Here is a 72,089-nt window from a genome sequence, read left to right as displayed (position 1 = left end):
TAACCACTTTGATTGTTGAAACAATGTAATACATACTAAGGCCTCACGTTTTACAAATACATTATATAAAATTTCAAACTCGCATATCTCCGTTACTATAGAATATACAGAAGTGGTTTTACACTCAATGTTATCAGGTCGAAGATCTCTATTGCCTCATCATAAAAAATTTAATGCATGTGTAATATTCATCCTTAGTTACTATGGAAACTCACATAACAAAAAAGCAAACAATCTATTTGTGTATGATTGGAGTCGTCGTGGAGGAGATTTTAAATAACCACTTTGATTGTTGAAACAATCAAATTCATACTAAGGCCTCACGTTTTACAAATACATTATATAAAATTTCAAACTCGCATATCTCCGTTACTATAGAAGATACAGACGTGGTTTTACACTCAATGTTATCAGGTCGAAGATCTCTATTGCCTCATCATAAAAAATTTATTCCATGTGTAATATTCATGCTTAGTTACTATGGAAACTTTCATAACAAAAAAGTAAACAATAAATTTGTGCATGATTGTAGTCGTCGTCTTGGAGATTTGAAATAATCTCTTCGATTGTTGAAACAATCTAATGTATACTAAGGCCTCACGTTTTACAAATACATTATATAAAATTTCTAACTCGCATATCTTCGTTACTATAGAATATACAGAAGTGGTTTTACACTCAATGTTATCAGGTCGAAGATCTCTATTGCCTCATCATAAAAAAATTAATCCATGTGTAATATTCATGCTTAGTTACTATGGAAACTCTCATAAAAATAAAGTAAACAATCTATTTGTGCATGATTGTAGTCGTCGTCTTGATATTTGAAATAACCACTTTTATTGTTGAAACAATGTAATACATACTAAGGCCTCACGTTTTACAAATACATTATATAAAATTTCAAACTGGCATATCTTCGTTTCTATAGAAGATAAAGACGTGGTTTTACACTCAATATAATCAGGTCGAAGATCTCTATTGCCTCATCATAAAAAATTTAATACATGTGTAATATTCATCCTTAGTTACTATGGAATCTCTCATTACAATAAAGTAAACAATCTATTTGTGTATGATTGGAGTCGTCGTCGAGGAGATTTGAAATAACCACTTTGATTGTTGAAACAATCTAATTCATACTAAGGCCTCACGTTTTACAAATACATTATATAAAATTTCAAACTCGCATATCTCCGTTACTATAGAAGATACAGACTTGGTTTTACACTCAACGTAATCAGGTCGAAGATCTCTATTGCCTCGTCATAAAAAATTTAATCCATGTGTAATATACATGCTTAGTTATCATGGAAACTCTCATAACAGAAAAGGAAACAATCTATTTGTGCATGATTGTAGACGTCGTTTTGGAGATTTGAAATAACCACTTTGAATGTTGAAACAATGTAATACATGCTAAGGCCTCCCGTTTAACAAATACATCATATAAAATTTCAAACTCGCATATCTCCGTTACCATAGAAGATACAGAAGTGGTTTTACACTCAATGTAATCAGGTCGAAGATCTTTATTGCCTCATCATAAAAAATTTAATCCATGTGTAATATTCATGCTTAGTTACTATGGAAACTCTCATAACAAAAAAGTAAACAATCTATTTGTGCATGATTGTAGTCGTCGTCTTGGAGATTTGAAATAATCTCTTCGATTGTTGAAACAATGTAATATATACTAAGGCCTCACGTTTTACAAATACATTATATAAAATTTCTAACTCGCATATCTCCGGTACTATAGAAGATACAGACGTGGTTTTACACTCAATGTAATCAGGTCGAAGATAACTCTATTGCCTCATCAAAAAAAATTTAATCCATGTATAATATTCATGCTTAGTTACTATGGAAACTCTCATAACAATAAAGTAAAGAATCTATTTGTGCATGATTGTTGTCGTCGTCGTGGAGATTTGAAATAACCACTTCGATTGTTGAAATAATGTAATTCATACTAAGGCCTCACGTTTTACAAATACATTATATAAAATTTCAAACTCGCATATCTCCGTTACTATAGAAGATACAGAAGTGGTTTTACACTCAACGTAATCAGGTCGAAGATCTCTATTGCCTCATCAAAAAAAATTTAATCCATGTGTAATATACATGCTTAGTTATCATGGAAACTCTCATAACAGAAAAGGAAACAATCTATTTGTGCATGATTGTAGACGTCGTTTTGGAGATTTGAAATAACCACTTTGATTGTTGAAACAATGTAATACATACTAAGGCCTCCCGTTTAACAAATACATCATATAAAATTTCAAACTCGCATATCTCCGTTACCATAGAAGATACAGAAGTGGTTTTACACTCAATGTAATCAGGTCGAAGTTCTTTATTGCCTCATCATAAAAAATTTAATCCATGTGTAATATTCATGCTTAGTTACTATGGAAACTCTCATAACAAAAAAGTAAACAATCTATTTGTGCATGATTGTAGTCGTCGTCTTGGAGATTTGAAATAATCTCTTCGATTGTTGAAACAATGTAATATATACTAAGGCCTCACGTTTTACAAATACATTATATAAAATTTCAAACTCGCATATCTCCGTTACTATAGAAGATACAGACGTGGTGTTTCACTCAATGTAATGAGGTCGAAGATAACTCTATTGCCTCATCATAAAAAATTTAATCCATGTGTAATATTCATGCTTAGTTACTATGGAAACTCTCATAACAATAAAGTAAAGAATCTATGTGTGCATGATTGTAGTCGTCGTCTTGGATATTTGAAATAACCACTTTGATTGTTGAAAAATGTTATACATACTAAGGCCTCACGTTTTACAAATACATTATATAAAATTTCAAACTCGCATATCTTCGTTACTATAGAATATACAGAAGTGGTTTTACACTCTATGTTATCAGGACGAAGATCTTTATTGCCTCATCGTAAAAATTAAATCCATGTGTAATATTCATGCTTAGTTACTATGGAATCTCTCATTACAATAAAGTAAAGAATTTATTTGTGCATGATTGTTGTCGTCGTCGTGGAGATTTGAAATAACCACTTTGATTGTTGAAACAATGTAATTCATACTAAGGCTTCACGTTTTACAAAACATTATATAAAATTTCAAACTCGCATATCTCCATTACTATAGAAGATACAGATGTGGTTTTACACTCAATGTAATCAGGTCGAAGATCTTTATTGCCTCATCATAAAAAATTTAATCCATGTGTAATATTCATGCTTAGTTACTATGGAAAGTCTCATAACAAAAATGGAAACAATCTATTTGTGCATGATTGTAGTCGTCGTCTTGGATATTTGAAATAACCACTTTGATTTTTGAAACAATGTAATTCATACTAAGGCCTCACGTTTTACAAATACATTATATAAAATTTCAAACGCGCATATCTCCGTTACTACAGAAGATACAGACGTGGTTTTTCACTCAATGTAATCAGGTCGAAGATAACTCTATTGCCTCATCATAAAATATTTAATCCATGTGTAATATTCATGCTTAGTTACTATGGAAACTCTCATAACAATAAAGTAAAGAATCTATTTGTGCATGATTGTTGTCGTCGTCGTGGAGATTTGAAATAACCACTTTGATTGTTGAAATAATGTAATTCATACTAAGGCCTCAAGTTTTACAAATACATTATATAAAATTTCAAACGCGCATATCTCCGTTACTATAGAAGATACAGAAGTGGTTTTACACTCAATGTTATCAGGTCGAAGATTTCTATTGCCTCATCATAAAAAAATTAATCCATGTGTAATATTCATGTTTAGTTACTATGGAAACTCTCATAACAATAAAGTAAACAATCTACTTGTCCATGATTGTAGTCGTCGTCGTGGAGATTTGAAATAACCACTTTGATTGTTGAAATAATGTAATTCATACTAAGGCCTCACGTTTTACAAAACGTTATATAAAATTTCAAACGAGCACATCTCCGTTACTATAGAAGATACAGACGTGGTTTTACACTCAATGTAATCAGGTCGAAGACCTCTGTTGCCTCATCATAAAAAATTTAATCCATGTGTAATATTCATCCTTAGTTACTATGGCAGCTCTCATAACAATAAAGTTAACAATCTATTTGTGCATGATTGTAGTCGTCGTCGTGGATATTTGAAATAACCACTATGATTGTTGAAACAATGTAATTCATACTAAGGCTTCACGTTTTACAAAACATTATATAAAATTTCAAACTCGCATATCTCCTTTACTATAGAAGATACAGAAATGGTTTTACACTCAATGTAATCAGTTCGAAGATCTCTTTTGCCTCATCATTTAAAATTTAATCCATGTGAGTAGTTGTATTGGTACTATTATAAACTCAGGAAAGTATGAACCCCCCTCAGGCAGATTTGTCTACACTTAAAACAAGCTCAACATGCCCATATGGGCTTTTTGCTCAAGTGTGGAACTCTGTCTAATCCAAGATTTTTGTAAAAATGCCCTCGAGAATTTATCGGAAAGTATGACCCCCCTCAGATTGATTTGCCTATACTTACAAAAGGCACTTCTGTGAGATTGTTGTCCATAAATTTGTTAAAAATATGCAACTCTTGATATTTTTTTTGGCCACACTTAAAACTGGGCCAAGATACACCCACCTACACATATATACACACCCACACCCACACACACACACATACACACACACACACACACACACATACCTACCCACACCTATACATATTTACTTCCGGTCCACTTCTGGTTTAAGTTTAATTAGACACCAGGCCCAACTTGCATATCTAGTACTAAGACAATGTATTGTGCAGAAATCTTCTAGAATTGCTCTGTGACTCTCTCATTTCTTACATCATAAATATATGATTTTTCACCTATGAGAATAACACTACATATGGTGTCATCAGGTAATGCCTCATGGAATTCACAGATAATTTTAATGTTTGTCCTGTCATTAACCACAACTTGTTTTCTTTTTGAAGTGTTGATTACAAACATGGGTCTCTGTGCTTTGAATTCATCTGGTGTGTAATACATGTCAGTATTGCCAGTAGTGACTCTTTTGTATGCTGTAAATGCTTTGTATAATTTGAGGAAATCATCCTTGGACATGTCTAAATTATAATTTTCTCTAGGGAATACCTCATTTCTGCCATTTTTAAGATATATGTTCTTGATGTTGCAGTTATCAAATTTACTTGAATTTTTTTCCTGATTATTGTGTCTTCCAGTCTGAAACAATACCACTACAAAATCCGGCATGTCATATTGTATGCTGGAGAATGAATTTGTAGCATCAAACTCATAATATGTACCAGTTGCGGGCTTATGTACACATTGATATGTATAAAATTGTAGAGGAATCTGTGGATTTTTTTATTATATCAGCTTTGTATTTAAGAGCATAACTGGCCTCATATTCAACAACAGGGATTCTTAGCTCCATAGTCTGAATAATGCATTTGCCTGCATCTGGTAGGGTATTAGGCAGAGCTTCCCCTGTAGAGTTTAATGTGCTGTACCTCATCAAAGCATTGTTATCATTTGCAGCTCTTCTAAATGTAATTCTTAAACCACCCTTCCACATAATATCTTTGTAATCTGAAAAGAATCCTGGCAACAGGCGCATAGGGAACAGCACTGTGTGGTTTTTAGATAATATCTTATCACCAGCCTCAAATCCACCTATTTTGTAGTAAGAAGCCTCGGTTTTGGATAATTTTAGTGTGGCCAAAGCTGTGGAGGTAATGCCTGGATAATCCACTCTGTTTATAACAACGCCATGCTTTCTGACCTCAATTTCAGAGAATAGATGTGGCACAAAATTGTCCACCAATCTTATATTTGAATTTGCCGGATAATCTGTACCATTGAGCTTTACAACATCAAATTTGATGTATAGATCTGCTCTGTGGGGGTGTATAAAGCCATCCCCTACATCAAGATCAACCTCAATCTCTGTGTTGGGTTGATTTAAATTTGCAAATGTCCTCCTGTTTGGAGGGAATGATTGTAGCTCATAACTCTCAATATTTTCCATTTTTTTCTTGTATGAATTTTTATTTAAATATTAATTTCTATGATAGCAGTTGTTGTGGCTCCAGCAAAATCAACTAATTCTTCTTTTTCACTAGTGACCATCAATTCAATATAATCTATTCTATTATGACACACAGGAAAATATAATGTTGGGGATGGATTGTAGATAATAGGCTCCATAAATTCAGAATTAGGTTTGAATGTTGCAATGATGCCAGTTTGTTTGTGAGTGCCTATGCCATTTGATTTGGTGATCTTACCCTCGGCCACATTACAGTGAATATTCAGAGTCTCTATGGCTAAGAATTTAGGTATATTAATAGCAGTGTGTTTGATTACTGGTTCAAGTTTTGTGTTGTTCTCAAAGCCTAACAGCTCTCCTATAGTACCCAGATCCACTGTTTCTGTAGCAGATACAATCTCTACTCTGTGAGTAACAGAATTTTGATTTAACACTACACCTCTGGGTAATTGAGCATTTAGAGTGGATAGATTATATTGCCCTGGAGTGATGACAATTTTTTCATCACCAACTGCAATTGTGTTGTTGTGGTGTGTAATATTAGGGATTAAGTACATGCCATAAAATGCTCTGAGAGCTATTGTTTTGGGATACACTATGTCATCATGTAATTTGAGTTTCAATATTGAATTTTGGCTGGTGAGATGGAATACCCCCATGATGTTTTAAATACCACAAGGCTTTTTGAAAATCTTCAATTGATGGTTTATTTATTTGAGACATATATCTAAGAACAGATAAACACAAATGTCCACAATTAACATGTTTGAAATTTTGAACACGGGCATTATTGTAATAAAGATTAGCTGATTTTAGATATTTTATTAAATTTTCAGGTGGAACACCTCCAAATGAATCAAACACAAATGCCTCATCTTTTAAATATTTAAGATAACAGATCCAGTGAGTGCCCTGATTTTTGTACTTATCCAAATTAACAATGCCTCACTCTTTGTTGAGTGGTTGTTCTGGCAAAGAATCAGACATGTACACACCTCTAAAGTGTTTGATGCCCAGTGGCTTGATTAAAGCTTCAATATCTTGGTTTGTAAGCGGCTCTTGTTTTTTTTAAACTTATTCATGGCTCTCTTAACACCTTTGCCCTGTTTCTCCATGGCCAGGTTATGGCGCCTCTGCTCATCTAATTCTGCCTTATTTTTCTTGGCATCTATTACTGTTTTTGCTATGGCAGCTGATCCCCCGGCCAAGCTCCCAACAGCCCCGAGAGCAGCTAAGATGGCAGGGATAGTAAATATAAATCCACCCACATGTGATTTTTTTCTTGATTGCTGTAATTTTTTTAATTGGGGGTACTAAGCAACAATTTCATCCCATGACCCTTGGCAATACAAGAATTTTTTTTCTTGCGCTGCTTTTTGGTTAAAAGGCTGTCAATAGGCCCAAGAGATTTAAGACCTGCATAAGGTACTTGATACATAACACCCTTGGCCTTCATTGTAAGTTTATTATATACATATTCACAACCCCCACCCCAGTTTTTGTTTGGTGTTCATAGCTATGGTGGTCCCCAATGCTGCTATTTTTTCACTTAAAGAAGCATCTTTGCTTACAAATCTACCAAATGCAGCCTCTTCTAATTTCTTGTCTGCAACATGTCTCTTGTCAAGATCAGAATGTGTGTTGTATGCTATGTCATGGTCTCTACAAGCAGCATCTAGGGGATTAACACCAGGATCCCCTCTGTTTAATCTATGATCTAGTTTTGTGCCTGGACGACAACACTGATAGCCTGGAATGTGTAGTTCAAATGGCAGTTTGTTTATAATGTCATTAACCAAGCCCCGGCCCTCAGAAATATTCCAAAATTTAGGTGGTAGAGTATTAATAATTTTTATAAGATATCCAATCCCCTTAGTGTCATTCACTATAAAATTAGACAATTTGGTGCTTATCATGTCCATAATTCCAACCTTTTCATTGTAAAAATTGTGGTTGCCAGCATTTTCCTCCCCAGCTATCACCAATAACCTATCTACAAGTTTACTGACATCATCAACCCAGACAAATTCTTTAGGCAGGGTGTTGTATTGTTTGATTCCACTACCAGTCTTGATCTGTGACCATATGGGCTTGATTAAATTGTTGTATTTTGCTCCACTGCTAGACTTGACTCTTTTTTGTGTGGGATCATTGTTCTGGTATGGAGCATCTGATTTTATTAATATTTCTTTGTAATATTCATAATCTTGATCTGTATAGCTGCCAGGCCTTTTCCTAGTCATCAGTTCCCACAATCCAGGTGTTCCGGGGTACTTAACAAAAGCACCTTTTTCTCCAAGACGAGATTCTGAATATACAATAAGATCATCCCCCATAAATGTTACGCTGAAATTGCCAATTCTATGTATGATGCTACCATCACGCTCTGTGTCAGCATATAAGCCAAAAACCTCATCTTTGTTGTCTTTAGATGTGCTTAAATATTTTTGAGCAAGAAGACCCAATTCAATAGGATACTGAGTAGCTTCAATTCTTCTAGGAGCAATAGGACTAGGTGTATGAATACTGGAAAGTGGGGTGAATGGATAATCTAATATGTTCCTAGCAGCTACAGGTACAAGCTCTGTGATCAAATTTTGATTTTGCTCTGTAACAGTTTTGATATTTTTACCTAATTCACCAATAGCATCAATTACAGGCTGTTCTGTTTGCTTGTGTTTTTCATAAATTCCTCGGTTCTCTGATTTCCATCCCTTAAATCTTTTTACAAGATAATCTCTTAATTTAAGATCATCAATGATTGGCCTTTTCATGTTTATTTATATATGTTTCAATGTCTAGAAAATTGTTGATTTTATTTCTGTATTTGCCACTATTGGGTGTTCTTGTCATATCAATTGTGACAAAGCCATAACTGTCCTGGTTCCAGCACCAACTGCAAAACTTGGAAAAATCATTGTAGCTCAAGTCCCCACCTACATATTCATCATGTATGTGTTTGAGGTTGGTATGATCCTGATGAAACACACATATAAAATTGCTGTTGTCTCGGATCAGCTGCTTCGGAATTTTTGAAAAAGTCTGTGCCAGGTAGAAGCAATCAATGTTTTTGTGTCGGCCCTGTGTAAAAAAATTTCTAACCTTGTTTTGATTATCCAGTATAATGTCATCAAACACAACAACAGAATTATCGAGACATTCATGAAGTGGCTTAACATCTGGTTCAAAAGTGGCTATATCCAATCCATCATATAGTTTCATCAGCTGCTGATATTTTAATTGTTCCAAGCTCTTAGAGAAGATATACAAGTGCCTGTTTTTCCAGTCTAACCAGTTGGGTGCCAATAAAAAATTATCAACCATTAGTGTAGTTTTACCACAAGCAGATGGCCCAACAATAAGACACCTAATATTATCAGGTAGCAATTTTCCATTTCTCTTATTCTGCTGTTCAGGTTCTGGCAGCCTGTTTATAACATCCCAGGTGCTCATATTATTATTTTGTTTGCGTCGATCCAGCTGTGTTCTGGGAGTCCTAGCCATTTGACAAATAACTTGTTGCCTTTTCTGCGGATGATTTTTTCTATGAGATATGTGTCAGGCTGTTTAGTTTTGCTGAGCTCTTCTTCATAAAACCTGCCTTTGAGAATTTCTCCTCGGTGATCTTTTATTATATATGTGTTAAGGGTCCCGGGTTTAACTTGAACCACTGTAAATAATTCAGTGCTCCAGTTTCTTGTAAAGCCTCTTTTGAATAAGTGCTTATATTTGCTAACTCTTACTTGATCACCCACCTTGTATTTGGCCTTTCTTGTTGTTGGCTGGTATCTAGGATAATAAACAGTGCTGATCAATTTTTGCTCATCAGATGAAGTTACTTCAGAGGGTTTCATGTTGATTGTGGAATGGACCGAGTTGTTATATTTTTGTAGAAGTTCTGGAAGAATATTAATCCATTTATAATTACCTTGCAGGGTAAATTGTTTATACATATGATTTTTAGGGTTCTGTTGAATCTCTCTATAATTGAGGCCTTGAGATCACTGTAACTCGAATAATGTTGTATTGCCTGGCTTTTAATAAATTGTTGAAACACTGAATTATAAAATTCTTTGCCATTATCTGTTTGCAAATAGCGCGGTGATCTTCCACTCTGATTGATGATTGTCCTGATGGCTTCTGTAACACATGCCCCAGTCTTGGATTTGAGTGGCACAGCCAAGGCAAATTTTGAACATGTGTCTATTACAGTGAGTAGATACTTGTAGCCCTTGTTGATTTTGTCTAAGTTTTTCAGCTGTACACTTGCCATTTCAATCAAGTCGCTCTGCCATAAATCATCTATGCATTTTGTGACTACTGGCAGTCTCTTAAAATTATGTCTGGCTTGTCTGTGTAATTCATCAACAATAATTTGTCTAGACATAATATGTAAACAAGAATTTTGCAACTATAGGGTGTTCAGCAGCTGATACTGCAGGATTTTCTAAATATAATTTGTCCCCTATTTGTATTTTAAATTCCAAAGAGCCATCATCTTCAACATAGGCTGTTTCTAATGTATTGGGATCTGTGAAATCCTCTAATTCTACACTAGTGATTTTCACTTTGTTATCAGCATTTGTTATTGATAAGGTAGGGTAGTGGTGTGCCTGTGGTTGAAGCCAATATTTGATTTTGATTGGTCTCAATGTGCCCCCAACAAAAAATTGGTAATAAAATTGTGCAGGGGACAGCATATATATTTTGCCACCTGGTGTAAATGGAGAATCATATTCTTTGTTGGGGATGCTGTACAATTCAAGAATTACTGTATGTCTAGGATTTTCTATTATGCCTGTTATTTCTTTTTCTGCTGTGAGCAATCTGCTTGTTACAGATTCAAGGTGCTCATTGATAGTCCTAACAACATCATCATGGCCTGGCTTGATTTTTATGTCCACAACAAGTTTCTTGTATTGTTGCACAATTTCTTGTAGCTGGGTGGCAAAAACAGACAGAGCATTTGCTTGATTGGATTCCATGGTCCCTAGCTGTTGCTTGATATTAGCTACAATTTGTTGCAAATTTTCAACAACTGCCAATTTTGAATTTTGAGCTGTAAGATCATGGACCTGTCTTCTGATATCCTCAAACAGGGCATGCAGTTCATTAATATGTTGATTGGTTGGAAGAGTGGCCACTGTCTGAGTAAGTTGTTTGATCTCTGCCTGGATATTCTTGATATCTTCTGATTTCAATATGCGATTCACTGCTCTCTTAATATTTTTAAGTTCCTGTGATGTAGGCAAATTTGATACTGTATTTTGCAAAAATTCAAGTTCCAATTTCACATTGTTTAATTCAGAAGCATCAGCCACATTTTGCATAGCATTTTGGAGCAGGGCTATATCTGCATGAGAGGGTGTTGATTGTTGTAAAATTTCAAGTTTTGTTTGGATATCATCGATCAAGTGATGAAAATGAGATAGTTCAGATTCAGTGTTGAGGTTTTCAAGCTTTGTGATTTGTTGCTGGACACTAACAAGGGTATCTACAATCCCAGGCAATCGGGATTCTAGTACATTTGCCAAATCACTTTGCACTGCTGCTATTGTACCTTCAAGATGGGTTATGGAACTTTGAATTTTTCCAAAATCTTCATATGTTTCAAGTTTCAGCTTAATATTTGCAACACTCCGAGTTATTGCATTCAAAGCATCAGAAGATGGCAAATTGTTCATAAAATTTTCAAGTGTCTCAATTTTTTCTTTAACCTCGGCTATGGCATTGTTCAGAGGGTCCAGATTAGGTATTTGGAGTGACTGAATCTGTTCCTTTAGAGTGGAAATCACTCGATCAAAATCTTCTTGTGATTTTATGCTTTTGACAATTGTTTGGAGTTGTGTCTGGACATTTTTTATCTGCTCTTCTAATTGCTGTTTCAATTGCTCAGAGTTGGTGGCCTGGGTCTTAAATTTGGCTTGAAGAGCTGCTACAGCTTCTTCTAAACTTTGAAAATTATCCAATGTGGCCAAATCAGTATATTTCTGAAGCAGCAATTTGAGTTCAGAATCAATTTTAAGAAGAGGGTCCATGAATTGTGATTGTAAATTTGTAATTTCCAATTGAAGACTGGCATTCAGTGTGGTTTGTAAAGCTTGTAAATCACTTCTTAATTTCTTGACTCTGACATCAAGCATCAGAATCTCATCACTGTGATCTTCATGTCTTGTATGGCCAAAAATATCATTAGGCATTTTTGATTTAGTGGTTATTTATTATAGAGTATCTGATTCTTAATTCTATAAAAAAGGGTATAAGCTTGTCATAGGATCACGGGACCTCAATATATAAGCAGTCACCAGCAGAAACAGTATAAACAGTGCCGGAAATCATGTTTGAGTGCTTAATTCTGTAAATATTTCTCCCTACTGAAATTTTAACTTTACCCTCAGGGGTTGTAATAAATTGCAATTGCCCACCTACAGGTAATTGGTAGTGATTTAAATTATTGTTAAATATGTACAATGTTTTGCCTGTTTCATCATCAATATCTGTAAGTATGCTGTTCAGATGAATAATTAACAAAGCACTCAGTTTAGATATTATATCAGGAGAGGCTTGTGGTGTTGGCAGGTCCATAATACCTTGTTTTTTGAACCCAAATAAGTTCATAAGCATGTTTATTTATTTCAAATCATGCTCTGTGTTTGAGCATTGATTCCCACTTTTCAAATCACAATGACCCCATGGTAGAGTATGTATGCCACATGATAAAATGCATCTCTTATCATCATGTGGGTCCAGAGCCACTTTTCTTACAATATTGCTAGTCAATAAGTGATCCACACTCTGAATTCTTCATTCTGATGTTTTGATTGTGCTACATGATTTGAGGCAATTTTCATAATCTTCAAGTTCAAGCTCTTTTTCAACAGTTACTCTGCCAATGCCCTTGGCTTTTTTGGCAACAGCACCACTACATGTTTCAAAACTGTACATCTTGGCCCTTAACCCAGCAAATGCCACAATAACATCACCAAGTGTCTCATCTTTTAACTTGCCAGGCACCTTTTTGTTGTGGTGTTGAATCTCTGTATGTTCACTGGTATCAAAGTATTTAAACAATTCAGGCTGTGCTATATCTTGATAAACATCTTCTGTTTGAATATCAAGAACAAAACTATCCGTGTCCATGTACATCAAATTTACACGATCCTTATAAAAAGGCTTCAACACATCATAATACAATTTTAACATGTGTAATTTGGCCAATTCCAATATTACAGCCCCTACATAAATAGGTTTATCAAACTTAATTTTTGTTTTTTTTTCATGTTGAAAAGTGCCATATTTTCATCATAAATTCTTCTGTAATTGAAATTAGGCTTTGCAACCAATTTTTTGCTCAGGCTGGGGTCAGTAATTATTTTAACATCGGTATGTTTTCTGACATTTTCAATAGTTTTGCCATACACAGAATTGACCATCAATTTAAACAAGGCCTTATCAAATTGGCTCTTTGCAGATGTTCGAAGCTCTGTGTTTGTATCAATATATTTTTTCAACCATCTTGAGTGCCTGAACCTCAAAACTTTGCCAAGTTTGGTCACTTGAACACCATGATGCATCAGGAACTGGAGGTTTTTGTAATATAAGATATAACCCTGTTTTGGCTCCAGTGTCATCATCAATTTCTTCTGTTTGGAGCCAGGTGAGCACTTAACCTCAGGAATTGGGAGCAGATCAGAAAATGTGTTGTGTAAATCATCAGGAATTGTCAGATCAACCTCTAAGAAGAGGCCATAATTACTGTCATCAAAATCCTTAAGATCTTCAATATTGAAATCTTCGACCCATTCAAGCCCTGCATATGGCAGTTTATCCATCATAGCATAACCATAGAGGCTGTTGGCATCCACATACAGTATATAATTTGATTGCAATGCTGGATTATAATCAGGAATATATTTGTTATTAGCTCTGGCATATCTCTGAGAACATTGCACCATGCCCCCTCTTATACATTGCTCCATAAACAGATACATATCTTGATCTTGGATAAGATCCAATTGCATGTTAGTGTTTAAAAACATTGCAGACCATGCTAAGCCCAGAGCACTGTAAAAATATATTGGATCCAGTCTATAATTTTGCATAGAAGATTTTCTGAATGCTTGAAGTATATCAGCTAAGAGGGTCACATCAAGTTTTAAATATGCCATGTGATAATCACCAAATGTCTGGCATTTTAAATTGTTCCACATCAATTGGGCATGGTGATAATCATCATCAGTGATTCCAGATCCTCTGATTTTGCTGTAAAACTCTTCTTGTGGTGGCAGAGCACACTCATCAAATTTAGAAAAATCTGTAACATAATCATATGGATATACACCCTTCCGCCTAATTAATTTCAGGTCCTGATTTGGAAACAAAGCACATGTGATTTTGAATTGATCATCAGATAATTGATTGGCCAGTGTAGCCAGGCTAGCCGATAAAATTCTGTATGAATCAAGAAATCTTAAGTGAATAGGAACACCATTAACTTTAATTATTTTGCTAACAGCAATATATTTTTCATCATTTTCAGCTAAAATATTTAAATTCTGCTTGTCAAACCCCTCATATCTGATCAGATGATGGAAATCATAATTGGATGCTCCATGGCAAAATATGGGGACAAATTTTGGTCTCTGGATCTTAATATTACAGCTATTACACAGGGCCATTTTGAATTTACCATCTGTATGAGAATGGTGTTTCACCTTGATTTTTGTATCTGAAAATTCAGAATCACATACCGGGCATTTTTCTGCATTGTTGAAATCTTCAATCTGTTTCTCTGTTAAAGGCAACATGGGTTTTGATTTTAATAAGATATTAGATGCTATGTCATGGCACTCATTTTCTATTCTATGTGCAAATTTTTTGATGGCATCTGGTCCCATGTATGAATATTCTTTACTAACAACACCATCCTGTACAATCACATAACAAAAGCTGGAAGGTTCATGTAGCTGGTATGGTGTAATTGAAGATTCTTCAGGATCTGGATTGCAGAATGCAAGAGGTTTGAGATTTGATTCAAAATCACAGACTATATACGCTGGGTGTTCCGACAAGGCTTCAAACTTTTTGAATTTTGTATTTTCACTTGGCATTGGCATCACCATATGAACAGGTTTATAGTTGCCACAGTATTTCAGATGCTCAATTAACTTGTTTTTGGCAATTTCTGCATTCACTTCCCGAAGCCCATTCACCATTTTCCAGCCATCAAATACACTTAAACATCTTCTGCACAACTTGAATATTGTATTGGATTTGTCTATTTGCTTTCTCACTAAAGCCTCAAGATTATGTATCAGAGTGTAATGATATGTGCCATCCCCTTCAATTAAGAGCAAATCAATCGGAACAGCAGAATCATCATCAATTATACTGATTCTGAGAGGTTCTATCAAGCAATTGCCACGGCCAGTGGAACAAATAAATACATTAATAGATAATTGTTTGCCATTGATATTCCTGGCCTTTTTTTCAAATTTATCAATATTCTGAACAGACATTGGATATTCTAAACCCTTCATTGCTTCATTAAAAATATGTTCATATTGTTTATAATAAGTTATTCTCTGAGGATTTCTTGAAACTGGATACAAAGCAGCTAAAATACACCACAAAAAACATTTATCATCATTATTTTCAATATTAACCACGGCTCTTTTGTTTTTAATATTGGCAGGTAATGGCAGATATGTAGATCCTTGTAATGGGCTGAATTCAGAAATATTAACATATAACTTGTGTGGAGAACCGCATAGGCTCCATGCAGACTCTTTTGCTGCAAATTCAGAGTGTTTAATATTCAACTGATCTATCAATCTGCTTATTATTTTGTCTGAATTTGCATTTGAATATACAGGTACAGTTTCTGTTATGTGGGGCTGTTTAAATTTTGTGCCATTTGGTTTCTTATATTGTGTAAACAATTTGAGGGAGAGCTTATAAGAGCCATTTTGTGCATTTAGAATTGCCTGCACATCAGGATTTACACTGTTCAAAAAATTCTTAATACCACATCTTGGCTCTGATACAAACCGATAATCTTTTAATTGGCCATTAAAACTGATATGGATGGGTGCATAGCGTGGCTGCTTTGCAGCTCCAGCATTAACAGGTGCTTCATGCTTCCTTTTCAGACCAGATGTAGATGGTTGTGGGGGCAATATTGATGACTGTGCAGAACAAGTATTTTTATGTGTATATGTGAAGTATTGCATGCTATATTTTCTATTGCATTTTGGGCATATTTTTGTGGGAGTTCTGTATTTGTCTGGGTTACAAATCTTTTGGTGCTTGGCCCAATTGGGGCTGGATATATTCTTATTGCATTGATTACAATATTTTTGATTTGGCATTTTTGTTGTTTATTATATACAATTTCTTGGGATTCAAATCAAAATTCTATGCTTAATAAAAAAAATCAGTTGGGTTCAGCACTGTGCTTTGTGTGTGTGTGTGTGTGTGTGTGCGTGTGTGTGTGTGTGTTAATATTTTTGGCTTTGGTATTTATATAAAATTTCTTGGGGTTCAAATCAAAACTCTATGCTGGATAAAAAATATCAGTTGGGTTCAGCACTGTGATTTGTGTGTGTGTGTGTGTGTGTGTGTGTGTGTGTGTTAATATTTTTGGCTTTGGTATTTATATAAAATTTCTTGGGGTTCAAATCAAAACTCTATGCTGGATAATAATTTGTTGCACAGCATGATGCAATATAAATAAACCAGAAATAGGCCACAACTTGGCCACAAGTGGATCGGAAGTAGGCAAACCGGAAGTGGACCGGAACTGGACCGGAAGTGGACCGGAAGTGGACCGGAAGTGGACCGGAAGTAAATATGTGTGTGTGTGTGTGGGTGGGTGTGTGGGTGGGTGTGGGTGGGTGTGGGTGTGTGTGTATGTATGTGTGTATATGTGTGTGGGTGGGTGGGTGTGTGGTGGCCTAGTTTTAAGTGTGGCCAAAAAAAATATCAAGAGGGGCATATTTTTAACAAATTTATGGACAACAATCTCACAGAAGTGCCTTTTGTAAGTATTGGCACTTCTGCCCGAGAGGGGTTCATACTTTCCGAGAAATTCCCGAAGGCATTTTTACAAAAATCTTGGATTAGACAGAGTTCCACAATTGAGCAAAAAGCTCATATGGGCATGTTGAGCTTGTTTTAAGTGTAGACAAATCTGCCTGAGGGGGGTTCATACTTTCCTGAGTTTATAATAGTACCAATACAACTACTCATGTGTAATATTCATGCTTAGTTACTATGGAAACTCTCATAACAAAAAAGGAAACAATCTATTTGTGCATGATTTTTAGTCGTCGTCTTGGAGATTTGAAATAACCACTTTGATTGTTGAAACAATGTAATACATACTAAGGCCTCACGTTTTACAAATACATTATATAAAATTTCAAACTCGCATATCTCCGTTACTATAGAATATACAGAAGTGGTTTTACACTCAATGTTATCAGGTCGAAGATCTCTATTGCCTCATCATAAAAAATTTAATGCATGTGTAATATTCATCCTTAGTTACTATGGAAACTCACATAACAAAAAAGCAAACAATCTATTTGTGTATGATTGGAGTCGTCGTGGAGGAGATTTTAAATAACCACTTTGATTGTTGAAACAATCAAATTCATACTAAGGCCTCACGTTTTACAAATACATTATATAAAATTTCAAACTCGCATATCTCCGTTACTATAGAAGATACAGACGTGGTTTTACACTCAATGTTATCAGGTCGAAGATCTCTATTGCCTCATCATAAAAAATTTATTCCATGTGTAATATTCATGCTTAGTTACTATGGAAACTTTCATAACAAAAAAGTAAACAATAAATTTGTGCATGATTGTAGTCGTCGTCTTGGAGATTTGAAATAATCTCTTCGATTGTTGAAACAATCTAATGTATACTAAGGCCTCACGTTTTACAAATACATTATATAAAATTTCTAACTCGCATATCTTCGTTACTATAGAATATACAGAAGTGGTTTTACACTCAATGTTATCAGGTCGAAGATCTCTATTGCCTCATCATAAAAAATTTAATCCATGTGTAATATTCATGCTTAGTTACTATGGAAACTCTCATAAAAATAAAGTAAACAATCTATTTGTGCATGATTGTAGTCATCGTCTTGATATTTGAAATAACCACTTTGATTGTTGAAACAATGTAATACATACTAAGGCCTCACGTTTTACAAATACATTATATAAAATTTCAAACTGGCATATCTTCGTTTCTATAGAAGATAAAGACGTGGTTTTACACTCAATATAATCAGGTCGAAGATCTCTATTGCCTCATCATAAAAAATTTAATACATGTGAAATATTCATGCTTAGTTACTATGGAATCTCTCATTACAATAAAGTAAACAATCTATTTGTGTATGATTGGAGTCGTCGTCGAGGAGATTTGAAATAACCACTTTGATTGTTGAAACAATCTAATTCATACTAAGGCCTCACGTTTTACAAATACATTATATAAAATTTCAAAATCGCATATCTCCGTTACTATAGAAGATACAGACTTGGTTTTACACTCAACGTAATCAGGTCGAAGATCTCTATTGCCTCGTCATAAAAAATTTAATCCATGTGTAATATTCATGCTTAGTTACTATGGAAACTCTCATAAAAATAAAGTAAACAATCTATTTGTGCATGATTGTAGACGTCGTTTTGGAGATTTGAAATAACCACTTTGATTGTTGAAACAATGTAATACATACTAAGGCCTCCCGTTTAACAAATACATCATATAAAATTTCAAAATCGCATATCTCCGTTACTATAGAAGATACAGAAGTGGTTTTACACTCAATGTAATGAGGTCGAAGATAACTCTATTGCCTCATCATAAAAAATTTAATCCATGTGTAATATTCATGCTTAGTTACTATGGAAACTCTCATAACAATAAAGTAAAGAATCTATGTGTGCATGATTGTAGTCGTCGTCTTGGATATTTGAAATAACCACTTTGATTGTTGAAAAATGTTATACATACTAAGGCCTCACGTTTTACAAATACTTTATATAAAATTTCAAACTCGCATATCTTCGTTACTATAGAATATACAGAAGTGGTTTTACACTCTATGTTATCAGGACGAAGATCTTTATTGCCTCATCGTAAAAATTAAATCCATGTGTAATATTCATGCTTAGTTACTATGGAATCTCTCATTACAATAAAGTAAAGAATTTATTTGTGCATGATTGTTGTCGTCGTCGTGGAGATTTGAAATAACCACTTTGATTGTTGAAACAATGTAATTCATACTAAGGCTTCACGTTTTACAAAACATTATATAAAATTTCAAACTCGCATATCTCCATTACTATAGAAGATACAGATGTGGTTTTACACTCAATGTAATCAGGTCGAAGATCTATATTGCCTCATCATAAAAAATTTAATCCATGTGTAATATTCATGCTTAGTTACTATGGAAAGTCTCATAACAAAAATGGAAACAATCTATTTGTGCATGACTGTAGTCGTCGTCTTGGAGATTTGAAATAACCACTTTGATTGTTGAAACAATGTAATACATACTAAGGCCTCACGTTTTACAAATACATTATATAAAATTTCAAACTCGCATATCTCCGTTACTATAGAAGATACAGACGTGGTTTTACACTCAATGTAATCAGTTCGAAGATAACTCTATTGCCTCATCAAAAAAAATTTAATCCATGTATAATATTCATGCTTAGTTACTATGGAAACTCTCATAACAATAAAGTAAACAATCTATTTGTGCATGATTGTTGTCGTCGTCGTGGAGATTTGAAATAACCACTTTGATTGTTGAAATAATGTAATTCATACTAAGGCCTCACGTTTTGCAAATACATTATATAAAATTTCAAACGCGCATATCTCCGTTACTATAGAAAATACAGACGTGGTTTTTCACTCAATGTAATCAGGTCGAAGATCTCTATTGCCTCATCATAAAAAATTTAATCCATGTGTAATATTCATGCTTAGTTACTATGGAAGCTCTCATAAAAAAAAGTAAACAATCTATTTGTGCATTCTTGTAGTCGTCGTCGTGGATATTTGAAATAACCACTTTGATTGTTGAAACAATGTAATTCATACTAAGGCTTCACGTTTTACAAAACATTATATAAAATTTCAAAATTGCATATCTCCGTTACTATAGAAGATACAGAAGTGGTTTTACACTCATTGTTATCAGGTCGAAGATCTCTATTGCCAAATCATAAAAAATTTAATCCATGTGTAATATTCACGTTTAGTTACTATGGAAACTCTCATAACAATAAAGTAAACAATCTATTTTTGCATGATTGTAGTCGTCGTCTTGATATTTGAAATAACCACTTTGATTGTTGAAACAATGTAATACATACTAAGGCCTCACGTTTTACAAATACATTATATAAAATTTCAAACTCGCATATCTCCGTTACTATAGAAGATACAGACGTGGTTTTACACTCAATGTAATCAGGTCGAAGATCTTTATTGCCTCATCATAAAAAATTTAATCCATGTGTAATATTCATGCATAGTTACTATGGAAACTCTCATAAAATAAAGTAAACAATCTATTTGCGCATGATTGTAGTCGTCGTCTTGATATTTGAAATATCCACTTTGATTGTTGAAACAATGTAATACATACTAAGGCCTCACGTTTTACAAATACATTATATAAAATTTCAAACTCGCATATCTCCGTTACTATAGAATATACAGAAGTGGTTTTACACTCAATGTTATCAGGTCGAAGATCTCTATTGCCTCATCATAAAAAATTTAATGCATGTGTAATATTCATCCTTAGTTACTATGGAAACTCACATAACAAAAAAGGAAACAATCTATTTGTGTATTATTGGAGTCGTCGTCGAGGAGATTTGAAATAACCACTTTGATTGTTGAAACAATCAAATTCATACTAAGGCCTCACGTTTTACAAATACATTATATAAAATTTCAAACTCGCATATCTCCGTTACTGTAGAAGATACAGACGTGGTTTTTCACTCAATGTAATCAGGTCGAAGATCTCTATTGCCTCATCATAAAAAATTTAATCCATGTGTAATATTCATGCTTAGTTACTATGGAAGCTCTCATAAAAAAAAGTAAACAATCTATTTGTGCATTCTTGTAGACGTCGTCGTGGATATTTGAAATAACCACTTTGATTGTTGAAACAATGTAATACATACTAAGGCCTCCCGTTTAACAAATACATCATATAAAATTTCAAACTTGCATATCTCCGTTACCATAGAAGATACAGAAGTGGTTTTACACTCAATGTAATCAGGTCGAAGATCTTTATTGCCTCATCATTAAAAATTTAATCCATGTGTAATATTCATGCTTAGTTACTATGGAAACTCTCATAACAAAAAAGTAAACAATCTATTTGTGCATGATTGTAGTCGTCGTCTTGGAGATTTGAAATAATCTCTTCGATTGTTGAAACAATGTAATATATACTAAGGCCTCACGTTTTACAAATACATTATATAAAATTTCTAACTCGCATATCTCCGGTACTATAGAAGATACAGACGTGGTTTTACACTCAATGTAATCAGGTCGAAGATAACTCTATTGCCTCATCAAAAACAATTTAATCCATGTATAATATTCATGCTTAGTTACTATGGAAACTCTCATAACAATAAAGTAAAGAATCTATTTGTGCATGATTGTTGTCGTCGTCGTGGAGATTTGAAATAACCACTTCGATTGTTGAAATAATGTAATTCATACTAAGGCCTCACGTTTTACAAATACATTATATAAAATTTCAAACTCGCATATCTCCGTTACTATAGAAGATACAGACGTGGTGTTTCACTCAATGTAATGAGGTCGAAGATAACTCTATTGCATCATCATAAAAAATTTAATCCATGTGTAATATTCATGCTTAGTTACTATGGAAACTCTCATAACAATAAAGTAAAGAATCTATGTGTGCATGATTGTAGTCGTCGTCTTGGATATTTGAAATAACCACTTTGATTGTTGAAAAATGTTATACATACTAAGGCCTCACGTTTTACAAATACATTATATAAAATTTCAAACTCGCATATCTGCGTTACTATAGAATATACGGAAGTGGTTTTACACTCTATGTTATCAGGTCGAAGATCTCTATTGCCTCATCATAAAAAAATTAAATCCATGTGTAATATTCATGCTTAGTTACTATGGAATCTCTCATTACAATAAAGTAAAGAATCTATTTGTGCATGATTGTTGTCGTCGTCGTGGAGATTTGAAATAACCACTTTGATTGTTGAAATAATGTATTTCATACTAAGGCCTCACGTTTTACAAATACATTATATAAAATTTCAAACGCCCATATCTCCGTTACTATAGAAGATACAGACGTGGTTTTTCACTCAATGTAATCAGGTCGAAGATCTCTATTGCCTCATCATAAAAAATTTAATCCATGTGTAATATTCATGCTTAGTTACTATGGAAGCTCTCATAAAAAAAAGTAAACAATCTATTTGTGCATTCTTGTAGTCGTCGTCGTGGATATTTGAAATAACCACTTTGATTGTTGAAACAATGTAATTCATACTAAGGCTTCACGTTTTACAAAACATTATATAAAATTTCAAAATTGCATATCTCCGTTACTATAGAAGATACAGAAGTGGTTTTACACTCATTGTTATCAGGTCGAAGATCTCTATTGCCAAATCATAAAAAATTTAATCCATGTGTAATATTCACGTTTAGTTACTATGGAAACTCTCATAACAATAAAGTAAACAATCTATTTTTGCATGATTGTAGTCGTCGTCTTGATATTTGAAATAACCACTTTGATTGTTGAAACAATGTAATACATACTAAGGCCTCACGTTTTACAAATACATTATATAAAATTTCAAACTCGCATATCTCCGTTACTATAGAAGATACAGACGTGGTTTTACACTCAATGTAATCAGGTCGAAGATCTTTATTGCCTCATCATAAAAAATTTAATCCATGTGTAATATTCATGCATAGTTACTATGGAAACTCTCATAAAATAAAGTAAACAATCTATTTGCGCATGATTGTAGTCGTCGTCTTGATATTTGAAATATCCACTTTGATTGTTGAAACAATGTAATACATACTAAGGCCTCACGTTTTACAAATACATTATATAAAATTTCAAACTCGCATATCTCCGTTACTATAGAATATACAGAAGTGGTTTTACACTCAATGTTATCAGGTCGAAGATCTCTATTGCCTCATCATAAAAAATTTAATGCATGTGTAATATTCATCCTTAGTTACTATGGAAACTCACATAACAAAAAAGGAAACAATCTATTTGTGTATTATTGGAGTCGTCGTCGAGGAGATTTGAAATAACCACTTTGATTGTTGAAACAATCAAATTCATACTAAGGCCTCACGTTTTACAAATACATTATATAAAATTTCAAACTCGCATATCTCCGTTACTGTAGAAGATACAGACGTGGTTTTTCACTCAATGTAATCAGGTCGAAGATCTCTATTGCCTCATCATAAAAAATTTAATCCATGTGTAATATTCATGCTTAGTTACTATGGAAGCTCTCATAAAAAAAAGTAAACAATCTATTTGTGCATTCTTGTAGACGTCGTCGTGGATATTTGAAATAACCACTTTGATTGTTGAAACAATGTAATACATACTAAGGCCTCCCGTTTAACAAATACATCATATAAAATTTCAAACTTGCATATCTCCGTTACCATAGAAGATACAGAAGTGGTTTTACACTCAATGTAATCAGGTCGAAGATCTTTATTGCCTCATCATTAAAAATTTAATCCATGTGTAATATTCATGCTTAGTTACTATGGAAACTCTCATAACAAAAAAGTAAACAATCTATTTGTGCATGATTGTAGTCGTCGTCTTGGAGATTTGAAATAATCTCTTCGATTGTTGAAACAATGTAATATATACTAAGGCCTCACGTTTTACAAATACATTATATAAAATTTCTAACTCGCATATCTCCGGTACTATAGAAGATACAGACGTGGTTTTACACTCAATGTAATCAGGTCGAAGATAACTCTATTGCCTCATCAAAAACAATTTAATCCATGTATAATATTCATGCTTAGTTACTATGGAAACTCTCATAACAATAAAGTAAAGAATCTATTTGTGCATGATTGTTGTCGTCGTCGTGGAGATTTGAAATAACCACTTCGATTGTTGAAATAATGTAATTCATACTAAGGCCTCACGTTTTACAAATACATTATATAAAATTTCAAACTCGCATATCTCCGTTACTATAGAAGATACAGACGTGGTGTTTCACTCAATGTAATGAGGTCGAAGATAACTCTATTGCATCATCATAAAAAATTTAATCCATGTGTAATATTCATGCTTAGTTACTATGGAAACTCTCATAACAATAAAGTAAAGAATCTATGTGTGCATGATTGTAGTCGTCGTCTTGGATATTTGAAATAACCACTTTGATTGTTGAAAAATGTTATACATACTAAGGCCTCACGTTTTACAAATACATTATATAAAATTTCAAACTCGCATATCTGCGTTACTATAGAATATACGGAAGTGGTTTTACACTCTATGTTATCAGGTCGAAGATCTCTATTGCCTCATCATAAAAAAATTAAATCCATGTGTAATATTCATGCTTAGTTACTATGGAATCTCTCATTACAATAAAGTAAAGAATCTATTTGTGCATGATTGTTGTCGTCGTCGTGGAGATTTGAAATAACCACTTTGATTGTTGAAATAATGTATTTCATACTAAGGCCTCACGTTTTACAAATACATTATATAAAATTTCAAACGCCCATATCTCCGTTACTATAGAAGATACAGAAGTGGTTTTACACTCAATGTAATCAGGTCGAAGATCTCTATTGCCTCATCATAAAAAATTTAATCCATGTGTAACATTCATGCTTAGTTACTATGGAAAGTCTCATAACAATAAAGTAAACAATCTATTTGTGCATGATTGTTGTCGTCGTCGTGGAGATTTGAAATAACCACTTTGATTGTTGAAATAATGTAATTCATACTAAGGCCTCACGTTTTGCAAATACATTATATAAAATTTCAAACGCGCATATCTCCGTTACTATAGAAGATACAGACGTGGTTTTTCACTCAATGTAATCAGGTCGAAAATCTCTATTGCCTCATCATAAAAAATTTAATCCATGTGTAATATTCATGCTTAGTTACTATGGAAGCTCTCATAAAAAAAGTAAACAATCTATTTGTGCATTCTTGTAGTCGTCGTCGTGGATATTTGAAATAACCACTTTGATTGTTGAAACAATGTAATTCATACTAAGGCTTCACGTTTTACAATACATTATATAAAATGTCAAACACGCATATCTCCGTTACTATAGAAGATACAGAAGTGGTTTTACACTCATTGTTATCAGGTCGAAGATCTCTATTGCCAAATCATAAAAAATTTAATCCATGTGTAATATTCACATTTAGTTACTATGGAAACTCTCATAACAATAAAGTAAACAATCTATTTTTGCATGATTGTAGTCGTCGTCGTGGAGATTTGAAATAACCACTTTGATTGTTGAAATAATGTAATTCATACTAAGGCCTCACGTTTTACAAATACATTATATAAAATTTCAAACGAGCATATCTCCGTTACTATAGAAGATACAGACGTGGTTTTACACTCAATGTAATCAGGTCGAAGATAACTCTATTGCCTCATCATAAAAAAAATTAATCCATGTGTAATATTCATGCTTAGTTACTATGGAAACTCTCATAACAATAAAGTAAAACATCTATTTGTGCATGATTGTAGTCGTCGTCGTGGATATTTGAAATAACCACTTTGATTGTTGAAACAATGTAATTCATACTAAGGCTTCACGTTTTACGAAACATTATATAAAATTTCAAAATTGCATATCTCCGTTACTATAGAAGATACAGAAGTTGTTTTACACTCATTGTTATCAGGTCGAAGATCTCTATTGCCAAATCATAAAAAATTTAATCCATGTGTAATATTCACGTTTAGTTACTATGGAAACTCTCATAACAATAAAGTAAACAATCTATTTTTGCATGATTGTAAGCGTCGTCTTGGAGATTTGAAATAAACACTTTGATTGTTGAAATAATGTAATTCATACTAAGGCCTCACGTTTTACAAATACATTATATAAAATTTCAAACGCGCATATCTCCGTTACTATAGAAGATACAGACGTGGTTTTTCACTCAATGTAATCAGGTCGAAGATCTCTATTGCCTCATCATAAAAAATTTAATCCATGTGTAATATTCATGCTTAGTTACTATTGAAGCTCTCATAAAAAAAATTAAACAATCTATTTGTGCATCCTTGTAGTCGTCGTCGTGGATATTTGAAATAACCACTTTGATTGTTGAAACAATGTAATTCATACTAAGGCTTCACGTTTTACAAAACATTATATAAAATTTCAAAATTGCATATCTCCGTTACTATAGAAGATACAGAAGTGGTTTTACACTCATTGTTATCAGGTCGAAGATCTCTATGGGCAAATCATAAAAAATATAATCCATGTGTAATATTCACGTTCAGTTACTATGGAAACTCTCATAACAATAATGTAAACAATCTATTTTTGCATGATTGTAGTCGTCGTCGTGGAGATTTGAAATAACCACTTTGATTGTTGAAATAATGTAATTCATACTAAGGCCTCACGTTTTACAAATACATTATATAAAATTTCAAACGAGCATATCTCCGTTACTATAGAAGATACAGACGTGGTTTTACACTCAATGAAATCAGGTCGAAGATCTTTATTGCCTCATCATAAAAAATTTAATCCATGTGTAATATTCATGCTTAGTTACTATGGAAACTCACATAACAAAAAAGGAAACAATCTATTTTTGCATGATTGTAGACGTCGTCTTGATATTTGAAATAACCACTCTGATTGTTGAAACAATGTAATACATACTAAGGCCTCACGTTTTACAAATACATTATATAAAATTTCAAACTCGCATATCTTCGTTTCTATAGAATATACAGGAGTGATTTTACACTCAATGTTATCAGGTCGAAGATCTCTATTGCCTCATCATAAAAAAATTAATCCATGTGTAATATTCACGTTTAGTTACTATGGAAACTCTCATAACAATAAAGTAAACAATCTATTTTTGCATGATTGTAAACGTCGTCGTGGAGATTTGAAATAACCACTTTGATTGTTGAAATAATGTAATTCATACTAAGGCCTCACGTTTTACAAATACATTATATAAAATTTCAAACGAGCATATCTCCGTTACTATAGAAGATACAGACGTGGTTTTACACTCAATGTAATCAGGTCGAAGATAACTCTATTGCCTCATCAAAAAAAATTTAATCCATGTATAATATTCATGCTTAGTTACTATGGAAACTCTCATAACAATAAAGTAAACAATCTATTTGTGCATGATTGTTGTCGTCGTCGTGGAGATTTGAAATAACCACTTTGATTGTTGAAATAATGTAATTCATACTAAGGCCTCCCGTTTAACAAATACATTATATAAAATTTCAAACACGCATATCTCCGTTACTATAGAAGATACAGACGTGGTTTTTCACTCAATGTAATCAGGTCGAAGACAACTCTATTGCCTCATCATAAAAAATTTAATCCATGTGTAATATTCACGTTTAGTTACTATGGAAACTCTCATAACAATAAAGTAAACAATCTATTTTTGCATGATTGTAGTCGTCGTCGTGGAGATTTGAAATAACCACTTTGATTGTTGAAACAATGTAATTCATACTAAGGCTTCACGTTTTACAAAACATTATATAAAATTTCAAAATTGCATATATCCGTTACTATAGAAGATACAGAAGTTGTTTTACACTCATTGTTATCAGGTTGAAGATCTCTATTGCCAAATCATAAAAAATTTAGTCCATGTGTAATATTCATGATTAGTTACTATGGAAACTCTCATAACAATTAAGTAAACAATCTATTTGTGCATGATTGTAGTCGTGGTCTTGGACATTTGAAATAACCACTTTGATTGTTGAAACAATGTAATACATACTAAGGCCTCACGTTTTACAAATACATTATATAAAATTTCAAACTCGCATATCTCCTTTACTATAGAAGATACAGACGTGGTTTTACACTCAATGTAATCAGGTCGAAGATAACTCTATTGCCTCATCATAAAAAATTTAATCCATGTGTAATATTCATGCTTAGTTACTATGGAAACTCACATAACAAAAAAGGAAACAATCTATTTGTGCATGATTGTAGTCGTCGTCTTGATATTTGAAATAATCACTTTGATTGTTGAAACAATGTAATACATACTAAGGCCTCACGTTTTACAAATACATTATATAAAATTTCAAACTCGCATATCTCCGTTACTATAGAAGATACAGACGTGGTTTTACACTCAATGTAATCAGGTCGAAGATAACTCTATTGCCTCATCAAAAAAAAAATAATCCATGTATAATATTCATGCTCAGTTACTATGGAAACTCTCATAACAATAAAGTAAACAATCTATTTGTGCATGATTGTTGTCGTCGTCGTGGAGATTTGAAATAACCACTTTGATTGTTGAAATAATGTAATTCATACTAAGGCCTCCTGTTTAACAAATACATTATATAAAATTTCAAACACGCATATCTCCGTTACTATAGAAGATACAGAAGTGGTTTTACACTCATTGTTATCAGGTCGAAGATCTCTATTGCCAAATCTTAAAAAAATTAATCCATGTGTAATATTCACGTTTAGTTACTATGGAAACTCTCATAACAATAAAGTAAACAATCTATTTTTGCATGATTGTAAACGTCGTCGTGGAGATTTGAAATAACCACTTTGATTGTTGAAATAATGTAATTCATACTAAGGCCTCACGTTTTACAAATACATTATATAAAATTTCAAACGAGCATATCTCCGTTACTATAGAAGATACAGACGTGGTTTTACACTCAATGTAATCAGGTCGAAGATAACTCTATTGCCTCATCAAAAAAAATTTAATCCATGTATAATATTCATGCTTAGTTACTATGGAAACTCTCATAACAATAAAGTAAACAATCTATTTGTGCATGATTGTTGTCGTCGTCGTGGAGATTTGAAATAACCACTTTGATTGTTGAAATAATGTAATTCATACTAAGGCCTCCCGTTTAACAAATACATTATATAAAATTTCAAACACGCATATCTCCGTTACTATAGAAGATACAGACGTGGTTTTTCACTCAATGTAATCAGGTCGAAGACAACTCTATTGCCTCATCATAAAAAATTTAATCCATGTGTAATATTCATGCTTAGTTACTATGGAAGCTCTCATAACAAAAAAGTAAACAATCTATTTGTGCATGATTGTAGTCGTCGTCTTGGACATTTGAAATAACCACTTTGATTGTTGAAACAATGTAATACATACTAAGGCCTCACGTTTTACAAATACATTATATAAAATTTCAAACTCGCATATATTCGTTTCTATAGAATATACAGAAGTGGTTTTACACTCAATGTTATCAGGTCGAAGATCTCTATTGCCTCATCATAAAAAATGTAATCCATGTGTAATATTCATCCTTAGTTACTATGGAAGCTCTCATAACAATAAAGTTAACAATCTATTTGTGCATGATTGTAGTCGTCGTCTTGGAGATTTGAAATAACCACTTTGATTGTTGAAACAATGTAATTCATACTAAGGCTTCACGTTTTACAAAACATTATATAAAATTTCAAAATTGCATATCACCGTTACTATAGAAGATACAGAAGTGGTTTTACACTCATTGTTATCAGGTCGAAGATCTCTATTGCCAAATCATATAAAAATTAATCCATGTGTAATATTCACGTTTAGTTACTATGGAAACTCTCATAACAATAAAGTAAACAATCTATTTTTGCATGATTGTAGTCTTCGTCGTGGAGATTTGAAATAACCACTTTGATTGTTGAAATAATGTAATTCATACTAAGGCCTCACGTTTTACAAATACATTATATAAAATTTCAAACTCGCATATCTCCGTTACTATAGAAGATACAGACGTGGTTTTACACTCAATGTAATCAGGTCGAAGATCTTTATTGCCTCATCATAAAAAATTTATCCATGTGTAATATTCATGCTTAGTTACTATGGAAACTCACATAACAAAAAAGGAAACAATCTATTTGTGCATTCTTGTAGTCGTCGTCTTGATATTTGAAATAACCACTTTGATTGTTTAAACAATGTAATTCATACTAAGGCTTCACGTTTTACAAAACATTATATAAAAATTCAAAATTGCATATCTCCGTTACTATAGAAGATACAGAAGTTGTTTTACACTCATTGTTATCAGGTCGAAGATCTCTATTGCCAAATCATAAAAAATTTAGTCCATGTGTAATATTCATGATTAGTTACTATGGAAACTCTCATAACAATAAGGTAAACAATCTATTTGTGCATGATTGTAGTCGTCGTCTTTGACATTTGAAATAACCACTTTGATTGTTGAAACAATGTAATACATACTAAGGCCTCACGTTTTACAAATACATTATATAAAATTTCAAACTCGCATATCTCCTTTACTATAGAAGATACAGACGTGGTTTTACACTCAATGTAATCAGGTCGAAGATAACTCTATTGCCTCATCAAAAAAAATTTAATCCATGTATAATATTCATGCTTAGTTACTATGGAAACTCTCATAACAATAAAGTAAACAATCTATTTGTGCATGATTGTTGTCGTCGTCGTGGAGATTTGAAATAACCACTTTGATTGTTGAAATAATGTAATTCATACTAAGGCCTCCCGTTTAACAAATACATTATATAAAATTTCAAACACCCATATCTCCGTTACTATAGAAGATACAGACGTGGTTTTTCACTCAATGTAATCAGGTCGAAGACAACTCTATTGCCTCATCATAAAAAATTTAATCCATGTGTAATATTCATGCTTAATTACTATGGAAGATCTTATAACAAAAAAGTAAACAATCTATTTGTGCATGATTGTAGTCGTCGTCTTGGACATTTGAAATAACCACTTTGATTGTTGAAACAATGTAATACATACTAAGGCCTCACGTTTTACAAATACATTATATAAAATTTCAAACTCGCATATCTCCGTTACTATTGAAGATACAGAAGTGGTTTTTACACTCAATGTAATCAGTTCGAAGATCTTTATTGCCTCATCATAAAAAATTTAATCCATGTGTAATATTCATGCTTAGTTACTATGGAAAGTCTCATAACAAAAAAGGAAACAATCTATTTGTGCATGATTGTAGTCGTCGTCTTGGAGATTTGAAATAACCACTTTGATTGTTGAAACAATGTAATACATACTAAGGCCTCACGTTTTACAAATACATTATATAAAATTTCAAACTCGCATATCTCCGTTACTATAGAAGATACAGACGTGGTTTTACACTCAATGTAATCAGGTCGAAGATAACTCTATTGCCTCATCAAAAAAAATTTAATCCATGTATAATATTCATGCTTAGTTACTATGGAAAGTCTCATAACAAAAAAGGAAACAATCTATTTGTGCATGATTGTAGTCGTCGTCTTGGAGATTTGAAATAACCACTTTGATTGTTGAAACAATGTAATACATACTAAGGCCTCACGTTTTACAAATACATTATATAAAATTTCAAACTCGCATATCTCCGTTACTATAGAAGATACAGACGTGGTTTTACACTCAATGTAATCAGGTCGAAGATAACTCTATTGCCTCATCAAAAAAAATTTAATCCATGTATAATATTCATGCTTAGTTACTATGGAAACTCTCATAACAATAAAGTAAACAATCTATTTGTGCATGATTGTTGTCGTCGTCGTGGAGATTTGAAATAACCACTTTGATTGTTGAAATAATGTAATTCATACTAAGGCCTCACGTTTTGCAAATACATTATATAAAATTTCAAACGCGCATATCTCCGTTACTATAGAAGATACAGACGTGGTTTTTCACTCATTGTTATCAGGTCGAAGATCTCTATTGCCAAATCATAAAAAATTTAATCCATGTGTAATATTCACGTTTAGTTACTATGGAAACTCTCATAACAATAAAGTAAACAATCTATTTTTGCATGATTGTAGTCGTCGTCTTGATATTTGAAATAACCACTTTGATTGTTGAAACAATGTAATACATACTAAGGCCTCACGTTTTACAAATACATTATATAAAATTTCAAACTCGCATATCTTCGTTTCTATACAATATACAGAAGTGATTTTACACTCAATGTTATCAGGTCGAAGATCTCTATTGCCTCATCATAAAAAAATTAATCCATGTGTAATATTCATCCTTAGTTACTATGGAAGCTGTCATGACAATAAAGTTAACAATCTATTTGTGCATGATTGTAGTCGTCGTCTTGGAGATTTGAAATAACCACTTTGATTGTTGAAACAATGTAATTCATACTAAGGCCTCACGTTTTACAAATACATTTATAAAATTTCAAACTCGCATATCTCCGTTACTATAGAAGATACAGACGTGGTTTTACACTCAATGTAATCAGGTCGAAGATAACTCTATTGCCTCATCAAAAAAAATTTAATCTATGGAAACTCTCATAACAATAAAGTAAACAATCTATTTGTGCATGATTGTTGTCGTCGTCGTGGAGATTTGAAATAACCACTTTGATTGTTGAAATAATGTAATTCATACTAATTCCTCCCGTTTAACAAATACATTATATAAAATTTCAAACACGCATATCTCCGTTACTATAGAAGATACAGAAGTGGTTTTACACTCATTGTTATCAGGTCGAAGATCTCTATTGCCAAATCTTAAAAAATTTAATCCATGTGTAATATTCACGTTTAGTTACTATGGAAAGTCTCATAACAATAAAGTAAACAATCTATTTTTGCATGATTGTAGTCGTCGTCGTGGAGATTTGAAATAACCACTTTGATTGTTGAAATAATGTAATTCATACTAAGGCCTCACGTTTTACAAATACATTATATAAAATTTCAAACGAGCATATCTCCGTTACTATAGAAGATACAGACGTGGTTTTACACTCAATGTAATCAGGTCGAAGATAACTCTATTGCCTCATCAAAAAAAATTTAATCCATGTATAATATTCATGCTTAGTTACTATGGAAACTCTCATAACAATAAAGTAAACAATCTATTTGTGCATGATTGTTGTCGTCGTCGTGGAGATTTGAAATAACCACTTTGATTGTTGAAATAATGTAATTCATACTAAGGCCTCCCGTTTAACAAATACATTATATAAAATTTCAAACACGCATATCTCCGTTACTATAGAAGATACAGACGTGGTTTTTCACTCAATGTAATCAGGTCGAAGACAACTCTATTGCCTCATCATAAAAAATTTAATCCATGTGTAATATTCATGCTTAGTTACTATGGAAGCTCTCATAACAAAAAAGGAAACAATCTATTTGTGCATGATTGTAGTCGTCGTCTTGGACATTTGAAATAACCACTTTGATTGTTGAAACAATGTAATACATACTAAGGCCTCACGTTTTACAAATACATTATATAAAATTTCAAACTCGCATATATTCGTTTCTATAGAATATACAGAAGTGGTTTTACACTCAATGTTATCAGGTCGAAGATCTCTATTGCCTCATCATAAAAAATGTAATCCATGTGTAATATTCATCCTTAGTTACTATGGAAGCTCTCATAACAATAAAGTTAACAATCTACTTGTGCATGATTGTAGTCGTCGTCTTGGAGATTTGAAATAACCACTTTGATTGTTGAAACAATGTAATTCATACTAAGGCTTCACGTTTTACAAAACATTATATAAAATTTCAAAATTGCATCTCTACGTTACTATAGAAGATACAGAAGTGGTTTTACACTCATTGTTATCAGGTCGAAGATCTTTATTGCCTCATCATAAAAAATTTATCCATGTGTAATATTCATGCTTAGTTACTATGGAAACTCACATAACAAAAAAGGAAACAATCTATTTGTGCATTCTTGTAGTCGTCGTCTTGATATTTGAAATAACCACTTTGATTGTTGAAACAATGTAATACATACTAAGGCCTCCCATTTTACAAATACATTATATAAAATTTCAAACTCGCATATCTCCGTTACTATAGAAGATACAGACGTGGTTTTACACTCAATGTAATCAGGTCGAAGATAACTCTATTGCCTCATCAAAAAAAATTTAATCCATGTCTAATATTCATGCTTAGTTACTATGGAAACTCTCATGACAATAAAGTAAACAATCTATTTGTGCATGATTGTTGTCGTCGTCGTGGAGATTTGAAATAACCACTTTGATTGTTGAAATAATGTAATTCATACTAAGGCCTCCCGTTTAACAAATACATTATATAAAATTTCAAACACGCATATCTCCGTTACTATAGAAGATACAGAAGTGGTTTTACACTCATTGTTATCAGGTCGAAGATCTCTATTGCCAAATCTTAAAAAATTTAATCCATGTGTAATATTCATGCTTAGTTACTATGGAAACTCTCATAACAATAAAGTAAAACATCTATTTGTGCATTCTTGTAGTCGTCGTCGTGGATATTTGAAATAACCACTTTGATTGTTTAAACAATGTAATTCATACTAAGGCTTCACGATTTACAAAACATTATATAAAAATTCAAAATTGCATATCTCCGTTACTATAGAAGATACAGAAGTTGTTTTACACTCATTGTTATCAGGTCGAAGATCTCTATTGCCAAATCATAAAAAATTTAGTCCATGTGTAATATTCATGATTAGTTACTATGGAAACTCTCATAACAATAAAGTAAACAATCTATTTGTTCATGATTGTAGTCGTCGTCTTTGACATTTGAAATAACCACTTTGATTGTTGAAACAATGTAATACATACTAAGGCCTCACGTTTTACAAATACATTATATAAAATTTCAAACTCGCATATCTCCTTTACTATAGAAGATACAGACGTGGTTTTACACTCAATGTAATCAGGTCGAAGATAACTCTATTGCCTCATCAAAAAAAATTTAATCCATGTATAATATTCATGCTTAGTTACTATGGAAACTCTCATAACAATAAAGTAAACAATCTATTTGTGCATGATTGTTGTCGTCGTCGTGGAGATTTGAAATAACCACTTTGATTGTTGAAATAATGTAATTCATACTAAGGCCTCCCGTTTAACAAATACATTATATAAAATTTCAAACACCCATATCTCCGTTACTATAGAAGATACAGACGTGGTTTTTCACTCAATGTAATCAGGTCGAAGACAACTCTATTGCCTCATCATAAAAAATTTAATCCATGTGTAATATTCATGCTTAATTACTATGGAAGATCTCATAACAAAAAAGTAAACAATCTATTTGTGCATGATTGTAGTCGTCGTCTTGGACATTTGAAAAAACCACTTTGATTGTTGAAACAATGTAATACATACTAAGGCCTCACGTTTTACAAATACATTATATAAAATTTCAAACTCGCATATCTCCGTTACTATTGAAGATACAGAAGTGGTTTTTACACTCAATGTAATCAGTTCGAAGATCTTTATTGCCTCATCATAAAAAATTTAATCCATGTGTAATATTCATGCTTAGTTACTATGGAAAGTCTCATAACAAAAAAGGAAACAATCTATTTGTGCATGATTGTAGTCGTCGTCTTGGAGATTTGAAATAACCACTTTGATTGTTGAAACAATGTAATACATACTAAGGCCTCACTTTTTACAAATACATTATATAAAATTTCAAACTCGCATATCTCCGTTACTATAGAAGATACAGACGTGGTTTTACACTCAATGTAATCAGGTCGAAGATAACTCTATTGCCTCATCAAAAAAAATTTAATCCATGTATAATATTCATGCTTAGTTACTATGGAAAGTCTCATAACAGAAATGGAAACAATCTATTTGTGCATGATTGTAGTCGTCGTCTTGGAGATTTGAAATAACCACTTTGATTGTTGAAACAATGTAATACATACTAAGGCCTCACGTTTTACAAATACATTATATAAAATTTCAAACTCGCATATCTCCGTTACTATAGAAGATACAGACGTGGTTTTACACTCAATGTAATCAGGTCGAAGATAACTCTATTGCCTCATCAAAAAAAATTTAATCCATGTATAATATTCATGCTTAGTTACTATGGAAACTCTCATAACAATAAAGTAAACAATCTATTTGTGCATGATTGTTGTCGTCGTCGTGGAGATTTGAAATAACCACTTTGATTGTTGAAATAATGTAATTCATACTAAGGCCTCACGTTTTGCAAATACATTATATAAAATTTCAAACGCGCATATCTCCGTTACTATAGAAGATACAGACGTGGTTTTTCACTCATTGTTATCAGGTCGAAGATCTCTATTGCCAAATCATAAAAAATTTAATCCATGTGTAATTTTCACGTTTAGTTACTATGGAAACTCTCATAACAATAAAGTAAACAATCTATGTTTGCATGATTGTAGTCGTCGTCGTGGAGATTTGAAATAACCACTTTGATTGTTGAAATAATGTAATTCATACTAAGGCCTCACGTTTTACAAATACATTATATAAAATTTCAAACGAGCATATCTCCGTTACTATAGAAGATACAGACGTGGTTTTACACTCAATGTAATCAGGTCGAAGATCTTTATTGCCTCATCATAAAAAATTTATCCATGTGTAATATTCATGCTTAGTTACTATGGAAACTCACATAACAAAAAAGGAAACAATCTATTTGTGCATGATTGTAGTCGTCGTCTTGATATTTGAAATAACCACTTTGATTGTTGAAACAATGTAATACATACTAAGGCCTCCCGTTTTACAAATACATTATATAAAATTTCAAACTCGCATATCTCCGTTACTATAGAAGATACAGACGTGGTTTTACACTCAATGTAATCAGGTCGAAGATAACTCTATTGCCTCATCAAAAAAAATTTAATCCATGTATAATATTCATGCTTAGTTACTATGGAAACTCTCATAACAATAAAGTAAACAATCTATTTGTGCATGATTGTTGTCGTCGTCGTGGAGATTTGAAATAACCACTTTGATTGTTGAAATAATGTAATTCATACTAAGGCCTCCCGTTTAACAAATACATTATATAAAATTTCAAACACGCATATCTCCGTTACTATAGAAGATACAGAAGTGGTTTTACACTCATTGTTATCAGGTCGAAGATCTCTATTGCCAAATCTTAAAAAATTTAATCCATGTGTAATATTCACGTTTAGTTACTATGGAAACTCTCATAACAATAAAGTAAACAATCTATTTGTTCATGATTGTAGTCGTCGTCTTTGACATTTGAAATAACCACTTTGATTGTTGAAACAATGTAATACATACTAAGGCCTCACGTTTTACAAATACATTATATAAAATTTCAAACTCGCATATCTCCTTTACTATAGTAGATACAGACGTGGTTTTACACTCAATGTAATCAGGTCGAAGATAACTCTATTGCCTCATCAAAAAAAATTTAATCCATGTATAATATTCATGCTTAGTTACTATGGAAACTCTCATAACAATAAAGTAAACAATCTATTTGTGCATGATTGTTGTCGTCGTCGTGGAGATTTGAAATAACCACTTTGATTGTTGAAATAATGTAATTCATACTAAGGCCTCCCGTTTAACAAATACATTATATAAAATTTCAAACACCCATATCTCCGTTACTATAGAAGATACAGACGTGGTTTTTCACTCAATGTAATCAGGTCGAAGACAACTCTATTGCCTCATCATAAAAAATTTAATCCATGTGTAATATTCATGCTTAATTACTATGGAAGATCTCATAACAAAAAAGTAAACAATCTATTTGTGCATGATTGTAGTCGTCGTCTTGGACATTTGAAAAAAACACTTTGATTGTTGAAACAATGTAATACATACTAAGGCCTCACGTTTTACAAATACATTATATAAAATTTCAAACTCGCATATCTCCGTTACTATTGAAGATACAGAAGTGGTTTTTACACTCAATGTAATCAGTTCGAAGATCTTTATTGCCTCATCATAAAAAATTTAATCCATGTGTAATATTCATGCTTAGTTACTATGGAAAGTCTCATAACAAAAAAGGAAACAATCTATTTGTGCATGATTGTAGTCGTCGTCTTGGAGATTTGAAATAACCACTTTGATTGTTGAAACAATGTAATACATACTAAGGCCTCACTTTTTACAAATACATTATATAAAATTTCAAACTCGCATATCTCCGTTACTATAGAAGATACAGACGTGGTTTTACACTCAATGTAATCAGGTCGAAGATAACTCTATTGCCTCATCAAAAAAAATTTAATCCATGTATAATATTCATGCTTAGTTACTATGGAAAGTCTCATAACAAAAATGGAAACAATCTATTTGTGCATGATTGTAGTCGTCGTCTTATAGATTTGAAATAACCACTTTGATTGTTGAAACAATGTAATACATACTAAGGCCTCACGTTTTACAAATACATTATATAAAATTTCAAACTCGCATATCTCCGTTACTATAGAAGATACAGACGTGGTTTTACACTCAATGTAATCAGGTCGAAGATAACTCTATTGCCTCATCAAAAAAAATTTAATCCATGTATAATATTCATGCTTAGTTACTATGGAAACTCTCATAACAATAAAGTAAACAATCTATTTGTGCATGATTGTTGTCGTCGTCGTGGAGATTTGAAATAACCACTTTGATTGTTGAAATAATGTAATTCATACTAAGGCCTCACGTTTTGCAAATACATTATATAAAATTTCAAACGCGCATATCTCCGTTACTATAGAAGATACAGACGTGGTTTTTCACTCATTGTTATCAGGTCGAAGATCTCTATTGCCAAATCATAAAAAATTTAATCCATGTGTAATATTCACGTTTAGTTACTATGGAAACTCTCATAACAATAAAGTAAACAATCTATTTTTGCATGATTGTAGTCGTCGTCTTGATATTTGAAATAACCACTTTGATTGTTGAAACAATGTAATACATACTAAGGCCTCACGTTTTACAAATACATTATATAAAATTTCAAACTCGCATATATTCGTTTCTATAGAATATACAGAAGTGGTTTTACACTCAATGTTATCAGGTCGAAGATCTCTATTGCCTCATCATAAAAAATGTAATCCATGTGTAATATTCATCCTTAGTTACTATGGAAGCTCTCATAACAATAAAGTTAACAATCTATTTGTGCATGATTGTAGTCGTCGTCTTGGAGATTTCAAATAACCACTTTGATTGTTGAAACAATGTAATTCATACTAAGGCTTCACGTTTTACAAAACATTATATAAAATTTCAAAATTGCATATCTCCGTTACTATAGAAGATACAGAAGTGGTTTTACACTCATTGTTATCAGGTCGAAGATCTCTATTGCCAAATCATAAAAAAATTAATCCATGTGTAATATTCACGTTTAGTTACTATGGAAACTCTCATAACAATAAAGTAAACAATCTATTTGTGCATGATTGTAGTCGTCGTCGTGGAGATTTGAAATAACCACTTTGATTGTTGAAATAATGTAATTCATACTAAGGCCTCACGTTTTACAAATACATTATATAAAATTTCAAACGAGCATATCTCCGTTACTATAGAAGATACAGACGTGGTTATACACTCAATGTAATCAGGTCGAAGATCTTTATTGCCTCATCATAAAAAATTTATCCATGTGTAATATTCATGCTTAGTTACTATGGAAACTCACATAACAAAAAAGGAAACAATCTATTTGTGCATGATTGTAGTCGTCGTCTTGATATTTGAAATAACCACTTTGATTGTTGAAACAATGTAATACATACTAAGGCCTCACGTTTTACAAATACATTATATAAAATTTCAAACTCGCATATCTCCGTTACTATAGAAGATACAGACGTGGTTTTACACTCAATGTAATCAGGTCGAAGATAACTCTATTGCCTCATCAAAAAAAATTTAATCCATGTATAATATTCATGCTTAGTTACTATGGAAACTCTCATAACAATAAAGTAAACAATCTATTTGTGCATGATTGTTGTCGTCGTCGTGGAGATTTGAAATAACCACTTTGATTGTTGAAATAATGTAATTCATACTAAGGCCTCCCGTTTAACAAATACATTATATAAAATTTCAAACACGCATATCTCCGTTACTATAGAAGATACAGAAGTGGTTTTACACTCATTGTTATCAGGTCGAAGATCTCTATTGCCAAATCTTAAAAAATTTAATCCATGTGTAATATTCACGTTTAGTTACTATGGAAACTCTCATAACAATAAAGTAAACAATCAATTTTGGCATGATTGTAGTCGTCGTCGTGGAGATTTGAAATAACCACTTTGATTGTTCAAATAATGTAATTCATACTAAGGCCTCACGTTTTACAAATACATTATATAAAATTTCAAACGAGCATATCTCCGTTAATATAGAAGATACAGACGTGGTTTTACACTCAATGTAATCAGGTCGAAGATATCTCTATTGCCTCATCATACAAAAATTAATCCATGTGTAATATTCATGCTTAGTTACTATGGAAACTCTCATAACAATAAAGTAAAACATCTATTTGTGCATTCTTGTAGTCGTCGTCGTGGATATTTGAAATAACCACTTTGATTGTTTAAACAATGTAATTCATACTAAGGCTTCACGTTTTACAAAACATTATATAAAAATTCAAAATTGCATATCTCCGTTACTATAGAAGATACAGAAGTTGTTTTACACTCATTGTTATCAGGTCGAAGATCTCTATTGCCAAATCATAAAAAATTTAGTCCATATGTAATATTCATGATTAGTTACTATGGAAAGTCTCATAACAAAAAAGGAAACAATCTATTTGTGCATGATTGTAGTCGTCGTCTTGGAGATTTGAAATAACCACTTTGATTGTTGAAACAATGTAATACATACTAAGGCCTCACGTTTTACAAATACATTATATAAAATTTCAAACTCGCATATCTCCGTTACTATAGAAGATACAGACGTGGTTTTACACTCAATGTAATCAGGTCGAAGATAACTCTATTGCCTCATCAAAAAAAATTTAATCCATGTATAATATTCATGCTTAGTTACTATGGAAACTCTCATAACAATAAAGTAAACAATCTATTTGTGCATGATTGTTGTCGTCGTCGTGGAGATTTGAAATAACCACTTTGATTGTTGAAATAATGTAATTCATACTAAGGCCTCACGTTTTGCAAATACATTATATAAAATTTCAAACGCGCATATCTCCGTTACTATAGAAGATACAGACGTGGTTTTTCACTCATTGTTATCAGGTCGAAGATCTCTATTGCCAAATCATAAAAAATTTAATCCATGTGTAATATTCACGTTTAGTTACTATGGAAACTCTCATAACAATAAAGTAAACAATCTATTTTTGCATGATTGTAGTCGTCGTCTTGATATTTGAAATAACCACTTTGATTGTTGAAACAATGTAATACATACTAAGGCCTCACGTTTTACAAATACATTATATAAAATTTCAAACTCGCATATATTCGTTTCTATAGAATATACAGAAGTGGTTTTACACTCAATGTTATCAGGTCGAAGATCTCTATTGCCTCATCATAAAAAATGTAATCCATGTATAATATTCATGCTTAGTTACTATGGAAACTCTCATAACAATAAAGTAAACAATCTATTTGTGCATGATTGTTGTCGTCGTCGTGGAGATTTGAAATAACCACTTTGATTGTTGAAATAATGTAATTCATACTAAGGCCTCCCGTTTAACAAATACATTATATAAAATTTCAAACGCGCATATCTCCGTTACTATAGAAGATACAGACGTGGTTTTTCACTCATTGTTATCAGGTCGAAGATCTCTATTGCCAAATCATAAAAAATTTAATCCATGTGTAATATTCACGTTTAGTTACTATGGAAACTCTCATAACAATAAAGTAAACAATCTATTTTTGCATGATTGTAGTCGTCGTCTTGATATTTGAAATAACCACTTTGATTGTTGAAACAATGTAATACATACTAAGGCCTCACGTTTTACAAATACATTATATAAAATTTCAAACTCGCATATATTCGTTTCTATAGAATATACAGAAGTGGTTTTACACTCAATGTTATCAGGTCGAAGATCTCTATTGCCTCATCATAAAAAATGTAATCCATGTGTAATATTCATCCTTAGTTACTATGGAAGCTCTCATAACAATAAAGTTAACAATCTATTTGTGCATGATTGTAGTCGTCGTCTTGGAGATTTCAAATAACCACTTTGATTGTTGAAACAATGTAATTCATACTAAGGCTTCACGTTTTACAAAACATTATATAAAATTTCAAAATTGCATATCTCCGTTACTATAGAAGATACAGAAGTGGTTTTACACTCATTGTTATCAGGTCGAAGATCTCTATTGCCAAATCATAAAAAAATTAATCCATGTGTAATATTCACGTTTAGTTACTATGGAAACTCTCATAACAATAAAGTAAACAATCTATTTGTGCATGATTGTAGTCGTCGTCGTGGAGATTTGAAATAACCACTTTGATTGTTGAAATAATGTAATTCATACTAAGGCCTCACGTTTTACAAATACATTATATAAAATTTCAAACGAGCATATCTCCGTTACTATAGAAGATACAGACGTGGTTATACACTCAATGTAATCAGGTCGAAGATCTTTATTGCCTCATCATAAAAAATTTATCCATGTGTAATATTCATGCTTAGTTACTATGGAAACTCACATAACAAAAAAGGAAACAATCTATTTGTGCATGATTGTAGTCGTCGTCTTGATATTTGAAATAACCACTTTGATTGTTGAAACAATGTAATACATACTAAGGCCTCACGTTTTACAAATACATTATATAAAATTTCAAACTCGCATATCTCCGTTACTATAGAAGATACAGACGTGGTTTTACACTCAATGTAATCAGGTCGAAGATAACTCTATTGCCTCATCAAAAAAAATTTAATCCATGTATAATATTCATGCTTAGTTACTATGGAAACTCTCATAACAATAAAGTAAACAATCTATTTGTGCATGATTGTTGTCGTCGTCGTGGAGATTTGAAATAACCACTTTGATTGTTGAAATAATGTAATTCATACTAAGGCCTCCCGTTTAACAAATACATTATATAAAATTTCAAACACGCATATCTCCGTTACTATAGAAGATACAGAAGTGGTTTTACACTCATTGTTATCAGGTCGAAGATCTCTATTGCCAAATCTTAAAAAATTTAATCCATGTGTAATATTCACGTTTAGTTACTATGGAAACTCTCATAACAATAAAGTAAACAATCAATTTTGGCATGATTGTAGTCGTCGTCGTGGAGATTTGAAATAACCACTTTGATTGTTGAAATAATGTAATTCATACTAAGGCCTCACGTTTTACAAATACATTATATAAAATTTCAAACGAGCATATCTCCGTTAATATAGAAGATACAGACGTGGTTTTACACTCAATGTAATCAGGTCGAAGATATCTCTATTGCCTCATCATACAAAAATTAATCCATGTGTAATATTCATGCTTAGTTACTATGGAAACTCTCATAACAATAAAGTAAAACATCTATTTGTGCATTCTTGTAGTCGTCGTCGTGGATATTTGAAATAACCACTTTGATTGTTTAAACAATGTAATTCATACTAAGGCTTCACGTTTTACAAAACATTATATAAAAATTCAAAATTGCATATCTCCGTTACTATAGAAGATACAGAAGTTGTTTTACACTCATTGTTATCAGGTCGAAGATCTCTATTGCCAAATCATAAAAAATTTAGTCCATATGTAATATTCATGATTAGTTACTATGGAAAGTCTCATAACAAAAAAGGAAACAATCTATTTGTGCATGATTGTAGTCGTCGTCTTGGAGATTTGAAATAACCACTTTGATTGTTGAAACAATGTAATACATACTAAGGCCTCACGTTTTACAAATACATTATATAAAATTTCAAACTCGCATATCTCCGTTACTATAGAAGATACAGACGTGGTTTTACACTCTATGTAATCAGGTCGAAGATAACTCTATTGCCTCATCAAAAAAAATTTAATCCATGTATAATATTCATGCTTAGTTACTATGGAAACTCTCATAACAATAAAGTAAACAATCTATTTGTGCATGATTGTTGTCGTCGTCGTGGAGATTTGAAATAACCACTTTGATTGTTGAAATAATGTAATTCATACTAAGGCCTCACGTTTTGCAAATACATTATATAAAATTTCAAACGCGCATATCTCCGTTACTATAGAAGATACAGACGTGGTTTTTCACTCATTGTTATCAGGTCGAAGATCTCTATTGCCAAATCATAAAAAATTTAATCCATGTGTAATATTCACGTTTAGTTACTATGGAAACTCTCATAACAATAAAGTAAACAATCTATTTTTGCATGATTGTAGTCGTCGTCTTGATATTTGAAATAACCACTTTGATTGTTGAAACAATGTAATACATACTAAGGCCTCACGTTTTACAAATACATTATATAAAATTTCAAACTCGCATATATTCGTTTCTATAGAATATACAGAAGTGGTTTTACACTCAATGTTATCAGGTCGAAGATCTCTATTGCCTCATCATAAAAAATGTAATCCATGTATAATATTCATGCTTAGTTACTATGGAAACTCTCATAACAATAAAGTAAACAATCTATTTGTGCATGATTGTTGTCGTCGTCGTGGAGATTTGAAATAACCACTTTGATTGTTGAAATAATGTAATTCATACTAAGGCCTCCCGTTTAACAAATACATTATATAAAATTTCAAACACCCATATCTCCGTTACTATAGAAGATACAGACGTGGTTTTTCACTCAATGTAATCAGGTCGAAGACAACTCTATTGCCTCATCATAAAAAATTTAATCCATGTGTAATATTCATGCTTAATTACTATGGAAGATCTCATATCAAAAAAGTAAACAATCTATTTGTGCATGATTGTAGTCGTCGTCTTGGACATTTGAAATAACCACTTTGATTGTTGAAACAATGTAATACATACTAAGGCCTCACGTTTTACAAATACATTATATAAAATTTCAAACTCGCATATATTCGTTTCTATAGAATATACAGAAGTGGTTTTACACTCAATGTTATCAGGTCGAAGATCTCTATTGCCTCATCATAAAAAATGTAATCCATGTGTAATATTCATCCTTAGTTACTATGGAAGCTCTCATAACAATAAAGTTAACAATCTATTTGTGCATGATTGTAGTCGTCGTCTTGGAGATTTCAAATAACCACTTTGATTGTTGAAACAATGTAATTCATACTAAGGCTTCACGTTTTACAAAACATTATATAAAATTTCAAAATTGCATATCTCCGTTACTATAGAAGATACAGAAGTGGTTTTACACTCATTGTTATCAGGTCGAAGATCTCTATTGCCAAATCATAAAAAAATTAATCCATGTGTAATATTCACGTTTAGTTACTATGGAAACTCTCATAACAATAAAGTAAACAATCTATTTGTGCATGATTGTAGTCGTCGTCGTGGAGATTTGAAATAACCACTTTGATTGTTGAAATAATGTAATTCATACTAAGGCCTCACGTTTTACAAATACATTATATAAAATTTCAAACGAGCATATCTCCGTTACTATAGAAGATACAGACGTGGTTATACACTCAATGTAATCAGGTCGAAGATCTTTATTGCCTCATCATAAAAAATTTATCCATGTGTAATATTCATGCTTAGTTACTATGGAAACTCACATAACAAAAAAGGAAACAATCTATTTGTGCATGATTGTAGTCGTCGTCTTGATATTTGAAATAACCACTTTGATTGTTGAAACAATGTAATACATACTAAGGCCTCACGTTTTACAAATACATTATATAAAATTTCAAACTCGCATATCTCCGTTACTATAGAAGATACAGACGTGGTTTTACACTCAATGTAATCAGGTCGAAGATAACTCTATTGCCTCATCAAAAAAAATTTAATCCATGTATAATATTCATGCTTAGTTACTATGGAAACTCTCATAGCAATAAAGTAAACAATCTATTTGTGCATGATTGTTGTCGTCGTCGTGGAGATTTGAAATAACCACTTTGATTGTTGAAATAATGTAATTCATACTAAGGCCTCCCGTTTAACAAATACATTATATAAAATTTCAAACACGCATATCTCCGTTACTATAGAAGATACAGAAGTGGTTTTACACTCATTGTTATCAGGTCGAAGATCTCTATTGCCAAATCTTAAAAAATTTAATCCATGTGTAATATTCACGTTTAGTTACTATGGAAACTCTCATAACAATAAAGTAAACAATCAATTTTGGCATGATTGTAGTCGTCGTCGTGGAGATTTGAAATAACCACTTTGATTGTTGAAATAATGTAATTCATACTAAGGCCTCACGTTTTACAAATACATTATATAAAATTTCAAACGAGCATATCTCCGTTAATATAGAAGATACAGACGTGGTTTTACACTCAATGTAATCAGGTCGAAGATATCTCTATTGCCTCATCATACAAAAATTAATCCATGTGTAATATTCATGCTTAGTTACTATGGAAACTCTCATAACAATAAAGTAAAACATCTATTTGTGCATTCTTGTAGTCGTCGTCGTGGATATTTGAAATAACCACTTTGATTGTTTAAACAATGTAATTCATACTAAGGCTTCACGTTTTACAAAACATTATATAAAAATTCAAAATTGCATATCTCCGTTACTATAGAAGATACAGAAGTTGTTTTACACTCATTGTTATCAGGTCGAAGATCTCTATTGCCAAATCATAAAAAATTTAGTCCATATGTAATATTCATGATTAGTTACTATGGAAAGTCTCATAACAAAAAAGGAAACAATCTATTTGTGCATGATTGTAGTCGTCGTCTTGGAGATTTGAAATAACCACTTTGATTGTTGAAACAATGTAATACATACTAAGGCCTCACGTTTTACAAATACATTATATAAAATTTCAAACTCGCATATCTCCGTTACTATAGAAGATACAGACGTGGTTTTACACTCAATGTAATCAGGTCGAAGATAACTCTATTGCCTCATCAAAAAAAATTTAATCCATGTATAATATTCATGCTTAGTTACTATGGAAACTCTCATAACAATAAAGTAAACAATCTATTTGTGCATGATTGTTGTCGTCGTCGTGGAGATTTGAAATAACCACTTTGATTGTTGAAATAATGTAATTCATACTAAGGCCTCACGTTTTGCAAATACATTATATAAAATTTCAAACGCGCATATCTCCGTTACTATAGAAGATACAGACGTGGTTTTTCACTCATTGTTATCAGGTCGAAGATCTCTATTGCCAAATCATAAAAAATTTAATCCATGTGTAATATTCACGTTTAGTTACTATGGAAACTCTCATAACAATAAAGTAAACAATCTATTTTTGCATGATTGTAGTCGTCGTCTTGATATTTGAAATAACCACTTTGATTGTTGAAACAATGTAATACATACTAAGGCCTCACGTTTTACAAATACATTATATAAAATTTCAAACTCGCATATATTCGTTTCTATAGAATATACAGAAGTGGTTTTACACTCAATGTTATCAGGTCGAAGATCTCTATTGCCTCATCATAAAAAATGTAATCCATGTATAATATTCATGCTTAGTTACTATGGAAACTCTCATAACAATAAAGTAAACAATCTATTTGTGCATGATTGTTGTCGTCGTCGTGGAGATTTGAAATAACCACTTTGATTGTTGAAATAATGTAATTCATGCTAAGGCCTCCCGTTTAACAAATACATTATATAAAATTTCAAACACCCATATCTCCGTTACTATAGAAGATACAGACGTGGTTTTTCACTCAATGTAATCAGGTCGAAGACAACTCTATTGCCTCATCATAAAAAATTTAATCCATGTGTAATATTCATGCTTAATTACTATGGAAGATCTCATATCAAAAAAGTAAACAATCTATTTGTGCATGATTGTAGTCGTCGTCTTGGACATTTGAAATAACCACTTTGATTGTTGAAACAATGTAATACATACTAAGGCCTCACGTTTTACAAATACATTATATAAAATTTCAAACTCGCATATCTCCGTTACTATTGAAGATACAGAAGTGGTTTTTACACTCAATGTAATCAGTTCGAAGATCTTTATTGCCTCATCATAAAAAATTTAATCCATGTATAATATTCATGCTTAGTTACTATGGAAACTCTCATAACAATAAAGTAAACAATCTATTTGTGCATGATTGTTGTCGTCGTCGTGGAGATTTGAAATAACCACTTTGATTGTTGAAATAATGTAATTCATACTAAGGCCTCACGTTTTGCAAATACATTATATAAAATTTCAAACGCGCATATCTCCGTTACTATAGAAGATACAGACGTGGTTTTTCACTCATTGTTATCAGGTCGAAGATCTCTATTGCCAAATCATAAAAAATTTAATCCATGTGTAATATTCACGTTTAGTTACTATGAAAACTCTCATAACAATAAAGTAAACAATCTATTTTTGCATGATTGTAGTCGTCGTCTTGATATTTGAAATAACCACTTTGATTGTTGAAACAATGTAATACATACTAAGGCCTCACGTTTTACAAATACATTATATAAAATTTCAAACTCGCATATATTCGTTTCTATAGAATATACAGAAGTGGTTTTACACTCAATGTTATCAGGTCGAAGATCTCTATTGCCTCATCATAAAAAATGTAATCCATGTGTAATATTCATCCTTAGTTACTATGGAAGCTCTCATAACAATAAAGTTAACAATCTATTTGTGCATGATTGTAGTCGTCGTCTTGGAGATTTCAAATAACCACTTTGATTGTTGAAACAATGTAATTCATACTAAGGCTTCACGTTTTACAAAACATTATATAAAATTTCAAAATTGCATATCTCCGTTACTATAGAAGATACAGAAGTGGTTTTACACTCATTGTTATCAGGTCGAAGATCTCTATTGCCAAATCATAAAAAAATTAATCCATGTGTAATATTCACGTTTAGTTACTATGGAAACTCTCATAACAATAAAGTAAACAATCTATTTGTGCATGATTGTAGTCGTCGTCGTGGAGATTTGAAATAACCACTTTGATTGTTGAAATAATGTAATTCATACTAAGGCCTCACGTTTTACAAATACATTATATAAAATTTCAAACGAGCATATCTCCGTTACTATAGAAGATACAGACGTGGTTATACACTCAATGTAATCAGGTCGAAGATCTTTATTGCCTCATCATAAAAAATTTATCCATGTGTAATATTCATGCTTAGTTACTATGGAAACTCACATAACAAAAAAGGAAACAATCTATTTGTGCATGATTGTAGTCGTCGTCTTGATATTTGAAATAACCACTTTGATTGTTGAAACAATGTAATACATACTAAGGCCTCACGTTTTACAAATACATTATATAAAATTTCAAACTCGCATATCTCCGTTACTATAGAAGATACAGACGTGGTTTTACACTCAATGTAATCAGGTCGAAGATAACTCTATTGCCTCATCAAAAAAAATTTAATCCATGTATAATATTCATGCTTAGTTACTATGGAAACTCTCATAACAATAAAGTAAACAATCTATTTGTGCATGATTGTTGTCGTCGTCGTGGAGATTTGAAATAACCACTTTGATTGTTGAAATAATGTAATTCATACTAAGGCCTCCCGTTTAACAAATACATTATATAAAATTTCAAACACGCATATCTCCGTTACTATAGAAGATACAGAAGTGGTTTTACACTCATTGTTATCAGGTCGAAGATCTCTATTGCCAAATCTTAAAAAATTTAATCCATGTGTAATATTCACGTTTAGTTACTATGGAAACTCTCATAACAATAAAGTAAACAATCAATTTTGGCATGATTGTAGTCGTCGTCGTGGAGATTTGAAATAACCACTTTGATTGTTGAAATAATGTAATTCATACTAAGGCCTCACGTTTTACAAATACATTATATAAAATTTCAAACGAGCATATCTCCGTTAATATAGAAGATACAGACGTGGTTTTACACTCAATGTAATCAGGTCGAAGATATCTCTATTGCCTCATCATACAAAAATTAATCCATGTGTAATATTCATGCTTAGTTACTATGGAAACTCTCATAACAATAAAGTAAAACATCTATTTGTGCATTCTTGTAGTCGTCGTCGTGGATATTTGAAATAACCACTTTGATTGTTTAAACAATGTAATTCATACTAAGGCTTCACGTTTTACAAAACATTATATAAAAATTCAAAATTGCATATCTCCGTTACTATAGAAGATACAGAAGTTGTTTTACACTCATTGTTATCAGGTCGAAGATCTCTATTGCCAAATCATAAAAAATTTAGTCCATATGTAATATTCATGATTAGTTACTATGGAAAGTCTCATAACAAAAAAGGAAACAATCTATTTGTGCATGATTGTAGTCGTCGTCTTGGAGATTTGAAATAACCACTTTGATTGTTGAAACAATGTAATACATACTAAGGCCTCACGTTTTACAAATACATTATATAAAATTTCAAACTCGCATATCTCCGTTACTATAGAAGATACAGACGTGGTTTTACACTCAATGTAATCAGGTCGAAGATAACTCTATTGCCTCATCAAAAAAAATTTAATCCATGTATAATATTCATGCTTAGTTACTATGGAAACTCTCATAACAATAAAGTAAACAATCTATTTGTGCATGATTGTTGTCGTCGTCGTGGAGATTTGAAATAACCACTTTGATTGTTGAAATAATGTAATTCATACTAAGGCCTCACGTTTTGCAAATACATTATATAAAATTTCAAACGCGCATATCTCCGTTACTATAGAAGATACAGACGTGGTTTTTCACTCATTGTTATCAGGTCGAAGATCTCTATTGCCAAATCATAAAAAATTTAATCCATGTGTAATATTCACGTTTAGTTACTATGGAAACTCTCATAACAATAAAGTAAACAATCTATTTTTGCATGATTGTAGTCGTCGTCTTGATATTTGAAATAACCACTTTGATTGTTGAAACAATGTAATACATACTAAGGCCTCACGTTTTACAAATACATTATATAAAATTTCAAACTCGCATATATTCGTTTCTATAGAATATACAGAAGTGGTTTTACACTCAATGTTATCAGGTCGAAGATCTCTATTGCCTCATCATAAAAAATGTAATCCATGTATAATATTCATGCTTAGTTACTATGGAAACTCTCATAACAATAAAGTAAACAATCTATTTGTGCATGATTGTTGTCGTCGTCGTGGAGATTTGAAATAACCACTTTGATTGTTGAAATAATGTAATTCATACTAAGGCCTCCCGTTTAACAAATACATTATATAAAATTTCAAACACCCATATCTCCGTTACTATAGAAGATACAGACGTGGTTTTTCACTCAATGTAATCAGGTCGAAGACAACTCTATTGCCTCATCATAAAAAATTTAATCCATGTGTAATATTCATGCTTAATTACTATGGAAGATCTCATATCAAAAAAGTAAACAATCTATTTGTGCATGATTGTAGTCGTCGTCTTGGACATTTGAAATAACCACTTTGATTGTTGAAACAATGTAATACATACTAAGGCCTCACGTTTTACAAATACATTATATAAAATTTCAAACTCGCATATCTCCGTTACTATTGAAGATACAGAAGTGGTTTTTACACTCAATGTAATCAGTTCGAAGATCTTTATTGCCTCATCATAAAAAATTTAATCCATGTGTAATATTCATGCTTAGTTACTATGGAAAGCCTCATAACAAAAAAGGAAACAATCTATTTGTGCATGATTGTAGTTGTCGTCTTGGAGATTTGAAATAACCACTTTGATTGTTGAAACAATGTAATACATACTAAGGCCTCACGTTTTACAAATACATTATATAAAATTTCAAACTCGCATATCTCCGTTACTATAGAAGATACAGACGTGGTTTTACACTCAATGTAATCAGGTCGAAGATAACTCTATTGCCTCATCAAAAAAAATTTAATCCATGTATAATATTCATGCTTAGTTACTATGGAAAGTCTCATAACAAAAAAGGAAACAATCTATTTGTGCATGATTGTAGTCGTCGTCTTGGAGATTTGAAATAACCACTTTGATTGTTGAAACAATGTAATACATACTAAGGCCTCACGTTTTACAAATACATTATATAAAATTTCAAACTCGCATATCTCCGTTACTATAGAAGATACAGACGTGGTTTTACACTCAATGTAATCAGGTCGAAGATAACTCTATTGCCTCATCCAAAAAAATTTAATCCATGTATAATATTCATGCTTAGTTACTATGGAAACTCTCATAACAATAAAGTAAACAATCTATTTGTGCATGATTGTTGTCGTCGTCTTGATATTTGAAATAACCACTTTGATTGTTGAAACAATGTAATACATACTAAGGCCTCACGTTTTACAAATACATTATATAAAATTTCAAACTCGCATATATTCGTTTCTATAGAATATACAGAAGTGGTTTTACACTCAATGTTATCAGGTCGAAGATCTCTATTGCCTCATCATAAAAAATGTAATCCATGTGTAATATTCATCCTTAGTTACTATGGAAGCTCTCATAACAATAAAGTTAACAATCTATTTGTGCATGATTGTAGTCGTCGTCTTGGAGATTTGAAATAACCACTTTGATTGTTGAAACAATGTAATTCATACTAAGGCTTCACGTTTTACAAAACATTATATAAAATTTCAAACGCGCATATCTCCGTTACTATAGAAGATACAGACGTGGTTTTTCACTCATTGTTATCAGGTCGAAGATCTCTATTGCCAAATCATAAAAAATTTAATCCATGTGTAATATTCACGTTTAGTTACTATGGAAACTCTCATAACAATAAAGTAAACAATCTATTTTTGCATGATTGTAGTCGTCGTCTTGATATTTGAAATAACCACTTTGATTGTTGAAACAATGTAATACATACTAAGGCCTCACGTTTTACAAATACATTATATAAAATTTCAAACTCGCATATATTCGTTTCTATAGAATATACAGAAGTGGTTTTACACTCAATGTTATCAGGTCGAAGATCTCTATTGCCTCATCATAAAAAATGTAATCCATGTATAATATTCATGCTTAGTTACTATGGAAACTCTCATAACAATAAAGTAAACAATCTATTTGTGCATGATTGTTGTCGTCGTCGTGGAGATTTGAAATAACCACTTTGATTGTTGAAATAATGTAATTCATACTAAGGCCTCCCGTTTAACAAATACATTATATAAAATTTCAAACACCCATATCTCCGTTACTATAGAAGATACAGACGTGGTTTTTCACTCAATGTAATCAGGTCGAAGACAACTCTATTGCCTCATCATAAAAAATTTAATCCATGTGTAATATTCATGCTTAATTACTATGGAAGATCTCATATCAAAAAAGTAAACAATCTATTTGTGCATGATTGTAGTCGTCGTCTTGGACATTTGAAATAACCACTTTGATTGTTGAAACAATGTAATACATACTAAGGCCTCACGTTTTACAAATACATTATATAAAATTTCAAACTCGCATATCTCCGTTACTATTGAAGATACAGAAGTGGTTTTTACACTCAATGTAATCAGTTCGAAGATCTTTATTGCCTCATCATAAAAAATTTAATCCATGTGTAATATTCATGCTTAGTTACTATGGAAAGCCTCATAACAAAAAAGGAAACAATCTATTTGTGCATGATTGTAGTTGTCGTCTTGGAGATTTGAAATAACCACTTTGATTGTTGAAACAATGTAATACATACTAAGGCCTCACGTTTTACAAATACATTATATAAAATTTCAAACTCGCATATCTCCGTTACTATAGAAGATACAGACGTGGTTTTACACTCAATGTAATCAGGTCGAAGATAACTCTATTGCCTCATCAAAAAAAATTTAATCCATGTATAATATTCATGCTTAGTTACTATGGAAAGTCTCATAACAAAAAAGGAAACAATCTATTTGTGCATGATTGTAGTCGTCGTCTTGGAGATTTGAAATAACCACTTTGATTGTTGAAACAATGTAATACATACTAAGGCCTCACGTTTTACAAATACATTATATAAAATTTCAAACTCGCATATCTCCGTTACTATAGAAGATACAGACGTGGTTTTACACTCAATGTAATCAGGTCGAAGATAACTCTATTGCCTCATCCAAAAAAATTTAATCCATGTATAATATTCATGCTTAGTTACTATGGAAACTCTCATAACAATAAAGTAAACAATCTATTTGTGCATGATTGTTGTCGTCGTCTTGATATTTGAAATAACCACTTTGATTGTTGAAACAATGTAATACATACTAAGGCCTCACGTTTTACAAATACATTATATAAAATTTCAAACTCGCATATATTCGTTTCTATAGAATATACAGAAGTGGTTTTACACTCAATGTTATCAGGTCGAAGATCTCTATTGCCTCATCATAAAAAATGTAATCCATGTGTAATATTCATCCTTAGTTACTATGGAAGCTCTCATAACAATAAAGTTAACAATCTATTTGTGCATGATTGTAGTCGTCGTCTTGGAGATTTGAAATAACCACTTTGATTGTTGAAACAATGTAATTCATACTAAGGCTTCACGTTTTACAAAACATTATATAAAATTTCAAAATTGCATATCTCCGTTACTATAGAAGATACAGAAGTGGTTTTACACTCATTGTTATCAGGTCGAAGATCTCTATTGCCAAATCATAAAAAAATTAATCCATGTGTAATATTCACGTTTAGTTACTATGGAAACTCTCATAACAATAAAGTAAACAATCTATTTTTGCATGATTGTAGTCGTCGTCGTGGAGATTTGAAATAACCACTTTGATTGTTGAAATAATGTAATTCATACTAAGGCCTCACGTTTTACAAATACATTATATAAAATTTCAAACGAGCATATCTCCGTTACTATAGAAGATACAGACGTGGTTTTACACTCAATGTAATCAGGTCGAAGATCTTTATTGCCTCATCATAAAAAATTTATCCATGTGTAATATTCATGCTTAGTTACTATGGAAACTCACATAACAAAAAAGGAAACAATCTATTTGTGCATGATTGTAGTCGTCGTCTTGATATTTGAAATAACCACTTTGATTGTTGAAACAATGTAATACATACTAAGGCCTCACGTTTTACAAATACATTATATAAAATTTCAAACTCGCATATCTCCGTTACTATAGAAGATACAGACGTGGTTTTACACTCAATGTAATCAGGTCGAAGATAACTCTATTGCCTCATCAAAAAAAATTTAATCCATGTATAATATTCATGCTTAGTTACTATGGAAACTCTCATAACAATAAAGTAAACAATCTATTTGTGCATGATTGTTGTCGTCGTCGTGGAGATTTGAAATAACCACTTTGATTGTTGAAATAATGTAATTCATACTAAGGCCTCCCGTTTAACAAATACATTATATAAAATTTCAAACACGCATATCTCCGTTACTATAGAAGATACAGAAGTGGTTTTACACTCATTGTTATCAGGTCGAAGATCTCTATTGCCAAATCTTAAAAAATTTAATCCATGTGTAATATTCACGTTTAGTTACTATGGAAACTCTCATAACAATAAAGTAAACAATCTATTTTTGCATGATTGTAGTCGTCGTCGTGGAGATTTGAAATAACCACTTTGATTGTTGAAATAATGTAATTCATACTAAGGCCTCACGTTTTACAAATACATTATATAAAATTTCAAACGAGCATATCTCCGTTACTATAGAAGATACAGACGTGGTTTTACACTCAATGTAATCAGGTCGAAGATATCTCTATTGCCTCATCATAAAAAAATTAATCCATGTGTAATATTCATGCTTAGTTACTATGGAAACTCTCATAACAATAAAGTAAAACATCTATTTGTGCATTCTTCTAGTCGTCGTCGTGGATATTTGAAATAACCACTTTGATTGTTTAAACAATGTAATTCATACTAAGGCTTCACGATTTACAAAACATTATATAAAAATTCAAAATTGCATATCTCCGTTACTATAGAAGATACAGAAGTTGTTTTACACTCATTGTTATCAGGTCGAAGATCTCTATTGCCAAATCATAAAAAATTTAGTCCATGTGTAATATTCATGATTAGTTACTATGGAAAGTCTCATAACAAAAAAGGAAACAATCTATTTGTGCATGATTGTAGTCGTCGTCTTGGAGATTTGAAATAACCACTTTGATTGTTTAAACAATGTAATACATACTAAGGCCTCACGTTTTACAAATACATTATATAAAATTTCAAACTCGCATATCTCCGTTACTATAGAAGATACAGACGTGGTTTTACACTCAATGTAATCAGGTCGAAGATAACTCTATTGCCTCATCAAAAAAAATTTAATCCATGTATAATATTCATGCTTAGTTACTATGGAAACTCTCATAACAATAAAGTAAACAATCTATTTGTGCATGATTGTTGTCGTCGTCGTGGAGATTTGAAATAACCACTTTGATTGTTGAAATAATGTAATTCATACTAAGGCCTCACGTTTTGCAAATACATTATATAAAATTTCAAACGCGCATATCTCCGTTACTATAGAAGATACAGACGTGGTTTTTCACTCATTGTTATCAGGTCGAAGATCTCTATTGCCAAATCATAAAAAATTTAATCCATGTGTAATATTCACGTTTAGTTACTATGGAAACTCTCATAACAATAAAGTAAACAATCTATTTTTGCATGATTGTAGTCGTCGTCTTGATATTTGAAATAACCACTTTGATTGTTGAAACAATGTAATACATACTAAGGCCTCACGTTTTACAAATACATTATATAAAAATTCAAACTCGCATATATTCGTTTCTATAGAATATACAGAAGTGGTTTTACACTCAATGTTATCAGGTCGAAGATCTCTATTGCCTCATCATAAAAAATGTAATCCATGTGTAATATTCATCCTTAGTTACTATGGAAGCTCTCATAACAATAAAGTTAACAATCTATTTGTGCATGATTGTAGTCGTCGTCTTGGAGATTTGAAATAACCACTTTGATTGTTGAAACAATGTAATTCATACTAAGGCTTCACGTTTTACAAAACATTATATAAGATTTCAAAATTGCATATCTCCGTTACTATAGAAGATACAGAAGTGGTTTTACACTCATTGTTATCAGGTCGAAGATCTCTATTGCCAAATCATAAAAAATTTAATCCATGTATAATATTCATGCTTAGTTACTATGGAAACTCTCATAACAATAAAGTAAACAATCTATTTGTGCATGATTGTTGTCGTCGTCGTGGAGATTTGAAATAACCACTTTGATTGTTGAAACAATGTAATTCATACTAAGGCCTCCCGTTTAACAAATACATTATATAAAATTTCAAACACGCATATCTCCGTTACTATAGAAGATACAGAAGTGGTTTTACACTCATTGTTATCAGGTCGAAGATCTCTATTGCCAAATCTTAAAAAAATTAATCCATGTGTAATATTCACGTTTAGTTACTATGGAAACTCTCATAACAATAAAGTAAACAATCTATTTTTGCATGATTGTTGTCGTCGTCGTGGAGATTTGAAATAACCACTTTGATTGTTGAAATAATGTAATTCATACTAAGGCCTCACGTTTTACAAATACATTATATAAAATTTCAAACGAGCATATCTCCGTTACTATAGAAGATACAGACGTGGTTTTACACTCAATGTAATCAGGTCGAAGATATCTCTATTGCCTCATCATAAAAAAATTAATCCATGTGTAATATTCATGCTTAGTTACTATGGAAACTCTCATAACAATAAAGTAAAACATCTATTTGTGCATTCTTGTAGTCGTCGTCGTGGATATTTGAAATAACCACTTTGATTGTTTAAACAATGTAATTCTAACTAAGGCTTCACGTTTTACAAAACATTATATAAAAATTCAAAATTGCATATCTCCGTTACTATAGAAGATACAGAAGTTGTTTTACACTCATTGTTATCAGGTCGAAGATCTCTATTGCCAAATCATAAAAAATTTAGTCCATGTGTAATATTCATGATTAGTTACTATGGAAACTCTCATAACAATAAAGTAAACAATCTATTTGTGCATGATTGTAGTCGTCGTCTTTGACATTTGAAATAACCACTTTGATTGTTGAAACAATGTAATACATACTAAGGCCTCACGTTTTACAAATACATTATATAAAATTTCAAACTCGCATATCTCCTTTACTATAGAAGATACAGACGTGGTTTTACACTCAATGTAATCAGGTCGAAGATAACTCTATTGCCTCATCAAAAAAAATTTAATCCATGTATAATATTCATGCTTAGTTACTATGGAAACTCTCATAACAATAAAGTAAACAATCTATTTGTGCATGATTGTTGTCGTCGTCGTGGAGATTTGAAATAACCACTTTGATTGTTGAAATAATGTAATTCATACTAAGGCCTCCCGTTTAACAAATACATTATATAAAATTTCAAACACGCATATCTCCGTTACTATAAAAGATACAGACGTGGTTTTTCACTCAATGTAATCAGGTCGAAGACAACTCTATTGCCTCATCATAAAAAATTTAATCCATGTGTAATATTCATGCTTAATTACTATGGAAGATCTCATAACAAAAAAGTAAACAATCTATTTGTGCAAGATTGTAGTCGTCGTCTTGGACATTTGAAATAACCACTTTGATTGTTGAAACAATTTAATACATACTAAGGCCTCACGTTTTACAAATACATTATATAAAATTTCAAACTCGCATATCTCCGTTACTATTGAAAATACAGAAGTGGTTTTTACACTCAATGTAATCAGTTCGAAGATCTTTATTGCCTCATCATAAAAAATTTAATCCATGTGTAATATTCATGCTTAGTTACTATGGAAAGTCTCATAACAAAAAAGGAAACAATCTATTTGTGCATGATTGTAGTCGTCGTCTTGGAGATTTGAAATAACCACTTTGATTGTTGAAACAATGTAATACATACTAAGGCCTCACGTTTTACAAATACATTATATAAAATTTCAAACTCGCATATCTCCGTTACTATAGAAGATACAGACGTGGTTTTACACTCAATGTAATCAGGTCGAAGATAACTCTATTGCCTCATCAAAAAAAATTTAATCCATGTATAATATTCATGCTTAGTTACTATGGAAAGTCTCATAACAAAAAAGGAAACAATCTATTTGTGCATGATTGTAGTCGTCGTCTTGGAGATTTGAAATAACCACTTTGATTGTTGAAACAATGTAATACATACTAAGGCCTCACGTTTTACAAATACATTATATAAAATTTCAAACTCGCATATCTCCGTTACTATAGAAGATACAGACGTGGTTTTACACTCAATGTAATCAGGTCGAAGATAACTCTATTGCCTCATCAAAAAAAATTTAATCCATGTATAATATTCACGTTTAGTTACTATGGAAACTCTCATAACAATAAAGTAAACAATCTATTTTTGCATGATTGTAGTCGTCGTCTTGATATTTGAAATAACCACTTTGATTGTTGAAACAATGTAATACATACTAAGGCCTCACGTTTTACAAATACATTATATAAAATTTCAAACTCGCATATCTTCGTTTCTATACAATATACAGAAGTGATTTTACACTCAATGTTATCAGGTCGAAGATCTCTATTGCCTCATCATAAAAAAATTAATCCATGTGTAATATTCATCCTTAGTTACTATGGAAGCTGTCATGACAATAAAGTTAACAATCTATTTGTGCATGATTGTAGTCGTCGTCTTGGAGATTTGAAATAACCACTTTGATTGTTGAAACAATGTAATTCATACTAAGGCCTCACGTTTTACAAATACATTTATAAAATTTCAAACTCGCATATCTCCGTTACTATAGAAGATACAGACGTGGTTTTACACTCAATGTAATCAGGTCGAAGATAACTCTATTGCCTCATCAAAAAAAATTTAATCTATGGAAACTCTCATAACAATAAAGTAAACAATCTATTTGTGCATGATTGTTGTCGTCGTCGTGGAGATTTGAAATAACCACTTTGATTGTTGAAATAATGTAATTCATACTAAGGCCTCACGTTTTACAAATACATTATATAAAATTTCAAACACGCATATCTCCGTTACTATAGAAGATACAGAAGTGGTTTTACACTCATTGTTATCAGGTCGAAGATAACTCTATTGCCTCATCATAAAAAAATTAATCCATGTGTAATATTCATGCTTAGTTACTATGGAAACTCTCATAACAATAAAGTAAAACATCTATTTGTGCATTCTTGTAGTCGTCGTCGTGGATATTTGAAATAACCACTTTGATTGTTGAAACAATGTAATTCATACTAAGGCTTCACGTTTTACAAAACATTATATAAAATTTCAAAATTGCATATCTCCGTTACTATAGAAGATACAGAAGTTGTTTTACACTCATTGTTATCAGGTCGAAGATCTCTAATGCCAAATCATAAAAAATTTAATCCATGTGTAATATTCACGTTTAGTTACTATGGAAACTCTCATAACAATAAAGTAAACAATCTATTTTTGCATGATTGTAGTCGTCGTCGTGGAGATTTGAAATAACCACTTTGATTGTTGAAATAATGTAATTCATACTAAGGCCTCACGTTTTACAAATACATTATATAAAATTTCAAACGAGCATATCTCCGTTACTATAGAAGATACAGACGTAGTTTTACACTCAATGTAATCAGGTCGAAGATAACTCTATTGCCTCATCAAAAAAAAAATAATCCATGTATAATATTCATGCTTTGTTACTATGGAAACTCTCATAACAATAAAGTAAACAATCTATTTGTGCATGATTGTTGTCGTCGTCGTGGAGATTTGAAATAACCACTTTGATTGTTGAAATAATGTAATTCATACTAAGGCCTCACGTTTTACAAATAGATTATATAAAATTTCAAACGAGCATATCTCCGTTACTATAGAAGATACAGACGTGGTTTTACACTCAATGTAATCAGGTCGAAGATAACTCTATTGCCTCATCATAAAAAAATTAATCCATGTGTAATATTCATGCTTAGTTACTATGGAAACTCTCATAACAATAAAGTAAAACATCTATTTGTGCATGATTGTAGTCGTCGTCGTGGATATTTGAAATAACCACTTTGATTGTTGAAACAATGTAATTCATACTAAGGCTTCACGTTTTACAAAACATTATATAAAATTTCAAAATTGCATATCTCCGTTACTATAGAAGATACAGAAGTTGTTTTACACTCATTGTTATCAGGTCGAAGATCTCTATTGCCAAATCATAAAAAATTTAATCCATGTGTAATATTCACGTTTAGTTACTATGGAAACTCTCATAACAATAAAGTAAACAATCTAATTTTGCATGATTGTAGTCGTCGTCGTGGAGATTTGAAATAACCACTTTGATTGTTGAAATAATGTAATTCATACTAAGGCCTCACGTTTTACAAATACATTATATAAAATTTCAAACGAGCATATCTCCGTTACTATAGAAGATACAGACGTGGTTTTACACTCAATGTAATCAGGTCGAAGATAACTCTATTGCCTCATCAAAAAAAATTTAATCCATGTATAATATTCATGCTTAGTTACTATGGAAACTCTCATAACAATAAGGTAAACAATCTATTTGTGCATGATTGTTGTCGTCGTCGTGGAGATTTGAAATAACCACTTTGATTGTTGAAATAATGTAATTCATACTAAGGCCTCACGTTTTCCAAATACATTATATAAAATTTCAAACGAGCATATCTCCGTTACTATAGAAGATACAGACGTGGTTTTACACTCAATGTAATCAGGTCGAAGATAACTCTATTTCCTCATCAAAAAAAAATTTAATCCATGTATAATATTCATGCTTAGTTACTATTGAAACTCTCATAACAATGAAGTAAACAATCTATTAGTGCATGATTGTTGTCGTCGTCGTGGAGATTTGAAATAACCACTTTGATTGTTGAAATAATGTAATTCATACTAAGGCCTCACGCTTTGCAAATACATTATATAAAATTTCAAACCCGCATATCTCCGTTACTATAGAAGATACAGACGTGGTTTTTCACTCAATGTAATCAGGTCGAAGATCTCTATTGCCTCATCATAAAAAAATTAATCCATGTGTAATATTCATCCTTAGTTACTATGGAAGCTCTCATGACAATAAAGTTAACAATCTATTTGTGAATGATTGTAGTCGTCGTCTTGGAGATTTGAAATAACCACTTTGATTGTTGAAACAATGTAATACATACTAAGGCCTCACGTTTTACAAATACATTTATAAAATTTCAAACTCGCATATCTCAGTTACTATAGAAGATACAGAAATGGTTTTACACTCAATGTAATCAGGTCGAAGATAACTCTATTGCCTCATCAAAAAAAATTTAATCCATGTATAATATTCATGCTTAGTTACTATGGAAACTCTCATAACAATAAAGTAAACAATCTATTTGTGCATGATTGTTGTCGTCGTCGTGGAGATTTGAAATAACCACTTTGATTGTTGAAATAATGTAATTCATACTAAGGCCTCCCGTTTAACAAATACATTATATAAAATTTCAAACACGCATATCTCCGTTACTATAGAAGATACAGACGTGGTTTTTCACTCAATGTAATCAGGTCGAAGATAACTCTATTGCCTCATCATAAAAAATTTATTCCATGTGTAATATTCATGCTTAGTTACTATGGAAGCTCTCATAACAAAAAAGTAAACAATCTATTTGTGCATTCTTGTAATCGTCGTCGTGGATATTTGAAATAACCACTTTGATTGTTGAAACAATGTAATTCATACTAAGGCCTCACGTTTTACAAAAACATTATATAAAATTTTAAAATTGCATATCTCCGTTACTATAGAAGATACAGAAGTGGTTTTACACTCATTGTTATCAGGTCGAAGATCTCTATTGCCAAATCATAAAAAATTTAATCCATGTGTAATATTCACGTTTATTTACTATGGAAACTCTCATAACAATAAAGTAAACAATCTATTTTTGCATGATTGTAGTCGTCGTCGTGGAGATTTGAAATAACCACTTTGATGGTTGAAATAATGTAATTCATACTAAGGCCTCACGTTTTCCAAATACATTATATAAAATTTCAAACGAGCATATCTCCGTTACTATAGAAGATACAGACGTGGTTTTACACTCAATGTAATCAGGTCGAAGATAACTCTATTTCCTCATCAAAAAAAATTTAATCCATGTATAATATTCATGCTTAGTTACTATGGAAACTCTCATTACAATAAAGTAAACAATCTATTAGTGCATGATTGTTGTCGTCGTCGTGGAGATTTGAAATAACCACTTTGATTGTTGAAATAATGTAATTCATACTAAGGCCTCACGTTTTGCAAATACATTATATAAAATTTCAAACGCGCATATCTCCGTTACTATAGAAGATACAGACGTGGTTTTTCACTCAATGTAATCAGGTCGAAGATCTCTATTGCCTCATCATAAAAAATTTAATCCATGTGTAATATTCATGCTTAGTTACTATGGAAGCTCTCATAAAAAAAAGTAAACAATCTATTTGTGCATTCTTGTAGTCGTCGTCGTGGATATTTGAAATAACCACTTTGATTGTTGAAACAATGTAATTCATACTAAGGCTTCACGTTTTACAAAACATTATATAAAATTTCAAAATTGCATATCTCCGTTACTATAGAAGATACAGAAGTGGTTTTACACTCATTGTTATCAGGTCGAAGATCTCTATTGCCAAATCATAAAAAATTTAATCCATGTGTAATATTCATGCTTAGTTACTATGGAAACTCACATAACAAAAAAGGAAACAATCTATTTGTGCATGATTGTAGTCGTCGTCTTGATATTTGAAATAACCACTTTGATTGTTGAAACAATGTAATACATACTAAGGCCTCACGTTTTACAAATACATTATATATAATTTCAAACTCGCATATATTCGTTTCTATAGAATATACAGAAGTGATTTTACACTCAATGTTATCAGGTCGAAGATCTCTATTGCCTCATCATAAAAAAATTAATCGATGTGTAATATTCATCCTTAGTTACTATGGAAGCTCTCATGACAATAAAGTTAACAATCTATTTGTGCATGATTGTAGTCGTCGTCTTGGACATTTGAAATAACCACTTTGATTGTTGAAACAATGTAATACATACTAAGGCCTCACGTTTTACAAATACATTATATAAAATTTCAAACTCGCATATCTCCGTTACTATAGAAGATACAGACGTGGTTTTACACTCAATGTAATCAGGTCGAAGATAACTCTATTGCCTCATCAAAAAAAATTTAATCCATGTATAATATTCATGCTTAGTTACTATGGAAACTCTCATAACAATAAAGTAAACAATCTATTTGTGCATGATTGTTGTCGTCGTCGTGGAGATTTGAAATAACCACTTTGATTGTTGAAATAATGTAATTCATACTAAGGCCTCCCGTTTAACAAATACATTATATAAAATTTCAAACACGCATATCTCCGTTACTATAGAAGATACAGAAGTGGTTTTACACTCATTGTTATCAGGTCGAAGATCTCTATTGCCAAATCATAAAAAATTTAATCCATGTGTAATATTCACGTTTAGTTACTATGGAAACTCTCATAACAATAAAGTAAACAATCTATTTTTGCATGATTGTAGTCGTCGTCGTGGAGATTTGAAATAACCACTTTGATTGTTGAAATAATGTAATTCATACTAAGGCCTCACGTTTTACAAATACATTATATAAAATTTCAAACGAGCATATCTCCGTTACTATAGAAGATACAAACGTGGTTTTACACTCAATGTAATCAGGTCGAAGATAACTCTATTGCCTCATCATAAAAACATTAATCCATGTGTAATATTCATGCTTAGTTACTATGGAAACTCTCATAACAATAAAGTAAAACATCTATTTGTGCATGATTGTAGTCGTCGTCGTGGATATTTGAAAAAAACACTTTGATTGTTGAAACAATGTAATTCATACTAAGGCTTCACGTTTTACAAAACATTATATAAAATTTCAAAATTGCATATCTCCGTTACTATAGAAGATACAGAAGTGGTTTTACACTCATTGTTATCAGGTCGAAGATCTCTATTGCCAAATCATAAAAAATTTAATCCATGTGTAATATTCACGTTTAGTTGCTATGGAAACTCTCATAACAATAAAGTAAACAATCTATTTTTGCATGATTGTAGTCGTCGTCGTGGAGATTTGAAATAACCACTTTGATTGTTGAAATAATGTAATTCATACTAAGGCCTCACGTTTTACAAATACATTATATAAAATTTCAAACGAGCATATCTTCGTTACTATAAAAGATACAGACGTGGTTCTACACTCAATGTAATCAGGTCGAAGATAACTCTATTGCCTCATCAAAAAAAATTTAATCCATGTATAATATTCATGCTTAGTTACTATGGAAGCTCTCATAAAAAAAAGTAAACAATCTATTTGTGCATTCTTGTAGTCGTCGTCGTGGATATTTGAAATAACCACTTTGATTGTTGAAACAATGTAATTCATACTAAGGCTTCACGTTTTACAAAACATTATATAAAATTTCAAAATTGCATATCTCCGTTACTATAGAAGATACAGAAGTGATTTTACACTCATTGTTATCAGGTCGAAGATCTCTATTGCCAAATCATAAAAAATTTAATCCATGTGTAATATTCATGCTTAGTTACTATGGAAACTCACATAACAAAAAAGGAAACAATCTATTTGTGCATGATTGTAGTCGTCGTCTTGATATTTGAAATAACCACTTTGATTGTTGAAACAATGTAATACATACTAAGGCCTCACGTTTTACAAATACATTATATAAAATTTCAAACTCGCATATATTCGTTTCTATAGAATATACAGAAGTGATTTTACACTGAATGTTATCAGGTCGAAGATCTCTATTGCCTCATCATAAAAAAATTAATCCATGTATAATATTCATGCTTAGTTACTATGGAAACTCTCATTACAATAAAGTAAACAATCTATTAGTGCATGATTGTTGTCGTCGTCGTGGAGATTTGAAATAACCACTTTGATTGTTGAAATAATGTAATTCATACTAAGGCCTCACGTTTTGCAAATACATTATATAAAATTTCAAACGCGCATATCTCCGTTACTATAGAAGATACAGACGTGGTTTTTCACTCAATGTAATCAGGTCGAAGATCTCTATTGCCTCATCATAAAAAATTTAATCCATGTGTAATATTCATGCTTAGTTACTATGGAAGCTCTCATAAAAAAAGTAAACAATCTATTTGTGCATTCTTGTAGTCGTCGTCATGGATATTTGAAATAACCACTTTGATTGTTGAAACAATGTAATTCATACTAAGGCTTCACGTTTTACAAAACATTATATAAAATTTCAAAATTGCATATCTATGTTACTATAGAAGATACAGAAGTGGTTTTACACTCATTGTTATCAGGTCGAAGATCTCTATTGCCAAATCATAAAAAATTTAATCCATGTGTAATATTCATGCTTAGTTACTATGGAAACTCACATAACAAAAAAGGAAACAATCTATTTGTGCATGATTGTAGTCGTCGTCTTGATATTTGAAATAACCACTTTGATTGTTGAAACAATGTAATACATACTAAGGCCTCACGTTTTACAAATACATTATATAAAATTTCAAACTCGCATATATTCGTTTCGATAGAATATACAGAAGTGATTTTACACTCAATGTTATCAGGTCGAAGATCTCTATTGCCTCATCATAAAAAAATTAATCCATGTGTAATATTCATCCTTAGTTACTATGGAAGCTCTCATGACAATAAAGTTAACAATCTATTTGTGCATGATTGTAGTCGTCGTCTTGGACATTTGAAATAACCACTTTGATTGTTGAAACAATGTAATACATACTAAGGCCTCACGTTTTACAAATACATTATATAAAATTTCAAACTCGCATATCTCCGTTACTATAGAAGATACAGACGTGGTTTTACACTCAATGTAATCAGGTCGAAGATAACTCTATTGCCTCATCAAAAAAAATTTAATCCATGTATAATATTCATGCTTAGTTACTATGGAAACTCTCATAACAATAAAGTAAACAATCTATTTGTGCATGATTGTTGTCGTCGTCGTGGAGATTTGAAATAACCACTTTGATTGTTGAAATAATGTAATTCATACTAAGGCCTCCCGTTTAACAAATACATTATATAAAATTTCAAACACGCATATCTCCGTTACTATAGAAGATACAGAAGTGGTTTTACACTCATTGTTATCAGGTCGAAGATCTCTATTGCCAAATCATAAAAAATTTAATCCATGTGTAATATTCACGTTTAGTTACTATGGAAACTCTCATAACAATAAAGTAAACAATCTATTTTTGCATGATTGTAGTCGTCGTCGTGGAGATTTGAAATAACCACTTTGATTGTTGAAATAATGTAATTCATACTAAGGCCTCACGTTTTACATATACATTATATAAAATTTCAAACGAGCATATCTCCGTTACTATAGAAGATACAAACGTGGTTTTACACTCAATGTAATCAGGTCGAAGATAACTCTATTGCCTCATCAAAAAAAATTTAATCCATGTATAATATTCATGCTTAGTTACTATGGAAACTCTCATAACAATAAAGTAAACAATCTATTTGTGCATGATTGTTGTCGTCGTCGTGGAGATTTGAAATATCCACTTTGATTGTTGAAATAATGTAATTCATACTAAGGCCTCGCGTTTTGCAAATACATTATATAAAATTTCAAACGCGCATATCTCCGTTACTATAGAAGATACAGACGTGGTTTTTCACTCAATGTAATCAGGTCGAAGATCTCTATTGCCTCATCATAAAAAATTTAATCCATGTGTAATATTCATGCTTAGTTACTATGGAAGCTCTCATAAAAAAAAGTAAACAATCTATTTGTGCATTCTTGTAGTCGTCGTCGTGGATATTTGAAATAACCACTTTGATTGTTGAAACAATGTAATTCATACTAAGGCTTCACGTTTTACAAAACATTATATAAAATTTCAAAATTGCATATCTCCGTTACTATAGAAGATACAGAAGTGGTTTTACACTCATTGTTATCAGGTCGAAGATCTCTATTGCCAAATCATAAAAAATTTAATCCATGTGTAATATTCATGCTTAGTTACTATGGAAACTCACATAACAAAAAAGGAAACAATCTATTTGTGCATGATTGTAGTCGTCGTCTTGATATTTGAAATAACCACTTTGATTGTTGAAACAATGTAATACATACTAAGGCCTCACGTTTTACAAATACATTATATAAAATTTCAAACTCGCATATATTCGTTTCTATAGAATATACAGAAGTGATTTTACACTGAATGTTATCAGGTCGAAGATCTCTATTGCCTCATCATAAAAAAATTAATCCATGTGTAATATTCATCCTTAGTTACTATGGAAGCTCTCATGACAATAAAGTTAACAATCTATTTGTGAATGATTGTAGTCGTCGTCTTGGAGATTTGAAATAACCACTTTGATTGTGTAAACAATGTAATACATACTAAGGCCTCACGTTTTACAAATACATTTATAAAATTTCAAACTCGCATATCTCCGTTACTATAGAAGATACAGAAATGGTTTTACACTCAATGTAATCAGGTCGAAGATAACTCTATTGCCTCATCATAAAAAATTTAATCCATGTGTAATATTCATGCTTAGTTACTATGGAAGCTCTCATAACAAAAAAGTAAACAATCTATTTGTGCATTCTTGTAATCGTCGTCGTGGATATTTGAAATAACCACTTTGATTGTTGAAACAATGTAATTCATACTAAGGCCTCACGTTTTACAAAAACATTATATAAAATTTTAAAATTGCATATCTCCGTTACTATAGAAGATACAGAAGTGGTTTTACACTCATTGTTATCAGGTCGAAGATCTCTATTGCCAAATCATAAAAAATTTAATCCATGTGTAATATTCACGTTTATTTACTATGGAAACTCTCATAACAATAAAGTAAACAATCTATTTTTGCATGATTGTAGTCGTCGTCGTGGAGATTTGAAATAACCACTTTGATGGTTGAAATAATGTAATTCATACTAAGGCCTCACGTTTTCCAAATACATTATATAAAATTTCAAACGAGCATATCTCCGTTACTATAGAAGATACAGACGTGGTTTTACACTCAATGTAATCAGGTCGAAGATAACTCTATTTCCTCATCAAAAAAAAATTTAATCCATGTATAATATTCATGCTTAGTTACTATGGAAACTCTCATTACAATAAAGTAAACAATCTATTAGTGCATGATTGTTGTCGTCGTCGTGGAGATTTGAAATAACCACTTTGAATGTTGAAATAATGTAATTCATACTAAGGCCTCACGTTTTGCAAATACATTATATAAAATTTCAAACGCGCATATCTCCGTTACTATAGAAGATACAGACGTGGTTTTTCACTCAATGTAATCAGGTCGAAGATCTCTATTGCCTCATCATAAAAAATTTAATCCATGTGTAATATTCATGCTTAGTTACTATGGAAGCTCTCATAAAAAAAGTAAACAATCTATTTGTGCATTCTTGTAGTCGTCGTCATGGATATTTGAAATAACCACTTTGATTGTTGAAACAATGTAATTCATACTAAGGCTTCACGTTTTACAAGACATTATATAAAATTTCAAAATTGCATATCTATGTTACTATAGAAGATACTGAAGTGGTTTTACACTCATTGTTATCAGGTCGAAGATCTCTATTGCCAAATCATAAAAAATTTAATCCATGTGTAATATTCATGCTTAGTTACTATGGAAACTCACATAACAAAAAAGGAAACAATCTATTTGTGCATGATTGTAGTCGTCGTCTTGATATTTGAAATAACCACTTTGATTGTTGAAACAATGTAATACATACTAAGGCCTCACGTTTTACAAATACATTATATAAAATTTCAAACTCGCATATATTCGTTTCTATAGAATATACAGAAGTGATTTTACACTCAATGTTATCAGGTCGAAGATCTCTATTGCCTCATCATAAAAAAATTAATCCATGTGTAATATTCATCCTTAGTTACTATGGAAGCTCTCATGACAATAAAGTTAACAATCTATTTGTGCATGATTGTAGTCGTCGTCTTGGACATTTGAAATAACCACTTTGATTGTTGAAACAATGTAATACATACTAAGGCCTCACGTTTTACAAATACATTATATAAAATTTCAAACTCGCATATCTCCGTTACTATAGAAGATACAGACGTGGTTTTACACTCAATGTAATCAGGTCGAAGATAACTCTATTGCCTCATCAAAAAAAATTTAATCCATGTATAATATTCATGCTTAGTTACTATGGAAACTCTCATAACAATAAAGTAAACAATCTATTTGTGCATGATTGTTGTCGTCGTCGTGGAGATTTGAAATAACCACTTTGATTGTTGAAATAATGTAATTCATACTAAGGCCTCCCGTTTAACAAATACATTATATAAAATTTCAAACACGCATATCTCCGTTACTATAGAATATACAGAAGTGGTTTTACACTCATTGTTATCAGGTCGAAGATCTCTATTGCCAAATCATAAAAAATTTAATCCATGTGTAATATTCACGTTTAGTTACTATGGAAACTCTCATAACAATAAAGTAAACAATCTATTTTTGCATGATTGTAGTCGTCGTCGTGGAGATTTGAAATAACCACTTTGATTGTTGAAATAATGTAATTCATACTAAGGCCTCACGTTTTACAAATACATTATATAAAATTTCAAACGAGCATATCTCCGTTACTATAGAAGATACAAACGTGGTTTTACACTCAATGTAATCAGGTCGAAGATAACTCTATTGCCTCATCATAAAAAAATTAATCCATGTGTAATATTCATGCTTAGTTACTATGGAAACTCTCATAACAATAAAGTAAAACATCTATTTGTGCATTCTTGTAGTCGTCGTCGTGGATATTTGAAATAACCACTTTGATTGTTGAAACAATGTAATTCATACTAAGGCTTCACGTTTTACAAAACATTATATAAAATTTCAAAATTGCATATCTCCGTTACTATAGAAGATACCGAAGTGGTTTTACACTCATTGTTATCAGGTCGAAGATCTCTATTGCCAAATCATAAAAAATTTAATCCATGTGTAATATTCACGTTTAGTTGCTATGGAAACTCTCATAACAATAAAGTAAACAATCTATTTTTGCATGATTGTAGTCGTCGTCGTGGAGATTTGAAATAACCACTTTGATTGTTGAAATAATGTAATTCATACTAAGGCCTCACGTTTTACAAATACATTATATAAAATTTCAAACGAGCATATCTTCG

The sequence above is a fragment of the Lepisma saccharinum genome, chromosome 14, assembly GCF_977018435.1.
Source record: "Lepisma saccharinum chromosome 14, izLepSacc3.1, whole genome shotgun sequence".
NCBI lineage: Eukaryota > Metazoa > Arthropoda > Insecta > Zygentoma > Lepismatidae > Lepisma > Lepisma saccharinum.
The sequence above is the reverse complement of the archived record's forward strand: the minus strand, read 5'-3'. Positions refer to the sequence as shown.